At 42.1% G+C, this 72,089-nt stretch overlaps 2 protein-coding genes across 5 annotated transcripts in view; both read right to left on the reverse strand.

Annotated features, from left to right (window-relative positions):
• Positions 1 to 981: 981 nt before the first annotated feature.
• Pank2 (pantothenate kinase 2) lies at positions 982 to 28,377 on the reverse strand. Of its 3 annotated transcripts, XM_026385807.2 has the most exons (7): positions 28,058 to 28,377; positions 15,646 to 15,998; positions 12,730 to 12,983; positions 10,497 to 10,673; positions 6,900 to 7,023; positions 5,202 to 5,327; positions 989 to 1,483 (listed from the first exon to the last, which is right to left on the reverse strand). In XM_026385807.2, the coding sequence occupies exons 1-7, from the start codon at positions 28,314 to 28,316 to the stop codon at positions 1,433 to 1,435; spliced, it is 1,344 nt and encodes a 447-aa protein (XP_026241592.1). In that variant the 5' UTR covers positions 28,317 to 28,377; the 3' UTR covers positions 989 to 1,432. The 3 variants fall into 3 exon arrangements, with proteins under 3 accessions (XP_026241594.1, XP_026241593.1, XP_026241592.1); XM_026385808.2 differs by lacking the exon at positions 5,202 to 5,327 and having other exon boundaries at positions 984 to 1,483; XM_026385809.2 differs by lacking the exons at positions 5,202 to 5,327; positions 6,900 to 7,023 and having other exon boundaries at positions 982 to 1,483.
• A 33,105-nt stretch (positions 28,378 to 61,482) lies between these two features.
• Positions 61,483 to 72,089, reverse strand: part of Mavs (mitochondrial antiviral signaling protein) — a 13,391-nt gene continuing 2,784 nt past the window's right edge. For both annotated transcript variants that reach the window (XM_026385797.2, XM_026385796.2), the window contains exons 2-7: positions 70,851 to 71,002; positions 69,014 to 69,191; positions 67,644 to 67,810; positions 66,504 to 66,660; positions 63,948 to 64,423; positions 61,483 to 63,074 (exon numbers count right to left, since the gene is read on the reverse strand). In XM_026385797.2, the coding sequence (XP_026241582.1) occupies positions 62,640 to 63,074; positions 63,948 to 64,423; positions 66,504 to 66,660; positions 67,644 to 67,810; positions 69,014 to 69,191; positions 70,851 to 70,967 (1,530 nt within the window). In that variant the 5' untranslated portion in view covers positions 70,968 to 71,002 and the 3' untranslated portion in view covers positions 61,483 to 62,639. The remainder of the gene's footprint in view (positions 63,075 to 63,947; positions 64,424 to 66,503; positions 66,661 to 67,643; positions 67,811 to 69,013; positions 69,192 to 70,850; positions 71,003 to 72,089) is intronic.

Consider the following 72,089-nt stretch of genomic DNA (forward strand, 5'->3'; position numbering starts at 1 on the left):
CAAGGGCCCATAAGCTGAGAAATCCCCACCTCCAGTCCCAGTACAAGTGGGTAGATGGTGCTGGTGGTGGTTTTGGTAACAAGGAGAAAGTGCAGCCAACAAGCAGACAACTGAGAGTGGAAGACCTAGAGATGAGCAGCTGCAATAAGGGTGAACTGCCATCCCAGCAGCATTCCTCTTACTCTGCTGCAGGAGGCCCCAGCCCAGCTGGACCCACACTCTAGATGTGTCAAGGCACATGCATAAAGGCACATGTCCCTCGGGGAAAAAGCTATGGGACGCCCTGCGTGAGCCGGCCCTCTGCTGCCATCACACAGCCCACACCCTATCTTGCGCCCTACTCACCCCTCCCTTCCACCCCAGAAAGAAACTGAGCTACATGTGGAGATCACAGAACAGGGAGGGTCTTAAGACCTTCCTTCTGGTTATAAGGCTGCTTTATACCAGGCCTTTCCTTGCCTTCAACTGTGATTCCCACATCACTTGGCACATTAGATATAAAAGCTGCGCTGTCTCCAAGGGGAAGGCTTCTTAAATTATTCTGCACAGCAGAAAGAAAAGGTCCAGCCCTTAGCAAGACACTCAAGTAGTCTGAAACCCCCAAGCACCAGAGGCTCCCACAGTTAATCAGCAGACACCTCAATTCCTCATCTGCTACTCAGCCTGAAAGGATACTCTCTACATGGCCCCTTGAAGAGCCATCAATTCCAGGGGCTCTTTGGTGTCACACTGCCAGCCTCTGCTTTTTCCACTAGCTCACCCATTTTGGTCAGGTCATTATACCCCCCTACCCTAGGGAATTCTGCCAGCAATTTTCTCCTTCCATACAGATCTTGCCATGATTTAGAGAAGTAACACAGAGCTGCCCTTCTAAAAGTTGCTTTTTCAGTTTCAGGAACAGAATTAACCAACCCAATTAAGTTTTTAGAAGCTTAAACTATTTTTCAATATGTACACACACAGGCTAAATGCAAACCAGAGTAATGCACAGGTGATCTCTAAGGCCGAACTGAGAAAACAGTGATTAGATTATCACACACAGCAGCCTATCTTGCATATAGCAAGTCAAAACAGGATGCACAACCACAGCCAGCTCAACGCGGGACAGCTCTTCCAAGGCGTCTGCAGTGAGTTATGCCGAGATTTACAAAAACACCACAGGTGAAACAGCGCTACCCTGAAAGGCAACTTAAACACAGCAATCCTCACACTGCCTGAACATGGTCCACTTGTTTTTTAATGCATTTTTCCTTACTGGTTGCTAGTTTAGACTGAATTTTTTAAGGATTTATCTTGATGACTTAGAAAAATACACATCATTTCTCGCTTTGATTCGGGTAGTACACGATCATAAAACTGAGTAAGTCTTTTAAAATACAAAAGTCCACAGATCCCATTGTCGAAATTTCCAGGACGCCCTCCCAGGTAACAATCAGGGAATCTTCAACAGCTCCAGGAGTGCTCCAACAGCTCCAAAATAACCCTGAAAAACAATACAGCAAAAATAAGAGCAATTTTCCTTTGATTTATTTCAACTACCACAAATACAATTACTAGTATTAAAATCAACATCACCCTAAACTCCTGAGCACTAGCAGCAGGCCCAAGGCCAGCCTGGGAACAGGAAAGGCCTGAGGAGCTCCCTAGCCAGGGAGGGGGTGGAGGTACAAGACACCCCACACACATCAGACCACTGTGTAATAACACCAGCCCAGCCAGGAGCAGTGGTAATCCTAGTGACTCAGGAGGTTGAGGCAAGAGGATCGCAAGTTCGAGACCAGCCTCAGCAACATAGAGACCCTGTCTCAAAACAAAAAATAAAAAGGGCTGGGGATGTAGAGTGGTAACGCACCTCTGAGTTGAATCCCTAATACATCACCACTAACACCACCACCCCCAAAAAAGAAAAATCAAACCCATGGTGGGTATTCCAGGAGCAGTGGTGGGGCCAACAGCAGCTCAGTTATTCTGGTAAAAGATGATTCCTGGATTGTCCTGAAGAAAGAGGTGAGAACCAGCTGAGGCCTGGCACATTTTTCAGACAAGTAATGAATGAAGATGACAGGATGTGTCACAGCTGAGGGCCTGCCTGGCTGGAGGTGGAAGGATGAGGAGGAAGTAGAACAAATTCAAGGTGCGTCTAAAGGAGGGGATGAGGGCAGCAGGGAAAGTCTGAGAACACCAACCCTGAGATTGGGAACACAGGAGCATGAAATGTGGAGAACAAGGCAGGTAGGTTTCCTACAGAATGCCAAAGGAGCAGCTGTGCCCAGCAGTCACTGGATCCACTAGACCAGAGCAGGAAGCACAGGAGTAGACAGCAATGAGGGAGGACTGAGAAGCAGCAGCTGAAAGAGAACCCCAAATCCAAACAAAAAGGATATAAAACGTTAAAGAAAGTGGTACAAAATCCACACTGACAAGAATGCCAGCAGGAATCAGACAGGAAACCCACAATGTTACAGAATCCATCAAGGTCTCTAAGAGCATGAGATCAAGTATTGAAGAACTTTAAAAAAGAAATAACTAAAAAAGGAATGCGGGAAGATCCTGAACAATTTGACTGTGAATTTCAAAGATATTAAAAATGTCTAAAATATCTTTAATAGTGAGGTTTAGTCTTTCAAGAAAAACTAGCTCACATATATATCTAAAAAGAATAAATAAAAAAATTAACACACACACACAAACACACACACACACACACACACACAGAGCTAGCTCAAGAAACGTGATGAAACAGCAGCAAGGCTGAAGCCTGCCCTATCACTCTATTTCTCAGTTTTTCAAAAAGGCAGTCACATCCATTTGTATTAACTAGAAGGCCAGAATTATAAAGGTGACACAGCCAAGAGACAGCTATGCTTGGGAACTCTGCCAGAGAACAGACATAGGTGTCATCTTATACCAACAGCACATGTTGCTGTATGTAGCTTCCAGTGTCTGTGCTTTATTTTACAATTAAAATAAATAAAATAAATAAGAGTTAACCACAGAAGACCCAGAAGCTACTTTATAAAGACAGGCTGTTGTAGACCAAGAAGTGCTGGGATGACAATGGTAAAGGATGAGAGAAGGAAGGCTTGAGAAGAATGCACACACAGCTTTAAAACTGTTAAACCAACTGCTTTGCTGTGGTGGGGCAGAACACTTCAAGATCAAAATTCCACAAGGGCAGTGATCAACACTAGAGTAAGAGTCCTGATCACAAATGGAGAACACGGGGACAAACACTGCAACAATACTAACCAGAGGGAAAAATGATGTCAGCAGGCAGGAAAGATGACAAACTGTAGACACATGAGGGTTTAAAAAGATTTCTAACTACAGCTGGGTGCAGTGGCACATGCCTATAATCCCAGCACCTCAGGAGACTGAGGCAGGAGGATCCCAAGTTCAAAGCCAGCCTCAGCAACTTAAGGAAACCCTATCTCTAAACGGGGAGTCTGAGGATGTGGCTCAGTGAGTTAAGTGCCCTTAGTTCAATCCCTGATACAAAAAAAAAAAAGATTTATAATTACAGGTTGCACATCCCCTACTCAAAATGCTTGGGCCTAGAAGTGGTCTAAAATATTCACAGACTTTACCAGTTGGAGCATGCTTAATTCAAAAATCTAAAATCCAAAAATGCTTATCGGCATTCAAAAAGTTTTTTATTTCAGCCAGATGTGATGGCACACACCTGTAATTCCAGCTACTTGGGAGGCTGAGGTAGGAGAACTGAAGTTTGAGACCAGCCTGGGCAATTTAGCAAGACCCTATCTCAAAATAAAAAAGAGGCAGAGATGGGCTGAGGTTGTAGCTCAGTGGTAGAGCACATGTGAGGCATTTGGTTCGATTTTCAGCACCATATATAAATAAATAAAATAAAGATCCATTGGCAATAATTTATATATATATGGGTGGGGTGGAGATGCAGTTCAGTAATACAGCACCTCTGGGTTCAAATCCCCTGTACAAAAACAGTTTCAGATTTCAAATTTCATAACTAGAGATACTCAACTATTATTATGATATGAGGGTGTAAGTTTAAAAAAGGCTAAGAAACTAATCTCTTAAGTTCTACCTAGGAAAATTTCAAAAAGAGTAAAAATAATACAGGAGGAAATTTATACTATCACGTAACATAAATAAAGTTTATTTTTATTCTAACAAAGTAAAACAAAACAGGTCAAGGATAATAAAAGCAAAATTCACAAAACTTATGAACTATATGAAACTTATGGCCAAATTCTGTATTGATTTACTAAGATAAAAAAATTAGATGACTTTAGGCTTTGATAATGCTTTTTGATATGGGGACTCTATGTAGTTGGGATTTTAACTATGAACTTGAACAATTTAAAAAGAAAAACTTAGAACAACTTTAAAGGAAAAAAATAATTTTTACTTACAACATCTCAAATCCTACTTTGATTTCTGTCAATCCATGTAAACACTTAAAATAAATACCCACATACAATTCTGAAAAATGTTCATGGTAGTACTACCTGAACTCCAACAACACTTAATAGTTCAACTGCCCAACAACCAAACAGAGAAAAGAGAGAAACTCTTCTACAGCTTTGGTCCCATTTTTTCCCAAACAGTAAAAAAGGGCACTTTCCAAGATAGGATATCAGGTTGAACAATTTAATGATTCCTCTCCACTTTGTCATTTCTATCTGTCTACATGTTCTTACAATAATGTGGTTCTAGTCTAGAATGTTTTTTCACTGATCCATTCATTTTTAGAATATACATCCTAAATAGTACATGAATTTTATATCAATACATAATAACTGACATCAAAAAAGTGAAAAAAGTAAAAACCCAGAACAACTGCGTTTTCAGAGTCAGTGCAATGAGAAAAAAATAAAGATTGTTTTAAAAAGAATACAGGATAGCTCAGCACTTGCCTAGCATGTGCAGGCTCTGAGTTTGATCCCCAGCACCATGACAACAACAACAAAAAAATTATTTTCTTTAAAATTGCTTAAACTTACAATTAAAATAGCCAAAAATCTACTTTGTACTACATATCAGATTTTTTAAAAAAGCTTTCAAACATTACAAAGTTAAACTCCACCTCATACAATTACAAAAAAAAAAAAAAAAAAAAAAAACAGAAATACTGCAACCCAGTTCACCTGTCCTTCAAGTTCCACTACAACTGTGCACTTTTGTATATATGACACATCACCAGAAACAAATCCACTTACCTCATGTTCTGAAAAAAGTGCTTTCAACTGTCCCTTGGACCAATAATCCAAAGCATATGCCAAAAGCCGCATGGCGATCGTATTAATTCTCAAGAAATTTCCAACAAATACCACCTGGTTAATGTTCTGAGCACATCAAAAAAAGGCAATTAGTTTGCATCTTAATTTCTGTTTTTTCATAAAAGTTACCCCAACAGAGGACCATGCAGCAACTTGACTGATGATCAAATTTATTCCATTTGGTCCAAGACTTTGAAATTTTGATTCCCAAACAACTGCAAAAGCATGCCCAAAAATGTCACAGAAGAAGAAATCAGATTAAGAAAGACATTCGTATTAAATATGACAAATGACAACTAATTTTAAGTAAATTTGTTACACAATTAAAAACTATAACCCAATTCAAAAAGAGCAAAGCGACACAAACAGGCAGATCACACGATATGCAAGTTGGAAAAATTCATCTTCACTAATGATCAAAGAAAGCAAAATTATAGAACTATTAACAAAAAAAAAAAAACTACCTGAAATTCTACCCCCAACATTAGTAAAACTGCAGTACAATGGATCCATTAATTCATTGCTAAAGATGATCTAAAGGGGCGCAGTGTGTGTGAAGTATCACAGCAATATGCACCAAGATTCATAAGATGGTCATACTCTTAAGACCTGAAGTCTCACTCCTGAGTAAGTCCCATATCAAGAATAAAACTGAGCCAAAGAGTAGTTTCACACTTAAAACTGCTTACTGAAGAGTTATCACTGGCAAGCAACCAAATATCCAGCATGTGAAATGCCAAAGTTATGTGAATAATCCATGACACAGATGAACCCAATCAAATATGCAACCAAGAAATGTATAATACTTAAGTAAAATATATGAAATGGTATGTATGCTAGCTACCTTACAATACATAAGCACAGGAAAGGGAACATGCAATAAAGAAAAAAGTGTTATATTAAAATGAAGAAATTTAATTATTTGATCCCATCCAAATTTTTTTTTATTTAAAAATGAGAAAAATCCTTCTGTCTTCTGAAGTTTCCTTTTAAGCTGCATGACTGTATTATCTAAAGAATAACTTTAAACAAAAATGTATAACTAGGGACATCAAGCTGCACCAACTAGATCCTAAGTTCTCTTTCCCCAAGGGCAGCCCATTCTTGGTTCTTTCATAGCCCTGTACAATGCTGCTTGACCTGAATGCTACAAGGCAGCACTGTAAAGAAGCTGAAAGCACAAAGACGCAGCTCTGCTGAAGTAGAGGGGAGCCAGGGTGACATTCCTCTGCCTGCTCAGTCTTCTCCCAGCTTCAGTGACTTCTGTGGATTCCTTTCCCGAGCCTCTACTGCTCCCAATGAGCATGGAGTCTCGATTCAACATCATTACCCATCACAGCCCACCTCCCCACTCCCCATCATCTCAACACTAGCTATCTTCCTAATTCCCTCTACTTTCTCCTCAAAAGGTCATTTTACCTAGACAGTAGCAGTGTTATCTTCAGTAAGAAGAAAAAATAAATCAGTGAAGATTAACCTGTATTAGAAGAAATCTTAACTTTGCACTGAAACAAAAGTCCACCACACAACTATATGTAGGCAATGTTCTAAGAAGAAAAAAGCTTAACATCAAGGTGGGGCCACTTAGGAAGTTCAGTATTTTCCTTAGAGCAACATAAAAAACCCATGTCCCCTTACTTCATTAAGGGCACACATTCTTGCTATGGAGCCAATGTTGTTGGTGATGGTGATCAAAGTTGCTCTGGCGAGGTCCTCCTTACTGACAGCCTCTCGCTTCTCCTTGCTCATCATGTTTCCAAAGCTGTGATGGGAAAAAAATATCCCATTGCTAAACCAAAGGCAACACAGCCCAATGGAACTTCAATTTTACTTTACTAAGATAAAACGATTCTTTAGGGCAATACTGTTCACGTCTTCCAACTTCTTATCTCACAAATGATGAAGCACCTAAGCATCTGCTCAGAGAACTCAGCTTCAAATAGAGCCCACAAGCATTCTAAATGAACAGGCAGCTTTCCCTGTGGTGTCTACCAACACCCAGCTTTGACACCCAGATAGTCCCACGGAAGGCAGCACCCTTTCTGCCATCACAGACAGTTCTATCAGCAATCCATCCCAAACACATAGCTGTTCTACTCAGATGCTCACATTTACATTTAGTAAACTACTTTATCAGAGCAAAGCAAAGTGCAGGGAGCTGAGTCTAAAATGAGCTACTTAAGAGTGTCAAGTTAATTTCTTGACCATAAGAATTGCTGCTTGACCAGAACAAAAACCTAGGCAATCAGAAAAAGAAAGTCAGGACCAATGAGCAAATGCTGCAAACAAAATAAAATCTATGGCACTAAGCGCCTAAAATTAGTGAGCAACATGTATAAATGAGTGTCTCTTCTATTAAAATCCATGTGCCTAAATATACAACTGAATTGCTATACAATCTCAAAACAATTCCATATATAATAACAAAGAGAATAAAACACTCAGGGAACATTTAAGGAAAGTATAATGGTAGCCAGGAGCCGTGGCACACGCCTGTAATCCCAGAAGCTTGGGAGGCTGAGAAAGGAGGATTGCAGATTCAAGGCCAGATTCATCAATTTAGCAAGGCTCTATGCAATTCAGCAAGATCCTGTCTCTTAAACAAAATATAAAAAAGGGGTGGGGGTGCAGCTCAGTGGTTAAGCGCCCTAGGGTTCAATCCCTGGTACCAAAAAAAAAAGTAAATGCTTTTACACTGAAATCTATAAAACACTGTTGAAAAAAAAAGCAAAGACCTAAATAAATGGAACAATATTCCATCTTTTTGGACCAGAAGACCTTACAGTGTTAAGATGGTAATTCTCTGTAAACTAGTCAATAGATTCAACTCAATCCTTATCAAAATCTAAGTTGTCTTCTTTGCAGATATTGCCTAATTGATCCTAAAATTCATATAGAAATTCAAGAAACTCAAAATAGCCAAAAAAGAACAAGTTAGAAGACTTGGTTTTCCTAATTTCAAAACTTAATACAAAGCTACAGTAATCAAGGCAGTGTGATACTGGCTTAAGGACAGACAGATTAGTGACAAAGAACTAAGAGTCCAGAAATAAACCTAAACATCTATGGTCAATTGATTTCCTTTTTTTTCTCTCTCACTTTTTTTTTTTTTTTTTTTTCCTTTTGGGACTGGATCAGGAATCCTTTATAATGTAATTACTGGTTAATTGATTTTGGACAAAGGGACCAAAGACATTCAATAGGGAAAGAACACTCTTTACAACAAAAGGTGCTGGGACAACTAGATAGCAACACAATAAAGAAGAAAGGCATTTGGACCTTTACTTCTCACCATATATAAAAATTAATTCAAAGTGGGTAACAGACCTAAATATATGAACTGAAAATACAGAAGTAAACCTTCACGATCTTAGACAATGAATTCTTATCTATGACACTAAAAGCACAAGAGATGAGAGAGAAAGCAAAGATGGACTTTGCCAAAATTTGAAACTATGCTGCAAAGAACACCATCAAAGAAAAGATAATATAAAAGGAGAGAAAATATTTGCAAATTGAATCTCTAATAAGGAGCTTGTATTCAACATATAAACAACTCTTGTAATTCAATATTAAGATAAAAACAATAGAAAAAAAATTTTTTTTTTTGGTACCAGGAATTGAACACATCCCCAGCGCTATTTTGTATTTTATTTACAGACAGGGTCTCACTGAGTTGCTTAGCACCTTGCTTTTGCTGAGGCTGGTTTTGAACTTGTGATCCTCCTGCCTCAGCCTTTTGAGCCGCTGGAATTACAGGCTTGTGCCACTATGCCCCACAAGAAAAAATTGGTACGATTTGAACACAGACATAGGTGTTAAGGTAACAGACATAGGGCCAATAAGCACATGTGAAACTGTTCATCACTAGCCATTAGGGAAATGCAAATAAAAACCACAATGAACTATCACTGCGTGTGGTCACAGTAATGCACACCTGTAATCCCAGTGATACAGGAGGCTGAGGCAGGACAACTGTAAGTTCAAGGCAGGACAATTTTAAGTTCAAAGCGAGCCTCAGTAACTCAGTGAGGCCCTAAGCAAACTCAATGAGACCTGACTCAAAATAAAAAATAAAAAGGACTGGGGATGTAGCTCAGCAGTAAAGTGCCCCTGGGTTCAATTCCTAGTTTAAAAAGAAAAAAAAAAAAAAAATCACTTCATGCCTATTAAGACAGCTAAGACCAAAAAGATAAACAGGCTGAAGGACATGAAAAAAACTTAACACTCTTTAAAAACCCAGGTTGTAAGACAGTGCAGACACTTTAGAAAACAGTCTAGTACTTCTTCAAAAGATTAAACATAAAGTTACCACATGGCCTAGAAGCTCCACTCCTAGATACGCACCTAATTAAAAAGATGCACCTAAGAGAATTAAAAAGTGTCCACACAAAGACAAGTACACCAAATTCAGCATCATTCATAAAAATAGCCAAAAAGGGCTGGGGTTGTGGCTCAGCGGTAGAGCGCTCACCTAGCATGTACAAGGCCCTGGGTTCAATCCTCAGCACCACATAAAAATAAATAGAATAAAGGTATTATGTCCCAACTACAACTAAAAAATAAATATTTAAAAAAAAAAAAACAGCCAGAAAGTGGAAAACAACCCAAATGTTTATCAACTGATAAATGAGTGAAATGTGGTATATGCATATAATGGAATATTATTCAGCAACAAAAAGGAATAAACATTCATGATAAAGTAAAAATGAACTTTGAAAACATATGCTCAGTGAAAGAAGCTGTCATAAAACAGCACATGTATGATACAATAGGAAATATGCCGGAGAGGCCAAATCCACAGAGTCAAAAAGTAGATTAAAGGCTGGGGTTGTGGCTCAAGAGGTACAATGCATGCCTAGCATGTGTGAGGCACTGGGTTTGATCCTCAGTACCACATAAAAATAAAATACAGATATTGTGTCCACCTATAACTAAAAAATAAATGTTAAAAAAAAAAGTAGATTAGTATTAGGCAGGGCTGGAGGTGGGCAAACAGGGAGTGGCAACCAATAAATATAAGCCTTTTTTCCAGGAGATGAAAATGTTCCAAAATTGGATCATGGTGATGGCTGCACAGTTCTGGAAATATACTAGAAACCACTAAGTTACACACTTTAACCAGGTATTTCACAGTACATAAATTATATTTCAATAAAGCTGCTTAAAAGAAAACATATGTCAGGTACTTAATATCATATTCCTGTACTATTTAGAATTCACAGGCTCCCTTACCTCGAAGCTACAGCCCAGCCTGGCAATCCAAACCTCTCATAATCTCCTCCATAAATGTCTCGCACTAGTTTATCCACTTTGGTGCTATCTCCACGAGATGCCATTTCAAGAGCTTCTTCAAAAGTGGTACAGCCAGTTAGAAGACAGCAGAGACCAAAAAAAGTTCCTCCTCCAAGACTGTAATTAAAAACAAGCAATAAAGTACAATATTTTAAAAAAATAGGAATAGATGAGTAAAAATTATGACCCCTAAAAGTATTCACGTCAATTCACTCTTGCCCCAATACAATCCTGCAGATGCCATCAGTAAGAAACAAGCCTTTGATATGAAAAAGTCTGCTTCATAGACACCTTGGATGGACACATTCATCAGACAAGCAAAGCAGCAAAACATAGGGCCCGCCTCCCTTCCCAAGTTCTTTTTTTTAAAATGAGGACTTTTTTTTAAATATTTATTTATTAGTTTTAGGTAGACACAATATCTTTATTTTACATTTATGTAGTGCTGAGGATCAAACCCTAGGCGAGCACTCTGCCACTGAGCCACAACCCCAACCCTACAAGTTGGTTTTAATTTGCATTCCCTTGATTAGCTTTACATAGTTTTATCATTAAGTACTTTTAAATTTTTGCTCATTTACTTAGTGGGTAACTTTTTAAAATATATTTTTAAATATATATATATATAGATATATATTTTTTTTTTAGTTGTATGTTGCCACAATACCTCTATTTTATTTTTTTTTTTAAAGAGAGAGAGAGAGAGAGAGAGTTTTTTTTAATATTTATTTTTTGGTTTTCGGCAGACACAACATCTTTGTTTGTATGTGGTGCTGAGGCTAGAACCTGGACTGCACGCATGCCAGGCGAGCCCGCTGGCATTTTTTTTTTAATTTTATTTTTATGTGGTACTGAGGTTCGAATCCAGGGCCTCACATGTACGAGGCAAGCGCTCAGTCACAATTCCAGCCCTTCCCTTCCCAAGTTCTGAGAGCAGTCAGGGTGCTAGTAGGTATAAAGAGCCTCAGTTACAGTTTAGCCCCATACCTGGGACCAGTCACAGTGGCACTGTCTCATTTTCCCTCTTTGCGTACTCACTGAAGTTATTCTCATTCAAGCACTTTATCACCCTGGCTCATTGGCACCCCATCAGACTCCACTAATCTGTTTTCTCCAACATTTTTTTTTTTTGGGGTACCTGGGTTTGAACCCTAGATGTGAGCCACACACTCAGCCCTTTTTAATATTTTATTTAGAGACAGGGCCTCTCCAAGTTGCTTAGGGCCTCACTAAGTTTCTGAGGCTGTCTTTGAACACATGATCCTCCTGCCTCAGCCTCCTAACCCACTGGGATTACAGGCATGTGTGCCACCACACACAGCCTCCTCTCATTATTTTGCTCACTCTTGTTTAAAAAAAAAAAAAATTGTTTATTCAGCTGGGCATGGTAGCACATGCCTATTAGTGACTCTAATCCCAGAGTCTAAGGCAGGAGAATCCCAAATCCAAAGTCAGCCTCAGAAACTCAATGAGGCCCTAAGCAACTTAGCAAGACCCTGTCTCAAAATAAAAATTGTGGCTCAGTGGTGACGTGCCCCTGGATTCAATCCCCAGTTACCCCCCGCAAAAAAAGTTTATCCTAATCCCAGATCCTTGTTTTTCAAGTGACCTGATTCTTAAACCAAAACATATTCACTCTCTTCTTCCACCTATTCCTCCCTTTTCAGACTACCTTCTTCTGATCACATGTGTGCATAAGTGTATAAATATGTGTATTTGTACAGATGTATAAAACCTACAGATTTCAGACTGGAGTTGTTGCTCAGAGGTACATTGCCTGGCATGTGTGAGACACTAGATTCCATACTCAGCACCACATAAGAATAAATAAAATACAGGTATTGTGTCCATCTACAACTAATAAATATGTATATATTTTTTTAAATTATCACACAAAATCTACAGGGCTTTCCCTTCTTAGATGCTACCTAGTAATTTTATCTACTTTGTATAAATGCATCATAAATCAACTGAGGGCCAGGACCATGAACTTGATTGATGAGTCTACTGATGCAACGTTTTATTAAACCGTAGTAATAAAATCCTCAGCAAGACATTAAAGGTACATAATTTTAACCAGTTCTTGCAGGTACAGTTACATATAATACCTGAAAACTCAGTTAACCTAGTATGATACTAAGAATAAACAATGACTTCTCTATAAAAGACTTACCTTGTTCCTGTGACCCTCTTGTAATTATCTTTGGAATACACTGCTAAAATGCTAACCCCTGAGCCAATGTTCACCAGAAGCAGAGGATATGGGTTTTTCAACTCAAATGGTAACTTCTGACATTTTTCAGAATCAGCAGGATTTTCAAAGTAATAGCACTGGGACCGTCCATTGAAACCAACTGAGTCAATATATAAAATTCCTTTGATTAAGCAGTCTAGTTCATCCAGTTTGCAAAGCTGAAGATCACCTATCTGTAATAAAATAAGACTGTATTCAGACTTTTTAACAAACCAATAGAAATAAAAACTTCTGTTTAAAAAGACATCCCCTCTACGTTAGACACACCATAAAAATACACCCACAGATATGTATTATTTGATACAGAGCATTACAGAACAGATTTAGGGACAACACATAGGGATGGCCTGCCAAGACAGACACCTGCTCCCATAGACCCAAATATACTCTACATACAAACTACTGCAGCAGCTGAAGAAGTGTGCCAAAAATCTTAAGTGAATGCTCACCAACTTGTCAAGGAGAAAACAAGATCTATGTTCACAGGGACAATGAAGCAGGTGCACAAATTAAGCCATATCTCTATTAGAGAGTAACTGGTGACAACTGCAGGAGCCATAAAGACTCTGACATCAGCTTTCCAAAAGACCAGATTCAAGTCTATGGAGAAGTATCAAAAGAAGCCACATCTTACTATTTAACCTAAAGCCAAAGGGCTTCAAATATCCAATTAGAAAATTTCTCCCTATTTAAACTGATTATAGCTCTAGGGAAGGTCGGGTTAGCCATATCAAAATTGAAATCATTTTTTTAACTTAATTCCTTGTAAGTAATTAATAAAGAAATTATTCAACATTATGGAATTGGCATAGCAATTAAGAATAAAGATCTATATGTATTAAAATGGAAAGAATCACAAGACATGCTGTCAGTCAAAAAGCAAATTGGAAGCCATTTTATAAAATATGGCCCAATTTGACTTTTTTTTTAAACCATGTTTACACGCACATGTGTCATACACAGACATGCACAGAAAAACTTAAGATATATAAACTTTTCACAGTACTTAAGAGAGCTGATACAGACTGCCATGTCTATGAACTTCTGAACCATCTGGATGTTTACAAGGCTCAACTCCCTGAAGTACCTGATTCTGTTTATAACCAAGTTTAGCCCATCAAATTCTCCCTCTTTAATCCAAATCCCATTTGATTACATTTACATTCAATTTATTCACAGCCACTGTGGGTTATGAAAAAGAGTTAATGGACAGCCTTGGATGGATCCTTAATTTAATTAATTAAGAATATTAAGCTACTCCTGGGACCAAATCCAAAACCCTTTAAGTGTTCATCACTGTCATTTCATCTAGCCACTCCCCCATGTCAAGATGAATTCAAAGTTGACTTCCCTGCATCTCTAAGTGCCAGTATTTTCACTCCTAAACCAAATCATTTGACACCAGTGGCCTATTAGAACCCAAGTCATTTTCTGATAGTGTATGTCAAATCAATTTCTCATTTTATCCTTACATATCCTGCTGTGATATTATTTCTAATGAATCTCAGCCCAAGTGACATATTCAATGACTGAATTCACAGGTAATTTAACTATTCCAAGTTATTCAGAATATAAATTTAGTGCCAAGAAGCAAACTAAAAATAATAAGAAAATATGATTCACATTAAAAAAGAAACTCAGGTTTTAAAAAATTCTCTTTATAATATTAATCACTCCTAATACACAATTTGACAGGCATTTGTTTCATATAGTTTTAAAGTACAGCACTGGTGCATACAAAAGGGAATTCCCAAGAACCAATTCCTAAGGCATAAAATCCACTTTGAACCCTCTCCTTGGATAATCACGCAACATGATCCTCTAACAGCCTGAATAGTTTTCAAGTATGTTGCAAAGAACTCTGTTGAATCCTAGAAACAGAGAGGTTTTCTCCTCTCGTTTATAGTCCAAAGCCCACTAGAAGACTTCCACAAAGGACATAAGCCTCTCTACGGCTACCTCTCCTGTACTCACAGGAGGAAAAAGAAACCACTGAAAAACAGCAACCCCACTGAAAAACAGCAACCAAGAAAAATCCAAACAAAGAATATAAAACCCTGTTAAATAATTCACGTCAATTTCATACTGTGACGACTCCGGCCAGTTACAGGGAAAAAGTCAGGACACAGAGAACAAAGAAAGAGGGCAAGGTCACAAACCATATAATAATGACATACAAGGGAAAAAAAGAAAGATGTGTAGAATAAAACAAAGGCAGAATCTCCCTTGGTCTAATATTCTCATTAGGTGGCATGAAAAACATGGTCACTAGAGACATTTTAAATCTGTATTGAACCCTGAAGGTTAGGGTCTTAGCCATTCACTAGTCAATTCTTACACCTATCCTGACATCCATCCTCAAAAGACCTAGGCTCAAGGCCTTGCTCACTGTTCACAGAAAGAAGGCAAAATCAAGTGCTGGGTGACTCTTGCCCTCAGGGACAGATGTGGTGGACAGACTCAGTGAACACAGAGCACAAATCTAGGCAGATTCTTCTGCCTAGAAGAATCATATGATAGATGAGTCTGGAAACAATTTTATGACAGGGTTTTTTTAAGTTTTATTATTCAAGCTCACTGTTCTTCTGTTTATCCCAGACTCAATAAGTATTCATGGAGAGGAATGACAAAATGCAATGCTTTTAGAGGTCCTGATTCTCATCAACACAGCTATCTCTAGATAGCTAACTCCTATTACTAATTTATATTTAGTCTTCATTGCACTAAAGAAAATTCAAGTTCCATTAGAAATGGAAATAATTTTACCACTTGCAATTGGCATTATTTTTAACAATCAAATTACCATAAATTGTATATAAGCTAAAAAATGCATACTGTGAGAAAATCCTGCTCAAATTTGTATGCTCCACCTCCAGTGGCACAAAAGACAGTGTGGAGACTCGAGAAGTTTTTATCTCTGCCCATTTGAATAAAAGCAGGCATGTCATGAGTGGGAAAGCGTATAAAGTGCAGATTGCCTTTGCGTCCACACAGAGTCAGGTCCTTCAGCTCCAGGTGCACGTCCCTAATACCAGTGGACCCATAAGCCACATTGGAGGTCAAGTACTTCCGAATGCTTTTAAGACTCTCCACTTCTTCCTCTTCTTCTTCAGCAGTGATGTCTTTGGGTTCAAAATAAACCAGCTTGACCAGGGTTCCACCAATATCCAAGCCAAACCATGGAAAAACTAGGGAAGAAAAAAAAAGTCAGAACAGCTTTTCTAAAAACCTGAGTTTACAGCTGGCAACTTATTTCACACCCTCTGATTCCCAAGGGATATTAATCTATACAAAAGGGGTGAAGAAATGTGACTGCCTCTGATTTGGAAAAAACTAGGACAAAGATCAAAAAGAAAAATATCAAAGTATTAAGCCAACCTAACCTTCCTATACAGACAAGTCCAAACTGTACTATAAAATATTTTTTTAAAAATAAGCCAAGTGGCTGGGCGCGGTGGCACATGCCTGTAATCCCAGCGATTTAGGAGGCTAAGGCAGGAGGATCGCAAGTTCAAAGCCAGCCTCAGCAACTATGAGGTGCTAAGCAATTCAGTGAGACCCTGTCTCTAAATAAAATATAAAACAGGGCTGGGGATGTGACCAAGTGGTCGAGGGCCCCTGAATTCAATCCCTGGTACAAAAAAAAAAAAAAAAAAAAAAACCAAGTGTGCTGGTACACACCTGTAATCCCAGTGACTCAGGAGGCTGAGGCAGGAGGGTCACAAGTTCAAGGCCAGCCTCAGCTACTTCTGGAGGTCCTAATCAACTTATAAGATTCTATCTCAAAATAAAAAATAAAAAAGTCTGGGACTGTGACTCAGTTTTAAGTGCCCCTGGGTTCAATCCCCAATGCTCCCCCACCAAAAAATGACTACAATAAGCTCATATCTGAAAAACAAAGATGGAGAATGAAAATCTTCATGCCCCCAACTGGCTTAAATGAGAAATATTGAGAACTCAAAACTCTGGTTTAGTACTAAAACTAAAGATACAGGAAATTCCCTACCCTACCTAACAAATAAGCACCAGTGATTAATTTCTCTCAAAACATGATGTCCTAAAAATAAAAGATTTCAATAGACTTTAAGTTACATCAGTCTCCTCAAAATCCTCTCCAACAAAAAGAAAACAAAAGAATTCAGGAAGTTGGATCAAAATGTACTGCAGGTATACATGCCTTCCTCTCCCACCCTAATTCCTAGAAATGGCTAAAATATCAATTTACTGATATATCCTTTTCTAAAATAATTCTGGAACAAAAAGTGATATTACACTGGGCGTGGTGGTGCACGCTTGTAATCCCAGCAGCTCAGAAGACTGAGGCAGGAAGATCGTGAGTTCAAAGCCAGACTCAGCAACTTAGTGAGACCCTGTCTCAAAATAAGAAATAAAAAGGGCTGGGGATGTAGCTTAGTGGTCAAGTACCTGCGGCAGTCTGGCTGGGCACAATTCAGGAGCCACTTGTCAAAAGAAACTAACTTTATTTTAAGAACACACACACCATACCACACAGCTCCTCAGGAAAAACCCTCAGAGCTCAACTGCCACCACCTGCTTCCCACAAGCCTCTCAACCTCCCCCACTCCTCCTGCTCTTGAGGCCGATTGGCTGGGTTGTGTGGGCGGAGCCAAAAAGTCCCCCAATGAGCAGCTCCCAGTGGTCTGAAAGGGCGGGGGAAACAGCCCAATGAGCATCACCGCAAAGGAGCCAATCAGTTGGCAGCTAGAAGTTTGCTGAGGCAGCTGTGAGCCAATCATCAGCTGGCAGCTGGAAGTTTGCTGGGGCCCCTACCCTTGGTTCAATCCCTGGTACCAAAATAAGAAAAAGAAAAAAGTGATATTACTAGAACTAGGCAATATCAGTCCACAACCCTCCCAAGAGGAATGCTATTAAAACTGAGAGCAGCTACAAAGATGGGAGAGGATGTAAGGGTGGATGATCCATTGAGGCTGCCAACAAGGATGGCTGCCATGGAATGGAAGCAGGATTAAGTGATATGGTAGGGAAATACATTTCATGCAAATAGATAGGCCCACTTCCCCCCTTCCAATACTCTCCACTCCACCCCTGCAGAGACAAACTCTTCAGTGGCACTATAGTCCCATAATCAAGATGACATCTGGGTAGCTACTGTTAGCCACAAATAATGGGGAGTCCCCACATCTGGCCACACATACATCCATCTCTCCTCTATAGTCCACTCTGACAGATCAGTAAATAGAAACTGTATCCACCAACAGAAGAACAAAACTCAAACCAGGGATGACCACTGTACAAGCTAGAGTCACCATAGGGAAATAAATGCCACAAATATGATAAACTTGGTATCTGAAGAACTGCAAGAACAACCAGGAGAATATTAAATGTCCTCAGGCATAAAATGAGATCTCATCCATGAAGAATAAGCTACCAGAGAAAAAATTTTTAATTTTTTTGTGGCTCGGTGTAGAGCGCTCACCTAGCACATGCGAGGCCCTGGGTTCGATCCTCAGCACCACATAAAAATAAAATACAGATATTGTGTCCAGCTAAAAAATAAATATTAAAAAAAAAGATAAAAATTGTAACACTGGTATTTTAAAAAATTATATAAAACTAAATACACAAAAGAACTTGAGTAAAATTGGCAAAATTTAAATAAAGTATACCCATGTTAATTTCCAAGTTATAAAGGAAAATGATTTCAAATGCCCCCCCCAAAAAATAAACTATTACACACTTAACATTCATGAATCTCAAAAACAGGTTGAGTGAAAGCAGCCTTGTACAAAAGGCTACCTACTTTATGATTCCACTTATATAAAAATGCAAACCAATCACTTCTGCATCTGAGAAAAAGCAGATCACAGGCTAGACAGAAGGAACTAAATTGCACAAAAGCAGAAAAACACTTTCCATGGCAACCCAAATTGTGATTGTTGGGAGTATGGAGGTTGTATGTCTATATACCTAGGTAATTTGGTTTTTCTTGTACACCAGGGATTGAACCCAGAGGCATTATGCCACATCCCCAGCACCCCCCCTCCTTTTTTTGTTATTTATTAAGAGACAGGGTCTTGCTAAGTTGTTGAGGTTGACTTTGAACTTGAGATTCTCCTGCCTCAGTCTCCCAAGGCACTGAGATTACAGGCATGTGCCACTATGCCTAGCAAGACCTAGGTGAATATTTGTGTCAAAATGGGTGAAACTGTATACTTTAAATGGCTGCAGCTTACTCTACGTAAATTATACTTCAAAAAACACATTTTTATAAAAGAAACTACTGCCAAAATAAAGCTTAATAGACATACTCACCAACAAAATGGGCAGGAAAAAAAAATGGAAAACAAATTCTTCTAGACTGCCTCTCAGGTATGAAGGTAAAGTAGATACACAGAATATAGAACCATAAAGTTCAATACCTCTATTATACAAGTTCCAGAAATTTTCTAGGGAAAAGAGAGGACATGAATCATCAGGTCAAAACACCAAGTGTTATATATAACTAGTGAAAAAGGAAGACCTAGACACATCCTACTGAAATTTCAGGAAATCCTAAGGAAAAAACTGAATCCCTGCAAAGATAGATAAATTTCATAAAAGTAAACAGACTTTTCAACAGCAACACAGATCTAGAAGACAATGGAGCACTAGTGGAAGACAATGGAGTACCTGCTTCAAAGTTATTAGGAAAAGGATGTGGAAACTTTTTATCTAGCTAAACCAGCTTTCAAGTGGAATGCAAAGAAATCTTCACACACAAAAGAGCTCAACTTTTACTACTCCAAGATTTCCTCTGCAATAATTAGTAGATGCATATCAACGTAATTTTAAAACATCCAAGAGCTCTAAGAAACTTTTCATCCATGGGCTATAAGCAGAGAAACCAGCACATGCTGACTTTTAGAAAAACAAGCAATCTGGAACTAAAATACTTACATGGTTTCAACATAGGAAGTCAAAGAGGAAGAAAAAGGAGTAGGAAGTGAAAGCAAGCAGCATTTCTGCCTTGTTGGAAAAAGGAAGAAAACATAAAGATTCTGATTAATTCTAGACAAGAAAGAGAAGTAACTTTAAATGTGTTAAAAACATATAGGTAGGGGCTGGGGTTGTGGCTCAGAAGTAGAGCGCTCGCCTCACATGTGTGAGATACTGGGTTCGATCCTCAGCACCACATAAATATAAAATATTATGTCCACCTATAACCAAAAAAAAATAAATATTTTTTTTAAAATTGTATAATAGCCGGGCACAGTGGCACAGGCCTGTAATTCCAGCAGCTAGGGAGGCTGAAATAGGAGGACCGAGAGTTCAAACCCAGCCTCAGCAATTTTTAGGCACTAAGCAACTCAGTGAGACCCTATCTCTAAATAAAAAACAAAATAGGGCTGGGGATGTGGTTCAGTGGCCTAGTGCCCGAATTCAATCCCCAGTACCCCCCTTCAAAATCTAAAAATGTAGAGATAATGCCAGAAGAAGAAAAAAGGGACATAACTTTTCCAATTAGATGTAAATAATAATAGTGTGCTATATTTGGTGGGGATGGGAAATGCTGGTGGTTGAACCCAACGCATTTTACCACCAAGCTACTACTCCCCCAGCCCTAAAGGATCTTGAATGTTCTCACCATAAAGAAATAAAAATAATCTGAGGAGAAAGATATTTACCTTGATTTGAACATTATACAGTATATACATGTATGGAAACATCACAGAGAACCACATGAGTCTGTACAATTTTTATGTACCAGTTTTAAGGAAACATGCACAATTTGAAAGCTACTTTAAAAAAAGAGCAGATGTTAAAGATAAACTATGTAAATAAAAACAGAAAAACATCATTGTTTACAGTTACAGTATTGCTGATCAATAAAATAAAGCTTTGAGGGCTGAGGTTGTGGCTCAGCCGTAGAGCGCTCTCGAAGCACCTGTGAAACCCTGGGTTTGATCCTCAGCATCACATAAAAATAAACAAACAAAATAAAGGTACTTGTCATCTACAACTAAAAAATATATATATTAAAAAAAGGGGGATGGAGATGTAAGGCAGCGTTAGAGTGCTTCTGGGTTCAATCCCCATACTGAAAATAAAACAAAGCTTTGAAAACGTCACTAACAGACAAGAGTCTGGTAACTACATCCAAGAAAAAGAAGATATGGCTTTTCTTTAAAAAAGAAAAGAAAAAGTACATGCTCAGAAATCTTAAGCCGGGCTGGGGATGTGGCTCAAGCGGTAGCGCGCTCGCCTGGCATGCGTGCGGCCCGGGTTCGATCCTCAGCACCACATACCAACAAAGATGTTGTGTCCGCCGAGAACTAAAAATAAATAAATAAATATTTAAAAAAAAAAAAAGAAATCTTAAGCCAACAGCAATCAGTTAGTTTAAAGTGTACACTAACATGGATCAGTTAGGGGGGAAGAAAAAAACATCAAGTAGTTCAGAATAAGCCTAAAAAACATGGCAATCAAACGCACTAAAAAACGTTTCTAAAAATGTCAAAGATCTATCGCCAGGGGAATAAAAATTTCAGACCCTACTGGTTTCCAGACAAAGCTTCTCTATCATTCCAGCATAATCTCACACTGAAACTATAGGAGAGGCCGGTGTGTGGCGCACCTATAATCCTAGCAGCTCAGGAGGCTAAGACAGGAGGAATACAACTTCAAAGCCAGCCTCAGCAATTTAGCGAGGCCCTAAGCAAATTAGTGAGACCTTATCTCAAAACAAAAAATAAAAAGGGTTGGAATGTGGCTCAGTGGTTAAGAGCCCCTGGATTCAATTCCTGGCACCAAAAAAACAAAGGCATCTGGGAACCCAAATATAAAAACACTAAATTATTAAATGGAATCCAGCCGTAAAATAAAGAGTAAGACTATCATGGTCAGCAAAGAATCTTCTCAGGATTGAAAGGATGGTTTTTACATTAGAAAGTCCAATTACTGAGGCTTTCTGTATTAATAAGTTGAAGGAAAAAGAACCATGATTATCTCAATATTCCAAAAGTATAAAATCTAAGAAAACTAATTAAAACCAATAGAACAACAACAAAAATGTTTAAAGGTATTCAGATACAAACACCAATAGCTTTTCATTTTGCTATTATACATAAGCAAAACAAAATGACATGAAAAAAGGTCATACACAACAGCATAGCAAAAAAAATATAAAATATTAATAAATAAATCTAACACTAGAAGTATATTATCACTATTAAAAATGGTATAATCGCCAGGCACACACCTGTAATCCCAGCTACTAAGGAAGCTGAGGCAGGATGATTCCAAGTTCAAGGCCAACCTGGGTAACTTAGCAAGACCTCTTCTCAAAATAAAAAATTTTTAAAAAGGGTTGGGGATACAATATAGTTGAGTTAGTAGATTGCCTTCCTAGCATGTGTGAATCCCCAGTATCAGGTGGAGCAAGGGAGTGCTCAATTTTCTAACATTAGGAATTACACCTTTACCAGACCATATGTGGTTAAGACACTGCAATCTCAAATCCGTAGGATAGTCTAGTCAGTTAAGATCTTGGCCTGGCGTGGGAGGGAAAGGGAGCGTGCAGGGGGTTAGCAATGATTGTGGAATGTGATAGATATCACTATCCAAAGTACATGTATGAAGACATGAATTGTTATGAACATACTTTATATACAAACAGAGATATGAAAAATTGTGCTCTATGTGTAATAAGAATTATAATGTGGGCTGGGATTGTGGCTCAGCAGTAGAGTGGTCGCCTAGTATGGGCAGGACCCGGGTTCGATCCTCAGCACCACATAAAAATGAAGGCATTGTGTTCTGTCCATCTACACCTAAAAAATAAATATTTTTTTAAAAAAAGAATTGTAATGCATTCCATTGTCATGTTTTTAAAAAATAAAATCAATATTAAAAAGATTTTGGCCTAATATTAAAAAACACACTTTAATAATTATTATTCTTTTCCCAAAAAAGCTTTAAACTCAAAGACTGGATGCTTACAAAATACTACATCTTAAAATCAGTATGCCCAATCATAAATTCTACATTCAGAAAATGTAAACACACAAATCTTAACTAAGACTATTGAAAGGGTTGGGGTTGTAACTCAGTGGTGGAACACTTGCCTTCCACATATGAGGCACTGGGTTCAATCCTAAACACCACATAAAAAATATATTAAATAAGGGCTGGAGATATAGCTCAGTTGGCAGAGTGCTTGCCTTGCATGCACAAGGCCCCCTGAGTTCAATCCCCAGCACAAAAAGTAAAATAAAATAAAATAAAAGTATTGTGTCCATCTACAACTAATAAAAAAAGACTACTGAAAAACTGAGAGTGGTTTTCACTTTTAGAAAGCAAACTTTAAGCCATAAAAAGGGCTTTTCATATTATGGTTATGTTTTACTGAAATAAACTGAGAAACAACAGTTCCTAAAGACAAAGGTACTCCAAGTTCTGAACCTGCAAAGTACTCAGTTTATTCTAACTTAAGTCTAACAAACCTCATTGCTCTTTTAAATGACCAATAGAAATAGCCGTTCTTTTCACTACCTGATAAGGTTCTCTCCAACAACATACAGTGAATTATCTGTGTTCCCTCTCTCCTTTGGAAAAAGTATTTAAGTAAAATATTTTTAATAGCATCTATCTCTTCTTGCCTTAATGTTCCCAGAAAAATAGAGGGCAAGGATGGCAATACTGAATAACCATATTATTCAAAAACATGTATCATACCTATAACCCCTAAAATAACACACTGTGACATTTTACACAGCTGCATAACTGGATTATTTTTTAGGCCTTGCTTAATACTTTATATATATGTTATACATCCAAGGTAAGGGGCCATATTTACTTTGGTTTCAATCTGATTTAAAGGTGATGCTTAAAACAGGGGTTGAGGATGTAGTTCAGTGGTAAAGTGCTTTCTTAGCATGAGCAAGCCTTGGCTTCCACTCCAAGCAATGAAAAAAAAGTGATAAAACATTAAGTTAAAAAACATCCTCTCCCATTCTGTTTCTCAATAATGGGATACAAAGCTACAGGAAATCAACCACTTTCTTCCTGAGCTCCTAGTGGGCAGCCCGTCCTAATTCCTTAGGTGAATTCACTGCAGGTGAAATGGTGAGCTTGATAAAGGGGGTTGGGGGAGGGTCTCAATGGACTCAAGAGCAGCTCTATTCTGCCAACACTTAAGTTCCCTCAAGAGACAAGGAAAATAGGGCTGGAATTGTGGCTCAGCGGTAGAGCGCTCACCTAGCTGCGGTGGGACCCAGGTTCGATCCTCAGCACCACACAAAAATAAAATGCATTGTGTTGTGTCCATCTACACCAAAAAATAAATACTAAAAAAAAAAGACAAGGAAAATAACCCTTTTTGCAGGTTAGTATTATCAAGCTACAAACAAAAACTTTATACCCTACCTTCTAGACTAATAAGGGTTAAGGATTTCTCATGATTGGCATGATTCCAAAATCAGCTAGTCCCAAAGATCTCCCTGGTCCACTATAGCATACTTTGGAGTTAACATCAAAGAACTGGCTGGTCCCCAACGCTGCTATGGAGTACTATGATCCCAGGATTCCCACACCTACTGCACATCTGCTGCACATCTGAGGCCCTTGATAAAAATGTATGTTTTCATGTGTATCAAGATTACATTTTACTGTATGTATGATAATTTTTTTTAATTAATTTAGGCCCTTCTGCATGAAAGGGGGGTGGGGTGGGTTGGAGACAATTTTTAAAACATCTTACAACCACAGCTCTGGATTACATCACATATGCTTTCCCCCAGTCCCAAAATGGGGATCAAGAACATTCTTGGTCTAAAATCAGACACCTAGAATCAAAACCAGCTCTAGGCTGGTAGAATGCTCAGTAGCAGAGCAGTTATATAGTAAGTTCATGGCCCTGGGTTCCATCCTGAACACTGAAAAAAAAACCTCCATCACTAACTCAATAAGGCCTGGCCTTGGACAAAGGGACAATTTCACTGAGCCTTTTCCTCATCTAGAAACTGGGAATTAAAAAAAAAAAAAAAAAAAAAACACCTACCTCACAGGGTATATAAGACCAAAGGGAGATGTTTATAAAATATCAAAACAAGCACTCAGAAAATGGTAGCTATAATGATTACTACTATCTTATTTCCATGTTTTTTTGTTGTTGTTGTTGTTGTTGTTGTTGGCTTGTTTCGTTTTGCAGTGCTGGGAATTGATTGAACCCAGCACCTCATGAATGCTAGGTCAGTGTTATACCAACAGAGCTACATTCCCAGCCCATGTTTCCATTATTTTTAATCCATCTTTATTAGATATTTTTCTCAGTCCTAAGACATACACCCCAATTAAGTCAAAACTTTTCAAGAACACAGACATATGCCTAGCCTCATCCCTAATTATTCTGATGCAGAAAGTCTAAAAGAAGGACCAGTAGTCTGGGAACCATACTGCTCTAGGGACATGTGGTAGCAGAACTTGACTAACTAGGGCCATGAAAATTCTAAGACAAACTAGTTTCCTTCTAATTTCAAATAATAACTAGACTCTGTGCTCTTAGACAAGTAACATAAGGACATCAGAACAAGATTTTCCAACCCCAACCAAAAGGTGGCACCTTTCCATAGCCAAATGTGCCAATAAAGACAAAAGATTTCATCTTCATGGAATTCTCAAATTTAAAACTAAAGTACATTCTTGAAGGATTTAGCAGCAATGAACTGCATCTCCATCTAACAGGTGCACCCCAGGATAATATAAGAAGTGCAAATCAAAGGAAAAATAATATATTGTTTATCTCTTTTTCAGGTCTTATTATCTGAAAGATGATTTCATAATTTGTCAGAGAAAGCAATGAAGGTGAACACAATGAATATCGGACACCAAATCAAAACATAAATCCTATAACATGACTATTTATCTTCTTAGTTCTTTAAGTTTCAAAGCCACTTTAAAATGCCCACATGCGCCCCCCCCCCCCAGCCCCTGCTGCCCCCTGCCTAAACCAGTTTTCCAGAGGGATCTTAGAGTGGCCTGAACTTGAATGGCAGTTTTTCTAATTCCTCTCCCCAGATTCTGATTCTAAAGATAAAGAATTGAGCCCAGGAAATGTGCATTCTTAACTCTGGTTATTTTTATGCTCAATACTTGAAAGTACTTCCATAGTACAAGTAAGAGCCTTGAGCTCAAAAGATCACGCTTGCGTGGTCTTAGAGCAATCAAGATACAACTAAATGAACATCAACAATTCAGTAAAACACAGTGGTTAGAAGCAGAAGCAATGAAGCTAGAATTCCTGAGTTTACATTTCCTTTGTTTTCTTTTCCTTTTCACACTCCCAGTTCTGAGGATTGAAACCAGGGCCTTGAGCATGCTAAACAAGCATTCTAACACTAAGCAACATGTTCAACCCTTTTTTAAAGTTTTATTTTGAGAGTAGGTCTCACTAAGTTGCCTAGGTTGGCCTTGAATTTTGGATCCTCCTGCTTCAGCCTCGGAGTAGATGGGATTACTAGTATGCACCAACAGTCTGGGCCTGAGTTTACAGTTCTATCCCACCACATACTAACCAATCAACACCGGGCAAACATGACCATTTTCTCATCTGTAAAATGAATGGAATACTACCTACTTACCTCAGAGCTTTGAGGACTAATGAGTTATTAAAGACCTTAGAAAAGTACTGACCCATGCAAACATCCAAAATACAACACTTATGATCCTTGTGGTTAATGATCACAAACGGCTCTCTATATAGCTGTGTTTCTTACTTGCTGAATCTCTGAAATTTACACACACATCTTCAACCATGTAATACAAAATCATGAAGGAACCTGGGCATGGTGGCACATGCCTGTAATCCCAGCAGCTTGGCAGGCTGAGGCAGGAGGATGGAGAATTCAAAGCCAGCCTCAGCAAACACTAGGCACTAAGCAACTCTGAGACTCTGTCTCTAAATAAAATACAAAATAGGTCTGGGGATGAGGCTCAGTGGTTGAGTGCCTCTGAGTTCAATCCCCGGTACCCAAAAGAAAAAAAGAAGAAGAAAAGAAAAGAAATGTAGAAGAAGAAAAACACATGAAGGAACTAATGGTTTGCACTATTCAAAATCAGGTGCTTCTCAAACAAAACAAAAACCAGGTAACTAACTCTGATATTGGAATCAGTTGAGACTTTTTTCCAAATCTCTTGCAAGATGGGAAAGGACGAAAGAACTGAAAATTCCCAAACTTTCTTTAGCAAAACAGAGCTACATTTAATCACCCAAATCACAAATGACAAAAGAAAAAGCAAATTGAGTGGTTGAGACTAACAGAGTTCACCCACTTCCTGCCACTTAACCTCATTCTCACAATCTGCATTTAAGCAAGTCAATTTCCTCAAATAGGAATTTAGCAACCACCACCATCAGCAAATCTACCCCGCTACAATGTAAAGCTCATATTACAGTATCAGGGCAACTGATACTTTCAACAGTAGCAATGGCTGTGAGACAGCAGTCTTGAAATGAAGACCTGTAAAAGGGAGGGATGAAAAGAAAATGCAGAAAAAGAAACCTGGTTATAAAACGGAGAAACACGTTCTCTGGGAAAAGCAAATGCAACTCCCAAGGCAAAATTCAGGAAGATGTAGTCTCCCTTCAAAACTAAAACCCGTAATGCCCAAAATGCTACAGCCCTGAATCGTGACTACCTGCAAATAGATGGAAGGAAAACAAGAGATATCTGGGTGTGAGATGACCTGAATTCTCAAGGGAAGAAAAGCAGCCAAACCTTAGAGGTGCAAGAAACCGGGAATCCACTTTTTAGGCTGGGAGCGACTCGGGGGCGGTTAATCATTTTCCGCTAAGCTCGAAATGGCAAGATAAAAAGGATTTAACGTCTCGGAAAGCAGGTCTCTGGAAATCCACGGAAGACAGACACCGAGGAGTCAAAGGATTTGGGGGGAGGGGAGAAAGGCGATGAAAATGAATCAAATCAAAAGAAGCCTTCTAGAGGACCAAATCATGTGACTCTCTGGAAAAGAACGCCCGAGGAGCTAAGGAGAGGGAGGAAGGGTCCTGGCACTGCAACAAGGGGGAAGCGCAGACCAATGGCCGCGAGGGCCCGACGGGGGCCCCAACTCTGAAGGCTCCGCGATAGGGGAACTCGAGCCCTCTAGCCCAGCATCAGGCCACGCACCAACGTGGGACCACCGTGCGGGGGCACTGTCCACGCGCGGGAAAAACGGCAGCCGGGAACGAAGGGGGCTGGGCGAGCCGCAGGGCGCCCCGTGGGGCACTTACGCGGCCGCTTTTTCCGGAGGCTTTCGACGCGCGGGCGGGGGACCGAGGCAGGGTCGCTGTAGGAGTTGGGCCGATCCCGCCTCACACCATCCGCCGAGGCCCCGATAGCAGGCGCCGACGCGCTGCTCGCCCGGCGCCGCAGTGGCTCCCGCCGCCGCCCTTCGGGGCCCCCGGGCGCCGGCTCCCCAGCCGACGAGGCTGAGGTGGCGGCGGCCCTGCCGTGGCGCTCCATGGGCGCGCCGAGCCGGCCCGCTCCCATCCGCAGCAGCCACCGCTGCCGCCCGAGCCAGCCCCCCAGCGCCGGAATCCTCCTGCCTCCTCCGCGGCAGTCCAGCCTGTGCAGAGGCGCACCCTGGGCCGGCCGCCTCTTCCGTTGCGCCAAGGCACACCAAGCCAATCCAAGTAGGCTAGGGGCGGCCCAAGGGCCTCTCGTCCAATCGAATCTCTGACTCAAGTTGGATCGACCGCGCCCCCGTCCAATGAGATTCTCCCAGGACGGGGCGGGGCAAAAGGTGGCGGAGGAGAGGAGTATCTGGGCTCCGCGGAGGAGGAGGTGGTGTCGCGGAGAGGGGAGTGATGGCGGCGCTGCCCAATGGGCGCGTGGGTGGAGGGGCCGAACTCCTTCCTCCCTACCAGTCTCCCCCACCCGGGGGCAGGTCGGTGCCCCGGCCTCCGGAACTCTCCCGGGACGCCCTCGTGTCCCCTCTTGCTGCTCCTTGTGCTCCCTCCTGGCTCGTGCCGTCCTGCCATCCTCCAGCCCAGTAGAGGCCCCTCAGCGACTGGCCTCCAGTCGTTGGCAGATGCAAGGGCTTGAACCGCGACGGACATAAGCCTTTGTCCCTGGGTCTGGTTCCGCAGCTACCCTCGAGGCCTCCAGCCCCTCCGCATTATTTTGCACTTAGACTCCCTCCCCTAGCTTGTTTCAGCTAAGCCCCTCTCCTATTCCGGCTGCGCTGGAGAGATGTTCCGGGTACCAGAAGGAATAAAAGGACTGGGGTTGGTCTCCATGGCAACTGGAGGAAGGAGGAGGGATATAAATCCTTCACCATCCTCCTGTGGTGAAGGAGGGTGTGTGGGAGCCAGGAAGTTGGGTTGGCTTTTTGAAGGAGACCCAGAGCCACTTCGCTGTGGTGTAATGGGGGACATAGAAGGATTTGGCGGCCGCCTTGGAACTTGGATTTTTTCCTCACTTTAGTCGTCTTCATTTTTCTTTTAAAGAGCAAAAATGTTACAGCCCAGAGACCCCAGTATCTTTTGTATACCAAAAGCCCTTCCAGGCATTCCTTCCACCTAAGGCTGCCTAAGCTCTATATCCCCAAGGTACTTCCTCAGCCCCGTCAAGTTTAAGTGGACTGTGATCTTATATTGCTTGCTAATTATCCAATAAGTGCCTACCCGAAGACTCTATATTGACCCTTGGGCCATAGCCCTTCTTTTTATTATTATTATTTTTTAAAAAAATTATGAAAGCGGAATGCATTACAATTCATATTACAGGGGCTGGGGTGGTGGCTCACTGATAGGGCACTTGCCTAGCATGTGTGAGGCCCTGGGTTTGAGTCTCAACGCACATATAAAGTAAAGATCCATTTACAACTAAAATAAATATATATTTTAAAAAACATCAATTCATATTACACATATACAGCACAAGTTTTTCATATCTCTGGTTGTATACAAAGTATATTCATACCATTTGTATCTTCATAGATGTACTTTGGATAATGATGTCCATCACATTCCACCATCATTTCTATCCCCATGCCCCCTCCCTTCCCCTCCCACCCCTCTGCCCTATTTAGAGTTTGTCTATTCCTCCCATGCTCCCCTCCCTACCCCACTATGAATCAGCCTCCTTATATCAGAGAAAACATTCGGCATTTGTTTCTTTGGGATTGGCTAACTTCACTTAGCATTATCTTCTCCAACTCCATTTACCTGCAAATGCCATGATTTTATTCTTTTTTATTATTAAGTAATATTCCATTGTATATGTATGGCACATTTTTTTGTATCCATTCATCTACTAAACGGCCATAGCCTTTCTTTTCTTCACGTCTCCCATCATGACTGGTAGTAGCAGGCCGAACAAGAAGATTAAGTTTCCTGGAATAGAATTTCCATGATCATTCCAGAGCACCTCTCCCTGTAGGAATGATTGGAAACCGTATTTCCTAATTTGAAATTTCAGCTTCTTCAGAAGCCACCCCAGATGAACCTCCTAGAATCAAAAACACCTGTAGCTATTCTTCTACATATTAGTGCCCAACATCGAATATCTCTCTGCCTCCTACCCTTACCCCCAAAATATGTTCTTCCTTGACTTGAGGGAACTTCCATCTAAGTTTGTGAATTCTCATAGATCATCCTGAAGAACCAAAGAATCATCTTCATCATCTCTTGGCTACCAAGAGGCAATCCAACATCAAAACAGTGCCAGGAATCTGTATAGTGTTTTTGCAGTCACCAAGTGCCTTCACATCTCACTTTATTCCAACAGAAAGATGTGAATGATAAGGCATATTATCCAAAATACACAGCTTTCAAAATGACAGAGGTCTGGGGATGTAACTCAGTGGTACAGAGCTTGCCTGGCAGAGAGGAAGCCCTTTGGTTCCATCCCCAGCACAGGGAGGGAAAAAAATGATACCCTAGACTCCTGAGAAGTTCAGCTACTGTCTGCCTTTTGATTACCAATAGAAGGAACAGATTCAGTGAAATTCCAATAAATACTGACTTTTTCTCCTCCTAAATACGTGTATTAGTCTTCACCTATTGTAGTGTATTTGTGAACTTGCTGACAATCTGGCAATTATTAAAATTTATCTAAAAAGATGAAGCATATACCAATAGCAACAAGATAGCTTGTTTCTAATCCTAAATCAGAAATGCAAATAAATTGAGCAAAATAAACCAAAAACTAAAGAATACATACTGAGTCAACCGAGGTAGTGTATGCCTGTAATCCCAACAACTCAAGACTGAGGCAGAAGGATCAAAAGTGCAAGGCCTGCCTCAGCAACTTAGGCCCTAAGCAATTTAGTGAGACCCTATCTCCAAATAAAAAATAAAAAGGGCTAGAGATGTAGCTCAGTGGTAAAGCACCCCTGGGTTCAATCCCCAGTATCAAAAAATAAAATATGTATATTTTGTATACACACACACACACACACACACACACACACACACAAACACTGCTGTATGGTTCAGATATTAAGTTCAGATGCTGGGGATACATATAGCTTAGTGTTAGAGCACCTGCTAAGCATGTTCAAGTGCTCAAGGCTCTGGATTGGATCCCCAGCACTACAATAAATTAATTAAGTTCAAAATCAATAGAGGATATGAGAGGTGAGGATGATGATTACTTTAGGGAAAGAAGGAACGAAGTAATGAAAGGGACCAGGAGGCTGGTGATGATGTTTCCTTGATGGTTGGTGGTTACATAAGTGTGTTCACTTTGTAATATTTCATCAAGATGTTAACTTATGATTTGTGCACTTTTCTGTATATACGTTATACTTAAATTATTTATTTTTGAAAAGAGTAATTGAATATTTGCCTTGGAGCAAAGTAAGTAAACAACTCCATGAGTAAGCTTAGATTTTTATTTTTGAAAAGTGAAATTGTTGGCCAAGTGGTGGTGCCCACCTGTAATACCAGCAATTTGGGAAGCTGTAAGCAGGAAGATTGCAAGTGCAAGGCCCTAAGCAAATTAGCAAGACCTTGTCTCAAAATTAAAAAATAAAAAGGGCTGGGGATGTGGCTCAGTGGTTAAGATCCCCCCCTGAGTTTAATCCCTGGTACCAAAAAAGAAAAAAAAAAAAGAAAGAAAAGAAAGAAAAAAGAAATTGTTGCCAGGCACAGTGGTGCATGCATGTAGTCCCAGCTACTCAAGAGGCTGAGGCAGGAAGATTGCAAGTTTGAGGCCAGAGTGGGCAACTTAACAAGACTATCTCAAAAAATTTTAAAGGTCTGGGATTGTGGCTCAGTGGTAGAGTGCTTGCCTCACAAGTGTGAGGCACTGGATTCGATTCTCAGCACCACCTATAAATAAATGAATAAAATAAAGGTCCAGTCAACAACTAAAAAAAAATATTTTAAAAAAATTAAAAAGAAAAGAAACAAAAGTGATTGGGGTTATAACTCAGTGGTAAAGTGCTCCTGGTTTTGATCTCCAGTACCACCACCACCACCACCCCAAAAAAAGTGAAATCATCACAGAAGGAGATCCAAGGATTCCTGGGAGAAGGGAATCTCAACTCAGGACAAGTGAGCTTCTTGACAAAGATAGCAGAAATTAATTTAAGAATGTGTCAGTGAAAGGCACAGAAATCTATTTTGGAGAACAAGAAATGCACATTTAAGGAAAAATGCAGACCATTTTGAGACTGAGAGACACTTTGGGGGTTCTCAGGCTCTTCTTTTAAAGGTTTATGGTATTCTTGTCAATCTTAGGATCCTTAGGCTGACGTGATCTTCATTATTTGGTCAGTAGATAACACTGGAAAGTACCCTAGAGATTATAAATTTCCTAAAATACCCTACTTCTTTGCTTAATCTGTTTATTACATGGTGTAATTAACAGTGCACAGGTAATTTTCATAACTGGATGAATTTAAAGTAACTCCAAAGATTTATAGATTTCCCAGAAATTTGAGAGTGATAAGCCTGGAGGAACTAATGTGGAAAGTGACAGGCGTGGAAAGTTCTGCAGAACTTCACATTAAATTTATATTTCCTTGTCCTTCCTTTTTTCTCCTTTTTATTTATTCTATTTTTTCAACTTTACTTCACAATGAAAGTAGCAATTAAGAAGTTTCACTTCTCCATGGTTATTATAATAGATTTTTTAATTTTTTTAGATAGCATTATTAAGTTCTTTATCACTCTTCTAAGTCCAGGAGAAGCCATTTTTCTGGTGTATACTGCAGAGTAAACAGCAAATGGACATGGTAAGCATAGTACTTCAGAGGAACTCACCTTATGCTAAAGGAAGGCCTTGCAAATCTAGAACCATTTCTATAATGAAACATCGTACAAATCATTCATCTATCATGTTAGTTGCCTATTGCTGGGTAAAAATAACCCCCAAACTTCAACTGAGGCAGTAATAAATATTTATGTATTATCTCAGTTTCTGAGAGGAAATCAGGAGTGTCTTAGCTGGGAGATTCTGGCTCGGGGGCTTCTAAGAGGTTGCAGTCATTTGAAGATGTAATGGACTGGAGGATCCTGCCTAGTTGTCATCCGGCTGATAAAGTAGTACTGGCTATTGGCAGGAAGTCTCAGCTCACCAGTTGAGTCTCCAAAGGGTTGCTTGAGTATACTCACAGTGTAGCAACTGACTTCTCCCAGACCTAGTGATCCATGAGAAAACAAGATAGAAGTTGCAGTGTCTTTTATGACCTAGCTGGGAAGTCATACTCCATTGTTTATCCTATTACACAGATCAGTTCTAATCACTATGGGTTAGTACTACAAGAATGTAAATATCACAAGGGAGAGGACCCAGGGCAACATCTTGGACTCCACAGTCTTGTAGCACCCAGTGATTGGCATCCTCATCTCTTTATTTCTACTCTCTAAGAGCCAGGAGATAGACCCTATCTGAGTTGGCATTTCAGTTAAAGTAGAGCATCACTGGAGAATAAAAATTAAGATATCATTGCAAGAGGCCACAGAGGTTTCTAGACCAAGTTTTTTCACTTTTCAGTGGGCTCTGGTGATGCTAAGGACATAGTATAGATCAGACCTCTTTTAATCCCAGGTCCTTTATTCTACAGTGTAAAAGTATGCATGCATCTCCCTCCCCCACCCCTCCAAAGAAATGAAAAACATGAAGTTCTTAAGCCCCTAGATGCTCTTCCAAGACTTGGATGCTGGCCCAGATTCCTCTATCAAAGACAGCAGAGATGGGGGCAGGTTGTTTTTTTTTTTTTTTTTTTGGTAGTACTATGAATTGAGCCCAGAGGCACTTTATCACTGACTATACCCCCAGGACTTTTTATTTTTAATTCCAAGTTAGGGTATTGCTGAGTTGGCCAGTCTGGCCTCAGACTCATGATTCTATCGCCTCAGCTTCCCAAGTCACTAGGACAGATGTGCACTATCCATCAAGCACACACATACACTAACTAGAACGTGGCATTTTGGTGGTCCCACCTCAGCTCATCACAAGCAATGTAAAAGCATTGACTGCTTTCACGAAACCAGTCTCAAGCAAATAGAGAAAGAAAATTCAAGATGAAATACAATTTTAGAACAACTAGAATTTTCTAGATATGGGAGATCCAATCCCTTCCCAAATATTAAAAGGATTGAACAGGAACTGGAGACACAATTCAGTGACAGAGCAGCACTTGCCTGGCATGCATGAGGCCCTAGGTTCCATCCCTGGCACCCAGGAAAAAAAGAAGAAAAGGGTTGACTATTTTTCATTGTTTTTCACACTCGAGGCCTATCTTATTTTTGATAAATATTCCTGATGGGATACTATTAACTCCTTGACAACTGTAATGGTCTCATCCTTTAATAGTAGTTAGAGAAGGAATCTGTGTTCAAATAAGTTTGCAAAATACAAGAAAATTTAAGTGCAACCTCTTAATGTTTTTAACATGCTGAATGAAAGGCATGATAAATCTTTAAGAAGAGCCTGGGGTGTGGAGGTCATGTGGCTGTTTCCCAAAAGTAATTAACTACAGAACTATTTTTCACAGAACTTCTGATTCCTCAGATCACACATTAAGCCATTCCCCTCTGAGAATAATATCACTTGCCGGTTATATTAAAGGCAATGCTTCTTTCTATTGTGAAAAACTCGATAACTGGGATTATTTTCACTCCCAAATAAACCTATTCATAGAAGCATCTGTCCCCTGAAAACAAGTTTGTCTTGATTTTTCTTAAACTGCTCTACTTCCCCACTTTCTATGCTTCTGTACTTCTCTTAAAGGTACTGCCCTTTCTTTCCATTGCTGTAACTTGATTCTTCCTCATTCGCTTGAATCCAGCACTGTTCAAGAGGAAATATAATGTAAACCATATGTGTAACTTAAAACGTTTCTGTAGCCATGCTTAAAAAGGCAAGAAGGAACAAATTATTTTTAATATTATATTTTACTTAATTGGGCATATCCAAAATATTAGTTCAACATGTGGCATTGGTCATATTACAAGTGTTTAATAGCCACATATGTATAACGGCCATCCTAGAGAAAAGGCTCTAATCAGTAATTTATTTTCTTTGCCTCCTAAAAGGTTGCCATGCCTACTTTCTCTCCTCCCCAAACTCCCAAATTTGTGTGATTAAAGATTGTTCTGCTTATAATCCTATTTTTGTTGAAAATATTTTGGTGGTTCTTCTACAAAGTAAAGTTCAAACAACATCCAAAGAACCTCACTTTTGACATCTTCCCACTTTTCCCTATTACTTCCCAGATGCTTGCATAACATGTTCTTGAGCTCAGAGCTCAAGGATCCTCAAATATGAGGCAGCTAAAGAGGCTAAAACTCTCCAGATAGGTTCTACTCTGACCCAACTCTAAACCTCAGATCATCTTTTGTCTCTACATGAAATTCCTTTCCACTTATCAAATTCCTTCTACTCATCAAAATCCAACCCAGCTTCCACGGCACGACAAAGTGATACCTCCTCCTTAAAATCTTCACCAGTTACCCACATTTGCTATGAACTTTCTGACCTTTTATATTAGGTCAGTCTTATTTGTTTTTCCCCAGTGCTGGGGATCAAACCCAGGGGTCTCATGCCTGCTAGGCAAGCACTCTACCACTAATCTACACTCCAAAGCCTATATTATGTCACCCTTTATGGCATTTCTCACGTACTTCCTTGACTTAAAGTCTTAGTGTACTTTTTATAGACTCAACTAGATTATGAAAGCTATTAGAATAAGAATTTGCATTTTCACATCCCCAAAAGGGACTTTCACAGAGTAAGCACAGATTCACCCACACACTTAAGTGTGTGCCCACATATGTATGCACACAGAAAATATGGGGGGGCTGGGGATGTGGCTCAAGCGGTAGCCCGCTCGCCTGGCATGCGTGCGGCCCGGGTTCGATCCTCAGCACCACATACCAACAAAGATGTTGTGTCCACCGAGTACTAAAAAATAAATAAAAAAAAAAAAAAGAAAGAAAATATGGTAGCTAATGATTGCAGTGACAATAGCAGCTTCACGATCCCCTAACAACCCAACATTGTGGTGGACAGTCTTCCGTATCTGCCCAGCTACCAGCTATTCTCTATTCTCCAAGAAATCCTCTACCCCTACACTTCACAGATTGGACCCCAGCAGCCATCTTTGTACCTTTCCTGCCATCACCTTGGAGAAGAGATCATCCCTCAAAGCATGATGCCACATCCCCCATGCAAGCAAAGAAGCCAAGAGATCTGGTCTGCAGGGAAACTCAAAAATGAACAGATGGAGAACAAAACACAGAAGTAGACTGCTTGGCCAGCTTTCCTCATTCTACCCTTTTCTATCTTCCTGGCCTGAATACATTCACATCAGGTTCCGTGGGTCTTCCCTGAAATGTTAAAATAAATTTCTTAAGTCTTCTCCCTTTTCTTAATTTAACTTACACTGCCTTCCGTTACTTGGAACCAACTCTTAAAATAATCATGATGGAGGACCAGCCTTCATTATCCTGTCCTTTTTCCATGATCCAAAAACCTGAATTATAGTTTTTCTACCATAAGGGCTCAGAGCTCAAGGATCCTCAAATGTGAGGCAGCTAAAGAGGCTAAAACTCACAAAAGAAGAATTGTCTATGTTATTTGAGCAGATGGAGCCACTACAGACGTTTCTCTATGATGCTACCCTCTCAGAACCTTTTCCCTGGTCAGAGTCAGTGAAAGAAACTCAGTCTCCATTAATGACATGACAAATTAATCATACTCAAGAAATATTGTTTATATTAGTCTTGTACTCTTGTACATTGACTTTCATCATGGGATTTGTGTAGATGAGGTTGCTTCATTATAAGTCATTAAGTTTTGAAGAATGCTACTCAAATTCTTCAAAGATTTTTTGTTATGTTAAGTAGGCCAAACATCTCCAGTTTAATCTTCATTGAAATAATTATCACAGCAAAAGCAATTTTCCTTGGCTCTTTGCTGCCTTGAAGCCTTCATATCTGCTCTCCCTCCAGCCTGGAGAACTCCTTCCCCACTCTCACTCCAGCTGATGCATCTTCACCCTCCACTTTTTTGGCCCTTACCTTGGCTAGAACTCTGCTTCTCCCTCAGAAGATCCCCTCACCACCTCCCTTAGTGCCACTTACCCACCCCAGCCACCCTCCATTTATTTTATTTTATTTTATTTTATTTTAGTACCGGGAATTGAACCCAGGAGTGCTAAAAACTGAGCCACATCTGGACAGAACCCATTTTAGTTTTTATTTTGAAACAGGATCTTGCTGAGTTGCTTAGGGCTTGCTAAATTGCTGGGTCTGGCCTCTAATTTATGATCCTCCTGCCTTGGCTTCCCAACTCACTGGGATTACAGGCATATGCTACCATGATAGCGCTGGCTATTTATTTATTTATTTATTTATAATTTCCTTTCCCTCTATTCCAATTGCACTTTTGTCTCTCTTTGATCCCAAGGCCTCACACATAACACAAAATTACATCCTCAGCCTTCCAATTACATTTTAATTAATTTTAGAGAGGTATAATTTAACATGTAATAAAATACATCCATTTAAATGCACAGTGGATGAATTTAAATAAATAAAACCACCATCACCACAATCAAAAACTTTTTCAGCACGCCACAAGTTTCACTTATGCCCCTTCCTAGTTATTCCCCACCCCTACTCCCAGACAACCACTGATTCTATCTCTATCTCTACTGCTTTTATTTGTCTTTTCTGAGGACTAATGTAAATGCAGTCAATCAGCATGTACTCTTGGTGTCTTTTTCAGCATAATGCTTTTGAGTTCATCCATGTTGTTACTATATCAGTATGTTTTTTTTTCTTGATGGATAGTACTACATTATATGGAAATATCTTATTTCCTTTATTCATTCAGCACCTGGTGGATATTTGGTTTGTTTCCAGTAAATGGATACCATGAATAAAACAAAGATGCTATAAAGTATGTGTACGAGTCTACTTTTTAATTTTATTTTTTGGCAGTCCTAGGGATTGAACGCTAGGCCTGGCACATACTAGGCAAGCACTCTGCCACTGAGCCACATCCCCACCCACTTTGATTTTTTGTGACAGGGTCTCACTAATCTGCCCAGGCTGGCCTTAACTTTGCAATCCTTCTGCCTCACTCAGCCCCAGAGTATCTAGAATTATAGGCATATGTCACTGTGCCCATCCTGCCTTTATTCTGTTTTGGGTTTTTTTTTTTTTTTTTTTTGGTACTGGAGATGGAACCCAGGGGTGCTTAACCACTGGCCTCAAGGCTCAAGCCATCCTTCCTCAGCCCCCCAAGTAGCTGGAACTTATAGGTACAAACCACAACACCTAACTAATATATTTTACGTTCAAATTGTCCCATGTTCTGTCAATGAAGCCCTTTAGATTAATTTCTGGGGGCTGGGGATGTGGCTCAAGCGGTAGCGCGCTCGCCTGGCATGCGTGCGGCCTGGGTTTGATCCTCAGCACCACATACCAACAAAGATGTTGTGTCGGCCGAAAACTAAAAAATAAATATTAAAAAAAATTCTCTCTCTCTCTCTCTCTCTAAAAAAAAAAAATAGAAGATTGATTTCTGAGTCAGGTAAACATGACTATTGCATCTTCAATAGCCTCTTTGTTTTCTGATATGACAACTCTGTAAATTCCCCATCCAACTGGGCACAGTGGCATAAATCTGTAATCCCAGAAACTCAGAAGGCTGAGGCAGAAGGATTGCACATACAAGATTAGCCAAAGAAATTTAGGCCCTAAGCAATCTAGCAAGACCCTGTCTAACAATTAAAAAAAAAAAAAAAAGGATGTGGCTCAGTGGTTGTATGTTCCTGGAATCAGTCCACAGTGCAAAAAAAGAAAACAAAAAAGGGATAGAGATGTAGCTCAATGATAAAGCACCCATGGGTTCAATCCCCAGTACAAAAAGAAAGAAAGAAAGAAAGAAAGAAAGAAAGAAAGAAAGAAAGAAAGAAAGAAAGAAAGAAAGAAAGGAAAATTCCCTACCCAGATCTTTCTCTTTTTTTTTTTTTTTTTGGTACCAGGAACTGAACTCAAGGGCACTCAACCATTGAGCCACATCTCCAGCCCTATTTTGTATTATATTTAGAGACAGGGTCTCACTGAGGTGCTTAGGACCTTGCTGTTGCTGAAGCTGGCTTTGAACTTGTGATCCATCCGCCTCAGCCTCCCAAGCTGCTGGAATTACAGGCATGAGTCATCTCACCCAGTCCACCTAGACCTTGAATCATCCATTTCTTCAAAGTGTAATGGTCCCTTTCAGTGGGAAATGGCATTTAAAGGTTACAATTTGGACACTTAGGAGTGCATATTGCTATTGGGTCATTAATTGTTTCTGGTTCTTTTGGAAGCTAGAACTAGAAGATACTTTTGTTTTTTGCAATTTTGGAGATTGAACCTAGGGCCTCAAACATGCTAGGCAAATGCTCTACCACTGAGCTACAGCCCCAGCCCTTTTTCATTTTATTTTGAGACAAGATCTCACCAAGTTCTTTGCAGTTCTTTTTGTACTTAGAAAATATTGCAGTAGGAATGAGAAACCAAAATCGTCCTGTTTTAAAGTCATTTGAAATAATTCCTCTTTATGTAGGTCAGTCATCAACTCAATATATAATTAGTCTTTTTTGTTTTCCATTTTGATTCAATTTTGGAGGGATTTTAAAATTTAATTTAGTTACATAATTATGTAAAATAGTTATATGGTTCCAATGTAAACTCTCTTTTTTTTTTTTTTTTTTTTTTAGAGAGAGAGTGAGAGAGTGAGAGAGGAGAGAGAGAGAGAATTTTTAATATTTATTTTTTTTAGTTCTCGGCGGACACAACATCTTTGTTGGTATGTGGTGCTGAGGATCGAACCCAGGCCGCACGCATGCCAGGTGAGCGGGCTACCGCTTGAGCCACATCCCCAGCCCCCCAATGTAAACTCTCTATATAAATAAGATTTGATCAGAGAAGTCTGGCTTCCGTCCTGGAAACTTCCACTATTTCCTCCCTCCTTCTTTCTGTAAAGGTAACTGCTATGGTTTAAATGTAGTTTTTCCCAAAGGATTCATGTGTTAGAAGCTTCCCCAAGGTGGTGGTATTCGACTTCTAACAGGTGGGTCAAGTGGGAGGTAGCAACATTGTCCCCCACCCCAAATTCCTGTCTTGCCATGTGATCTCTTCCTCTCTGACAGGCTCCCATCCATGTGGTGCCATCTGGTGTAAGGCCATGAGTCAAGGAGGGCTAGAGAAACCCTGAGCTAGGTTACAGGATCCAGCTAACCTACACCTAGAATTTTCTTTTCTTTTCTTTTCTTTCTTTCTTTTTTTTTTTTTGTACCAGGGATTAAAACTAAGGGCACTTAACCACTGAGTCACATCCTCAGCCCTTTTTATTTTTTATTTTGAGACAGGATCTCACCAAGTTGCTTAGGACCTCACTAAGTTGCTGAGGCTAACTTTGAACTTGTGATCCTCCTACCTCAGCCTCCCAAGCTGCTGGGATTACAAGCATACACCACCATGCCTGGCAACACCTGGAATCTTAACCCACAGAAACTGTGAGAAACAAAATGTGGGGTTTTGTTTTTGTTTTTGCAGTACTGGTGATGGAACCCAGGGGCACTTTACCTCTGAGGTATATCCCAGATTTTTTTGTTGTTGTTTTAAGACAGGGGCTCACTAAGGCTGAGGCTGGTATTGAATTTGAGATCCCCCTGCCTTGGCCTCCTAAGTCTCTGAGACTACAGGTGTGTGCCACCACACATGGTTATTGTATATTTTTAAAGCTATTAAATTTTGACATGATTTCTCATACAGCATATGGTTAACAGATTATACCTCTGCTGTGGTTTGGTTGACCATTTCCCAAAGGCCCATGTGTTAAAGGCTTGTTCCCCGACTGGCACTGTTGGGAGGTGCTGTGAACCTTTAGGAGATGGAGCCTCATAGGAGATCTATATATAGGTCCTTGGAGGTTTGCCCCTGAAGAGAGTTTTGGAACCCCCCATCTCTTTCTGTCTTTGCTTTCTGCTTCATGAGTGAGTGGTTTGGTCCGAACATCTGTGGTTTGGTTCCTGCCATGGTGGCTGCCTTATCAGAGACCCAAAGTAATGGGAGCCACTCAACCTTGGTGGAACCTACAGAACCATGAACCAAAATAAACCATTTTTCTTTTTAAATTAATTGCCTAAGATAGTTCATTTTAATGACAGAAAGCTGACAAATACAACCTTCATACAGGCTGTGTTATGTATGTTGTCATAAGACTGTGAGAAGGTGCTGATCAATCAATTCATATAATGCCAACTGATGAAGTCAGTTGACCAGTAGTTTTGAATAGCATCTTGTGGCATTCTAGCTCTAACTTTGCCCTCTTCACCATTTCAACAGGGTCATCCTGCACATGGTGAAAAAAATTCACAACCAAAAGGTCCTCAACCACCTGAAACAGTGACCAAATCATTCAGGTTGCTATATGAACTAAATTCAGTTCAACAAAGACCTGTTCAGCGGGGCAACAGTACTTTATGGAATGCTACAAGCAGCTATCCCAGGAGGCTAGAGGCCTTGAATCCCACTACGGACAAGACCTTGAATCCCACTATGACAGAGCCTCTATCCCCAAGCCAAGGATGAGGTTAGGTCAGGGCCATAAAATGGCATAGAAGTATCTGAAGAAAGACAAGGAATGGTGTCCATCAAAAAGAAAACAGGCTTGGGGCTGAGGTTATGGCTCAGTGGTAAAGCGCTCACCTGGCACACTGAGGCTCTGGGTTCAATCCTCAACACCACATTAAAAAAATAAAATAAAATAAAAGATTATAAAAAAGAAAAGAAAGAAAGAAAACAGGCTTATAAGCAGGTGAAGAGTGTTTTCAATCACTGTTCTTTATCCTTAGAAAAGATCCCTCAGAGTTGGGTATGGTGGTGCACACCTGTAATCCCAGCAGCTCAGAAGGCTGAGGTAGGAGGGTCACAGAGTTCAAAGCCAGCCTCAGCAACAGCGAGGCGCTAAGCAACTCAGTGAAATCCTGTCTCTAAACAAAATATTGAAAAGGGCTGGTGGGGGGCCTGGGGTTGTGACTCAGTGGTGGAGTGCTCACCTAGCATGCACAAGGCACTGGGTTCGATCCTCAGCACCACATAAATGTAAAATAAAGATGCTGTATCCACTTAAAACTTAAGAATCAATTTTTTTTTTTTTAAAGGGCTGGGGATGTGGCTTAGTGGTTGAGTGCTCTGAGTTCAATCCCCGGTACCACCCCCCCCCCCCAACCAAGAAAAGTCTTTTAGAAATCAGGCTCCACCCCAAACTCAGTGAATCAGAACTTCTATTTTAACAACATCCCCAGAGAATGTTGTTTACGTACAAACTCTGGCCTATGTCTCTACCGTTTGAATTTTTTTTTTTACATGTATGAATTGCCTGTGTGATTAAAACCAATTGTTTTAAAAGAAACTCGATTACAAGGTGAAAATTTAAAGGGATGGGAAAACCAAACCCCCTGGGCTAAGTAGCAAGGAAGGAATCCGCTGAGCCAGCCCAGAAGGTGACAGCCTGCCACACCTTCTGAGAGCTGAGAGCTTCTCTGGGTAGATGGCCCCACCCCCACCTCAGAAGGAAGGCAGAGGGAAACCTGGAAGAGGTCCCGACAGCCCCCTAGGTTGGAAGCTGTGTTTTCATTTATTGCAGCAGCCTCATTATATGCAGGCAATTGGCTAGTATAGACCCTCACAACTGGGTTCATGAAGAAAGAGCTAAAGCATTCTAAGTTCTAGAGGTAACACCAGCAGAATTACTGCACAGGAGTTGTCCTTGGGCTCACAATTCTGAAGACATGAAGACAGCAAGCAGGGGGGAAAAATTAAGTAATTCTTTCAGCAATTACCAGTTTCTCTGTTCCACAATTCCTTTGGATAGACCTCCTGCAAGAAGGCAATTTCCAGCTGCACATGGTAATGAAATGATTTTTCTTTTTTTCTTATGCTGAATATAATCGTACTGATTAAGTAGAAGACTGCGTCTGATTGCTTAGGAAATCAGCCATTCGGATAGTGTGGAAATGGCACCTGGGGATGAGGAAGACAGAGATGGTCTGAGGGAGCTACTACAGCTTGTTTTCACCTCTAGTCAAGGACACCCAAGGTCTGATGGTTAAACTCTGGAGGAGGAAGGATTTGACATCATCACCTGGTCCAGACTCACGGGTTGCGCATCCCAGAGGATGAGGGATGAGGGGGCTGGCTGCCCATGTAGGACTAAAACTCAGGGTTTCCCCATTCTTCACTTTCCCTCCCCTACCTCAACTTTTCTGTCCTCACTTTACTCTCACCTCTCCCCCTCCTTTCGGTCTCTGTTGTAGAGTGTTTTGTTGTTTGGTTTTCTTGGAGCCCCGGAGATTGAACCCATGGGCACCTAACCACTGAGCTACATTGCCAGCCTTTTTTATTTTTTATTTTGAGACAGGGTCTTGCTAAGTTGATTGGGGCCTCCCTAAGTTGCTGAGGCTGGCTTCAAACTTGTGATCCTCCTGCCTCTGCCTTAGCCTCAGCCATTAGGATTACAGGTGTGCACCACCATGTTCTGCAAGTGTTTTGTTTTTTAATAAAAACATCACTGCCAGGCACTGTCATGCATGCCTGTAATTGTAGTGACCCAGGAGGCTGAGGCAGAAGGATAGAAAGTTCAAGGCTAGCCTGGGCAATTTAGTGAGACCCTATCTCGAAATAAAATGAAACTATAAATAAATAAGGGCTGAGGATGTTGCTAGAAAGCAAAAATAACTGAAATAGGGACAGACCTCAACAGATCAGCAATGCTTTTTATTAAGCAGCAAAGAGGCATATTTTCAGAAGAGAAAAATGGCGATGGGCTACAATAATAATCTGAGTAGTATAGGATTTAGCAGAAGCAGGTCATGGGATGGGTTAGTCAGTTTTAGGGTGGAGAGGAGGCCAGGTAGGGAAGTTCTCTGGAGCCTATTGTACTGGGGACCCCAGTTCAGCCAGGTGGGGGTCAGGTGTGAGTTCTTTTGGTGTTCTCCCCATTTTCTATTCCTGCCTTCCTTCCAGCTCAGTCCTGGGCTTCTAAATTTGCCAAAGATATCTCTATACACACACACACATAGCAGGAAGGTGGGTGGGGGGACAGCTGTATATAGGGAAAGTGCCCTGTGTTAGCACAAAAGGAACGAGCCAGGTGCAAACTTCACAGATCAGCACAGCCTTTATTCAGCAATGAAGTCATGCCTATGATGGACCCACTTTCCTGATGGAAAATGAGCCACTGGCCAAAAGGGGAGTCTGTTTATATAGGTTACACTGAGAGGTGACTTGATTAATGAGCGTGTCGATTTGGGCACCCAGAAACTTGAGATCGGTTTTTACTGGGCAAGATGGAGGGTCTGGGGTCAGCATTCAGTATCTAGAAAAGATTTATTAGAAACTGTCATTCTAGGCTTGATGGATATCTCCTCCTCAGGGCTTGTCTTATCACTGAGAAAGACTATATTGGGAAAGGATCAATGGTATCAATGTGTTGCCTTCTTCCTCATGCCCTCTTCCCAGGCCACACTATTTTGGGATTTGTCCTTTTCCATGTCGAACATTCCAGACTCCAAAAGGGGAAAATGAATTGGAATGAAGAGATTGAGCTTTGGCTAATTCTTGCTGAGAGGGGATGATGTAGTGGGGGGGGGGGGGCTTCCTTTCAGAGCCCTAAAAGTGAATGTTGGGGAGATGCAGAGGGGCATATGTGGGAGAAGTTTTGATGCTGTCGTGAGTGATGTCAATTCTCTTTATGTGGCCTCAGAAGATCAAGCATGAGCAGTGGGAGAAGAGATGCTTGGAGAGGTTTCCTGGCAGATGTGGCTGAGTTGGTAACTTTATTAAGAAACTGTAAAACTAAAAATAGCGAGTAGAAAAGATATTATAACAATACGTGGAGATTAACTGGTTTGCTAGGTTAGGGAAACAATTGTAGCATATAAAATGAAGACCAGCTTACTAGCTTTAGGAGAATAATTTTAGTGAGAAAAGTTAAGATTAACTAATTTGTTAGTGTTATGAAAATGACTTTGGTGTGTAATATAGCTGGGGATCCTATTATTCTTAATTAACACTCAATCAGATTTAGGCTCTTCCCATGATTTCAGGGATCTGGTTCCTTTGGAGCATAGTAAGCATGATAACTTTCGAGCCATACTTTCCTGATGGTTTAATCTAGTCTCCATTCTTCTTGACAGATTATGCAAAATAAAAACAGAGACACAATTAACAATATAGTTATAGCTAGTAACCCAGCTATATGTGTACAAAAGTGTTTAAAAAGGTTAAGGGAAGAAATTCCTTCAGCTAAACTGCCCCAGATCTCTTCATTATCAAAAGAAGGTGTTTTAGCATTAACCTTGGCCAGAATCTGAGATTGTAGTTTTAACACACCCAAAGAAGCATTATGAGAAGGATCAAGTCCCATTAGGTGATGCATATACACTTTGAAATGAATCTCAGTGTCATTATATGGAATTCTAGTAACCCCAAAGTGGGTGATATTATAATGACTTTGGCGTCTCTGAGCCCATTGTAAATCTTGTACTTGTTCTCCTAGCCATATAATAGAATCTTTTAGTTGTTGAATTTTGTTCAAATTTTCCTAATCAATGTGTCCTTGAGTTTGCCAGGTCTCAGTAAAATTCAGAAGCCATTATCCCAGCCAAGATAACAATGCCAGCTATTAGCTACCAGGTGAAATGTTGAGTACTTTTTCAGGGAGTCAATAGATACAGGCTTTTTTTTTTTTTTTTTTTTTTTTTGGTACTGGGGATTGAACTCAGGACACTTGGCCATTAAGCCACATATCCAGCCCTATTTTGTATTTTATTTGGAGACAGCATCTCACTGAGTTGCTTAGTGCCTTACTTTTGCTGAGGCTGGCTTTGAATTCACTATCATTCTGCCTCAGCCTTTGGAGTTGCAGGGATTACAGATGTGGGCCACCTTGCCCAACTGCTACCAGCCTTTTGAGAATCATAACAGTTTGTTTTGGGCTCTGCCATATGATTCAATTGACACTATACTGCAACATACAGTTTTTACTTTTAACATTTTTTATATATATAATGTTAAATGTAAATATATATATATATATATATATATATATATATATATATATTTGTGTGTGTGAGAGGCATTATATTGTATTTGAATGGGCCCAGATAATAAAACAGAGATTTAATATACATGCTGTGAGATAGAATTCCTTATGAAAGGAAATATTAAGATGGGTAACATTTTTAAGCTTATTATATTGAGAATCACTGTCCCAGATTCAAAAAGGCTGCTGAGTCAGACTTATTTGTCATATTCCAGGTGGTCTTGGAGCCATTTAACCTTGTCTCTTACTATTCCTTACTGGTTTACATAGAAGTAGCATTCTTTCCTGACTGGTTTTGCAGAACAACAGGTGCCAGGGAGTCCAATTGATTTTGTAAAGTCAGTACCAAATTGGTGACCTGTTGGATATCTGCAATAATCTATGCTAACTATTTTTATAGTGAATAGAGGTTCCTAATCCCTCTGCTCCTGTGCCAATCCTGGTGGGTGTTTTTGTTCTATGAGTAAGGAAATAATTTGGGGGCTTTCCTATGTCTGGTGTGTGCTGTTATTGGAATAAGTAGGCTTTGGTCGTAGGATAAAATGTCAGTCTGAAGAGTAAGGAAAATCAAGGTACAGAGGCCAGTTTAATTTTGGTAGGCAGGGATAAATATGAGGCTGGCAAAGGAAAAACTCAGAATTTGGGGGGCATCAGAGCTGTGGAACTGACACAAGTGTACATCTTAAAGTTCTATTCAAAAGAACTATTGTTTTTCTTTTAAATGCCCAAGTATAGCTATACTTTGGTTATAACTGTTTTTGCTAGGTGTTTAAGATCAAGCTGGTCAAATTGACCTTATTCTATGTGTTGTTAAGAGTCAGCTGAGTTCCCTCAGGGGTCACTCTTGGGGAACTTGAGAGCAGCTTCTTAGTCTTTTAGTGTCATCTGCTTGCTAGGATGAATTAGGGTTTCCTTGATGAGGTGGCTTCCCTTTGAGAAACTGATGTGACTCCAGTTTTGAGAAACCAGCCTCTACCTCAGAGCAAAGCCTGTCCAAGGAAGAGGGCATGACCCTTGTCCTTGGAAAAACCCACAGAGCACTCCTAAGCACATACCCACCCTGCTGAGTTGTTTGTCTACAAATAACAGGAGAGATCTGCGGCACCAGGTGTCCCTGACTCAGTTAGGCTAGGTGAGGACCCATAGCACCCCCTAGCAACCTCCAATCAGCATGAGACAGGGAAAATTCCTGGGATGCCAGATGACCCCCCAGTAGTTTATGGTGGTTAATAACGTGTTGGAAAACCATGTAATTTAGCATATACACCCCTCGTGGCTTAAACCAATCAGTTCAACCGAATCCCCCTCTTGTACTAACCAATCACCCCTACCCAACTTGTTCCCACCAGTGAATGTGCTAATCAATGTTAAGAGTTGTTGTTTGACTTTTCCACAGTGTGGAATGATTTGCTGTGTGATGTTGTGACGCATAGAGTATCCCCCCAAAACCTATAAAATCTCACTGAGCAAAGGACCAGGACTCACTCCATGGGACTGCTGCGTCGGAAACAGTTGTGAGTCCAGGCTCAAGCTTGCAATAAAGACTCTTGTGTGATTGCATCAGATTCGGCTCCTGGAGGTCTATTGGCATCCCACACATCTGGCATTTTACCGTCACCAATGATCCTCCTCTTTGCAGCAGGTACACTGATTGGCTTTCCATTCTCTAGTGGGTTCATTAATCTCCCCGATCAGGAGGTCATGTGGACCAGAGTTGCAAAACCCCTTATAGAAGTTCTCTCTCATTCCCAGAATTCAGGCTGACTCAGGGCAAGAGCCAAATATTGGTTTTCTTGGATCTTTAGTTTTATCCTTTGTTAGGATGGCCTTAGGCCTGAGCCTAAGAAACTTCATTTTTTAAATTCCAGTTTGAAACCTGCAGTCTCACCAGGCACATCCAACGGAGCCCTCCAGGATGGCCTCAAACAAGTTACTTCCCCTCACCCTGATAAACAGAGTGAAGCCCCAGGCAGGCTGTCCACACCTGATAAGAGGGAAAGGCGAGAAGATCAGGGTGGAGACCACCAGACCAGATGTTTCTGACCCCAGGGTAAATGTCACTGAGAAATTCAGTGGTAGCTGATAAGGATTGAAAGGGGGGTCAAAAGCCCCAAATTTTAGTATAAATGATAGAGCAAATGATCAGGGATTCAGCAGCCGAAACAAGGATGCACTTGAGCTGGAGAGCCTGATGAGGACCTGACATCCCTTCACTTGTCATCCTTCCTGAGCCTCTGCATGATTCTCACCGCTCTCAAACTCTACGGCCTCTTCTGGACCTTGGTGAGAGCAGCGACTCCTCCCTACGACCCCCTCCTCAACCTGTCGTCCACTCCCCGCCAGGAAAAGCCTGCCTTGGTTCCCGACCTGATCACCGCAGTCTGAGTGAGTGTGCATCTGCTGGACGTGAAGCCTAAGGCTTAAAACTTTTGAACTTAGGATGCAGAGGGAATGTCTGTCGTCAGCCTGTCATGATTAAGTGTGTTTGCAGTGCTTAGAATTAATCTAGAATTGTTTGCTGTGAATTGATTATGTCTATTGCAGTGCCTAGCCATAAGGATTGTCATTTTCCTAATTAAGAACCTATAGAGTGAAATTGTATTGAGTAATTTGAGTGAATAAAGCATTGAAAGAGGCAGAAGCTTGTGGACATTGTTTATTTCTCCCCTCGACTGCAAACATCACAATTTTGCCCCCTCATGACATCCTTAATCTTTTAGCCTTGGTCATAAATAAATATCCAGCAAGCCAATCTCACCAGTCTTAGAGTAAGAGTACTGGGTTTTAATTTCAATGTCTATAACCTTACAGTCATTTATCCCTTTTATTTAATTGGGGTTCTTATTAGTACTGGAAGTTAGCCTTATATCCTATCTGTCCTGTAGGTGTTGGCTTATTATCTCAAATTAATCCAGGTTGTGTGTTCTTGAAGCAGTACCTCTAAAAAAAAAAAAAAAAAAAAAAAAAACAAAACTGGCAACAGCTATAGAGTTTAAAAGAAAAAGAAAAAGAAAATTAACAAGAGTAAAAAAATATTTAGTTTGTGTAATAGCTATCTTGAATTTTGGCTGAGTTATACATTATAGCCTCTTTTGAACATAACTTTAAATGAGCTGAAGTCTAGCCATTTTAACAAGTGGTGAGGTGAGAGGCAGAGCCTTTTCTCAGGTAAGGTGGGACTTTTGACAAATTTAGGTAAAGTGTTCTAGTTCTGAAGCTGTTGTATTCTTCCTTAAATATCATTTTACAAAGTTTGCATATATTGTTTCCTCAGTCTATATGAATGTTAGTTAACACAATATAACATTACATTTAAAACACGAATCAAAGAAAGGCTGACAGAACTTTTAACTTTCCTTTTCTGTGGAAAATTGGCAAAATTCTTTCCTGTTTTACAATATTAACCTTTAAACTGATCAGGTCCTCATTATCTGTTAGAATCACACTTACATTTCTACCCCAATGTAAAAAAATTACATAAAATTTAGGTTCAGTTACAGAACATTAAATGATATAAATAAATCCCCAATAAAATTTGTTATTCTTCTAAGTCTAAAATTACCATTACGGACCACTTTAGTTTGGAGAAAAGCAGCTTGATAAAAATGTTCTTTTAAATCTCCTGCTTTAAAGACTTGTATACCTTGAAGATATGAACACATTTAGTATGCTATACTGATGTGGGTTTTTTGTTTTGTTTTTTTTTTAATCTTGAACTGACATTTTATTATTATTATTATTTTATTTAGTTATTTATTTATTGTACTGGGAATTGAACCTAAGGGCACTCAACCACTGAGCCACATCCCCAGCCCTTTTTATATTTTTATTTAGAGACAGGGTCTCACTGAGCTGCTTATCCTCCTGCCTCAGCCTCCTGAGCCACTGGGATCACAGGCATGCACTACCGCCCCGACATTGATGTTTTTATATTAGCCAAGTTTAGCTTTTAAAGGAACATTTAGACTCTGTAATGTACTATAATACTAAAAAATGATGGTTGTTCCTGTGTAACCAGTATTGTATAGATCCTAATTCCTTTAAGACTAGTTGCTTTAAAGAATAAAACTTAACAGACACAATGTTAAGAGTAAATTAATGTTTTAAGAAATCCTGTCAGTTTAACATGTAGATTACACTTGGTTTTATATCAGCAAATTAGTATTTGACCTTAGGGAAGAAACTTGAATAGCTTTAACTGATGTTCTACATACATATAACCAACTTGGTTACACACAAACTTGTTGAAATTTGCCTTTTACTCCCACAGACCTTCTTATCATTTACTTAGACACTCTCGTTGCTTATTTCATAAAGACTTTCTTATCCAGAAACATTTTTTCTTCCTTCTACTAAATATATTTCCATACCTAGAACCTTCGAATTTCTCTTTCCTATCTGTTGACCCCTATTTTTGTTTATTCTGAAATAACCCTTATGAAATTTCTGAATTTAGACAAATTACTCCATATTACTAAGAACAAATACATTATTATTTACAGACACTAATTGAAACACAGTTGAAACTTTTGGACCCTTTGTACATAGAATCACATCTGTTTGTTTAACAATTCATGAAAACACAAACAATGTTCAAGTATATCACCCCATTCAATTCAAGAAGTTAAGAGTACTTGATGTTATATTTAACAGTGCTTTTTTTTTTTTTTTTTTTTTTTTTTTTTTTTGTGCTGGGGATTGAACCCAGGGCCTTGGGCATGCAAGGTAAGCACTTGACCAACTGAGCTATATCCCCAACCCCTAACAGCATCTTAACTTTGCAAATTATTCAGCTGTCTCTAACAAATACATTTACGATTAATCCCACATACGTCAAATATAATTCATTTGTTAACTATAAGAACCAAGGTGTCAGACTAATGTATTAAACAGCATTCACCTCTTTTTTTTGTTGAAGAAAAATCCTAGAAACAATGGATTTATATATTAATATTTTATTAGTTGTCTGATCACCTAGAAAAACCTGAGAGTTAATAACTGTAAGTATATCCTTTATTCTCATTTGTTTACCCAGTTTAAATTGGAACCTTCTAAATCACATGAATTAAAGGTATTTGGATCCATACTTTTGAAACTTTAATTTATGAGCTCATTCATCTATATGACAATTTTGATACACAAACACATGTAGACAGGCCAATATACAGGTGCATGTAGAAACAGAACAAAGAAACAAAGGCCTTATAGCTTTTTAAAACCTATTAGGTCAAGAGCTAACCTTTGCAAATTGAACTCTGAACAGAGCAGAGTGTATAAAACCTTTATAGTTGGATAAAATAGGTCTGGTCAGAAAAACACATAAACCTAGGTGTGCTGGATCAAAATGGGCTAAAAAAATAGAGAATTAAAAAAAAAAAACAAGAATCTTAGGGGGAAAAATGACAAGGCCGTTAATTATTTCAGAAGCAGCATGAAAGAGCGAGAAGAGAGAGAGAGGGAGAGAGAGGGAGGGATAGAGAGAGAGAGAGAGAGAGAGAGCAAGCCCTGAAATCATTTTTCTCCCTATGCCGCAGCCAGGGAGAAGTTAAAATGACATTTTTTCCCTTCAATCTCCTAAGAATGTGCCTGCCTTTTATGTTCCAGTGCAAGCGCCAGGGCTCTTTAACCCTTTTTTCTCTGATTGGTAATCAGGCCAGCTTGGATGCAGAAAACTATGAAACACTATCTCCCATACCTTTGAGGATGAGGCTGCTAGGTCACACCACTGAGACACGCCACTCACTGTTGGGCTGGTTAGGTTATTTTTCTCTCTCAGTGACAAACAGGTTAAATTTTTGCTCCATAGGTAAGCTGAGGGTAGGGGCTTGAAATAAGCCTCCTTTTTACATAACGTCAGGTTAGGACCTCACTCAGAATGGAGAATACTAATTAACCTTTTGATAATTATTTTAATTTAAGGAGGAAACTTACCAGTTAGTTGAGCCCTTAAAATCTCTTCAGAAGGGGAATATTTGCCTGCTGCTTGGCCATTCACCAATCCCTGTAATCTAAGGCTCCTCAGATGTGTTATTAGGGGACTTGGGAAGCTGGGTGCACTGAGGGGAGAGGTGTTTTTTCCTGGGGACAGTCCACCTTCCAGTGTCCCCATTGCCCCACATTTGGGATATGGCTTGGTGAGGAGCCTTGGGTTACGACAAATTTTTGCCCAAGGTCCAGTCCACCCACATCAGAAATGGGGCCCAAAGGTATGTATATTAGAGGGTCTGGTGGGGCCGCTAGCAGCAATGGCTGTTTTAGGTCGATGGATGGCAGAGGCTAGGAGCTGATGTTTAGTTTTAAGATGGTTTTCTTTCTCCTGTTTGGCCTCATCTTCCCTATTGTTAAAGGTCTTGAAAGCAGGATCTAGAAATTGATTCTGGGAAGCCTTGGCGCCCTTCTCTGTTTTTTTACGGGTATCAGGTGCAGACCCGCTGATAAATTGCATAGGGAGAAAGAGAGTATCAGCAACAGTATGAAAGTCTAGGGTGGTATATTTGGTAATTGAGTGAAGGAAAAAGAAAGGTTGAAGATATGTGAAGGTATGGAACCTCAAACCACCTGCCAATCTGTATTAAATATTTTTGCAAAGCCCGGAGAATTTCTTTATCAAGAGTTTTGTACTTGGGCCATGGGCACTGATTATCTAATTTGTACTGTGGTCAAATCTGAGTGCTGAGTCTAATGAGGTGTCCAATTTTGAGGTCAGTTTGGGAGGAGAGGGTCATAAAATTGATAAAGAGACAGCCCAAGAGGTTGTCTTTGGGAATTGACCGAATAACTCCTATATTTGGAGAGGCTGGACAGAAGTGACGACTGAAAGCAAAGCGTCCTCTGATTATGTCAGAGGTGTGCCAGTCACCAGACTGGACTTCTCCCACTGGGGACTGGGGAAACATCTTTACACCAATCTCACTGGTAGGGGACCCCCTGGGACCTAGTTAGCTAAAGGGTGGGTACCTATCTGCTGGAGACCAGCTGGACTGAGTCTTACCTCTCTGGAGAATTTAAAAGCTGGTGTTGGATGCAGGAACAAAATGGCAAAGAGATCTCTGATCCCTGAGGTTTGCTGGGTGTGTAAGGGAAGGGAAGATTGGGGAGGGGAAAAAGTAGAAACAGGACACCTTCAATGCCAATAAAGAATTTGATACAAATCTTGCATTGTTCTTGTGGCATAAAGCCACAAAAATTTAGCAGGTGGTCGATACTTGGTACCCCTGAGGGCTGTAGGGACCAGATTTGAGACATAAGACCTTCGTGCAGCACCAGAGAGTGGCCCGGCCAGCTGCCTTAAGCCCTCCTCTGTCCCAAGCACCAAATTTCTTCTGCACAAAAGCTGGCAGTTGCTTAGCTAAAGTGGACTGCAAAGGGCATGAAGGGCCTATGTTCTACAGAGTTGGGGGGACACAGTCAGTTTGGGGATTCAGCTGTAGCTCCTATGAGCCATGGCTTGGAGGTCCCCCTGACTTTCAGAAAGCCATGGAAGTGCCAGATGTTCAGTGGTCACTTTCAAGGCCTCATTAGTTGGTTAACTTTGACTGTGGGGGGAGGGAATGGTTTTGGGGGTACAGGGAAGAACAAAATATTACCTTTCTCCCATTTCCCCATCAGGGAACCAAAATGTTAGCTCCAAAAGGAACGAGCCGGGTGCAAACTTCTTGGATCAGCACAGCCTTTATTCAGCAATAAAGTCGTGCCTATGATGGACCCACTTTCCTAATGGAAAATAAGTCACTGGCCAAAGGGGGAGTCTGTTATAGGTTACACTGGGAAGTGACTTGATTAATTAGCATGTCAATTTGGGCACCCAGGAATTTGAGATCTGTTTTTACTGGGTAAGATGGAGGGTCGGGGAACATCAATCAGTATCTAGAAAGGATTTATTAGAGACTGTCATTCTACACTTGATGGATATCTCCTCCCCAGGGCTTGTCTTGTCACTGGGAACAAATGTATTGGGAAAGGATCAATGTTATCAATGTGTTGCCTTCTTCCTCACGCCCTCTTCCCAGGCCACAGTATTATGGGGGTTGTCATTTTTCATATCTAACACCCTGGAATTTATTCTTCATGTCCTTCACAGGACAGTGGTAGAACACTCCAGGGTTCTCTCCCCAGTTACATACCACACACAAACCATCACTGGGAAGAGCATTTGCCTAACACGCACAAACCTTATGTTCAATCCCTGACATCACAAAAAGAGAAGAAGGAAAGAACAAAGGGGAGGGAGGAAAGAAAGAGAGAGTGAGAGAGAAAGAAAGAGATAAATCAACCAGGTGTAGTTGCCCAGGCCAGTAATCCCAGTGATTTGGAAGGCTGAGGCAGGAAGATCACAAGTTCAAGGACAATCTCAGCAACCTAGCAAGGCCCTAAATAACTTAGTAAGACCCTGTCTCAAAAATAAAAAGGTTAAAAAAAAAAAAAAAATCGAGGGCTGGGATGTAGCTGAGTGGCAGAGTGCTCCTGGGGCTGGGGGGTGGGGTGCGGGGGAGAAGAAACTCACTGAGAAAGTAATTAAAAGTAATCAGTATAGGATTTTGTTGTTGTTGTTTTGCAATATTGATGATTGAACCCAAGAGTGCTCTACCACTGATCTATATCCCCACATCCCCAGCCCCTTTTTATTTTGAGATACAATCTAGCTAAGTTGCTGAGCCTGGCCTTGAGCCTGCGCAGTCCTCCTCAGAGTCACTGAGATTACAGGCCTGCATTACCAGGGTGCCTGGTTTACGTTTTTTTTTTTTTTTTTAATGTAGGCAAGGAGGTCAGAATTTACACATAAAAGCAGGGTTTGAGGTGAGCCATGGGAATTTAAGAAGCCCACTTATTAAAACCAGAGGGATCTAATCAAAGAAACTTTTCTGTAGGGTTGAGCTTTAAAAAGCCAGCCTTGAAGAAAAAAAGAGAACCTTGGTTGGTATAGCAGCTGCACCACAGCTGGGAGCAGGGCCCCCGGGCCATGGACTCCCTCACACAGGCAGGCACCTCTGACCCCAGAGATGGATGGGGAGCTGGAGGAAGTATGAATGTGCCTCCCATCTGTGCTGCATGGCAGCTCCCTCAAAGCCCATGCCCTTCCCTCTGAGAGACTGAATATGCAATGGAAAATGACTGACTATATATGATAAAGGAATTTGGATGTGAATAAAACTCTTGTAGCAAGCAGCCTGGGAAGCCCCAGAAGCCAAACTTCCATCTGTGCAGCAATGAGCTCAGAACAGTGAAAACTTGGCCAGTGAGCTGGGCACAGTGTAATCCAAGCAATTTGAGAGCTGAGGCAAAAGGATCGCAAGCAAATTTAAAACCAGCTTCAGCAACTTAGACCCTGCATCAACATAAAAAAATAAAATAAAAAGAATGTGGATATAGCTCAGTATGAAGTGCCCCTGGGTTCAATGCCCAGTATGGGGGTGGGGTGGAGAATTTAGCTAATGATCACGGTTCCTTCCCAACCTCCAACCACCTCTCCACCTCTTACAGCTCAAGACCAACCAGAAAAGCCATATATGTTCCCTAACCAATGATTAGATGCCACTCTTCTAGTTAGCCCTCCTCTGCGGACCCCATGCCAACATCATCCAATCACAGCACACCTGAACCTTCCCTTTTTCCTACTATGGAGTTTCGCATCGGTGCCTGCCTTAGAGTCCTTGCCAAATGCAAATTATGATGGCTGACTGCCTCTCAAGCTCTGATTAAATGGCTTTTAGTCCTCATTTGGATGATCTTTGTTTATTTTCTTTTCTTTTTTTTAAGAGAGAGGGGAGAGAGAGAGAGAGAGAGAGAGAAAGAGAGAATTATTTTTAATATTTATTTTTCAGTTTTCAGTGGACACAACATCTTTATTTTATTTTTATGTGGTGCTGAGGATCGAACCCAGAGCCCCGCGCATGCCAGGTGAGCGCGTTACCACTTGAGCCACATCCCCAGCCCCAATTTTCACATCTCCCACAGGGTACTGGACACAAACTAAAAATACTCATGAAATCAACACGTGGATCAGGAGGTAGACCAACACCCCAGAATGTTTCTTCCCAGCTACATACCTACCAGAGTTCATCTTTCTCCTGATTTTTAACATCATAAATCAGCTTTGTTTATTTAAGATAAATAAAATTTGCTTTTTGGTGTATACTAACTCTGGCTCAGCATCAGGTCCGGGAGATTCATCCATGTTCTATGTTGCAATGTCCTCATTTATATAATAGTTTTCTATTGTGTGACTTTATTATAACTTATCCATTTTCCTGAGGATAGACAATTTGGGTTTTTCTCATTTTGGAGATATTATGGACAGTGTGATCAGTGTGATGGTTAGAAGTTTTTTTGTTTTGTTTTGTGCTAGGGATTGAATCCAGAGGCTCTTTGCCACTGAGCCACATCCCCAGTCCTTTTGTTTTTTGAGATGAGTTGCTTAGGACATCACTAAATTGCTGAGACTGGCCTTGAACTTGCCATCCTCTTGCATCAGCCTCCCAAGTCACTGGCATTACAGGCGAGCGTCACCTTGCTCAGCAATTTCGAGATGTTTTGAACTATATGGGAGAATGTGCAGAGGTTATATGCAAATACTGCACAAGGGACTTGAGCATCTGAGAAGCATTCTTGCACATATCTTTGTGGATGTGAACTCTTGTTTCTGTTGTGCACACACCCAGGAGTGGAATTGCTGGGTCACAGGTTTAGGCCTATATTAGGCTCTAGTAGACAACTGCCAGTTTTCCAGTAAGGTAACACCAACTGGCTTAGTTCATGCAAGCTGCTATAACAAGATGCCTTTTATTAGGTAATTTAGGAATCATTGAAATTTCCATTTTGGAGACTGGGAAGTACAAGATCAAGGCACCAAAAAATTCAGTGTCTAATAAAGGTCCAGCCTCAGCTTCAAAGATATGGTTGCTGCTTTCTCATATGGACTTCTCTGTCCTCACATGGTGGAAGGAACAGAGGGCTTTCAAGCTCTTCACCCTCTCTTTTTCCAGTACTGGGTATTGAACCCAGGAGTGCTCTACCCTGAGCAATATCCCCAGCACTTTGTATTTTGAAATGGGGTCTCACCAAGTTGATGAAGCTGGCCTCGAATTTGTGATCCTCCTGCCTCAACCTCCCAAGTTGCTGGGATTACATGTGTTCACCACCATACCAGCTCCCTCGCTCCTCTTAGGGGCATGAACCCCATTCCTGAAGGTGGAGCCCTCATGACCTAAAAACTTCCCAAAGGACTCACCTCCTAATACCATCACCTTGGGGTTAGGTTCCAACTTATGAATTTTTGCAGGGACATATACGTTCAGGCCATAACACCAACCTACATTCCTCCAACATATTCATATTTTCATGAACATTTAATGTTATCTCTCATACTGTTTCTCACTCCACTCCAAATTTAGTTATAATTCTCAGTAGTCAAAAACAGATCAAAACAATACTTGTCCTTCCCCCTCACTGGCCCCTGCCATGCTCCAGAAAAACTCCACTGAACCATTCACTACTGGGTTGGAGACAGTGGGGGTGGGAGAGGACTTTTAGGGAGAGGTCTTTATTATCTATGTCATCAAGACCTATTATAATGCTTAGCTCACAGTGGGTACAAAATAAATATTTGCTGTAAAATTATATGAAAGAATGACATGGAAGCCTATTTTCCTGTATCACACATTATGTTTTTGGTGGACACAACATCTTTGTTTGTATGTGGTGCTGAGAATCGAACCCAGGCCGCACGCATGCTACCGCTTGAGCCACATCCCTAGCCCCGTATCACACATTATGAACATCCCCAATCACTCAAAGGCACCCTCAGAGGCCTTGGACCTGGCACAAGTGACTCTTAAACGATGTCTGCTAAATCAAACTGGCTTCATGAAGACTAACATTCTAGTTTTCTTATGGCACCAGCCTCACCTCACCCAGCCCCAGGGCTTTGAGCCTGGGCACACACAAAATGATTATAATCGTATCATTAGGACACCCCTGAGATTATTTTAATTATAGACTGAGTGTTATTATACTATTACAGTAGGTGGCAGATTTTGGCATACTGGGCAGTGATGTGATGGTGTGATGATCTCATTTTAAATGTTTTCTTTATTCCAGATATCAGGTCAGTTGAAGTTCATAGACGTAAGAAGCATCTAGCTCTGGGGCCTAGGAGTCATTGTCCCTCTTGTCCTTCTTCCCTCCCAGTCTTGTAAACCAGCTATAAATTGGGTCCACAATGGTGTCTCTTTCCTAGGGTCATTGTGAGGATTAAATGAACTAATATATGTGTAGCTCTTGGCACAGTGTCTAGCATGCAATTAAAGTCAGACATTAGTGGCGACCTTTATTATTATTTGTTGTTAGCAGCAGCCAAGTGAAGAATGTTCACAGTGACCACACCCAGAACCCCCTGTGGACCTCTTAGGCCTGGGCTAAAGGAAAAAAAACTAAGAAAGCAAGGAGCATGTGACTATCCTCTGTGGAGCAGTATCAATCCCAGCACAGACGCTTCAGACCAAAGACCCCTCATCTCCCTTCCCAGGGGGAAGTGGGTCTTGGCCTTTAGGCGCATGACAGTGCACCCATGGCAAGTGTGGAACCTCAAGGCCCAAGGACTTGGAATTTGAACATTGCCTAGCATGAGGACTTCTGCTGGTTGGAAGGGCTGTGCCATGGGGTATATGTCTCATGTGTTGTCACTTCTCTGAGACAGGAGCAATAGCAGGCACCTCCAAGGAGCTTGACAATGGAAGGACGCTTGCAGCCCCCTCCTCCTAAGATGGAGTCCAGTGCTGCTCATGCTTTGAACTGGTTCAAGAAGGATGTCACCTACAGAGGCCAATAGACCACAACGTGGATGCTTCATTGTTACCTAATGCTGCCCTGGGAGAAAACAGATGGTCTTAAAATCCTTCCAGCTTATGTCTTTCCCTTGGCTTTCTGAACCCTTCAAACTCTTATACAAAGAACCTGTACTCAAAAAAGGGGGGCAGCTGGGTGCATTGGTGCATGGCTGTAATTGAAGCAATTTGGGAGGAGGAAGCAGGAGGATGGCAAATTCAAAGCCAGCCTAAGCAACTTAGACCCTGAAATAAAAAATAAAAAGGACTGGGGATGTAGCTCAGTGGTAAAATGCCCCTGGAATCAATGCCCCCCCATACCAAAGAAAAGAGGAAGGAAGGGGGCAAGAGGCAGGGATGAACAAGATGGCCAAGATATTAAAGCCAGGAGATGGGCACATACTGGTTTGTTATTCTAGTCTCTCTACTTTTGCATTTGTCTGAAAGCTGGCCATAATAATGTTTTCTAAAAGAAGCTATTAATAATCTGAGACCTGGCAGGGTAAAGGGCATCACCCTCATCCTTGACTAAGAAGCTCCCTAAACCTGAGGGTGGCCAGCAAGAGAAGTGAAGGAGTGGCACTGTTCTGGCTTTGTTAGGTCAAAGCAAAGTCCAAGGGTACTTCCCTGAAAGACAGAAACCACAACAGTCCCAGGGCTTTGAGGAAATGCTTCGGCCAGGGAAAGAAGGTGGACAGGGGTTCTGCTGCAGGTGGGTCTGCCCCTGGGCACATAGGAGGGCATTGGTCTCTCCAGGACTACCCAGCCTTGACCTCAAGGGTCCCCTAGTCCCGTCTGCGAGTGGAGGTCCTTTCTCCCTTCCTTGTGTTCCAGCCTCTACCTTGTCTGGGCCATGGCTGTGAAGGTGAACTTCCTAGGTAAACCTTCCTGCAGCTGAAAGTCACAACCCAGAACAGGATTCTTGAGACTGGACTCTAATTCCCATTTCTGCCTGAAGGTGGCATTTAAGTCTTCAGGTTGATAATAGCTGAGACGGGGATAGTGTTAAGTGCAGGCCAAGTCAGGGATTCGAGGCGGTATAATCTGAAAAGTGCTGGGAGGGCCCTGAACACTTCCCACACACCTGATCCAATATATCGCCAACAGTGACTGGTTACTGTGGTTGAAATTGTACCAGTTGACTGGGCACAGTGGTGCACCTGTAATCCCAGTGGCTCAGGAGGCCAAAGCAGGTGGATATCAAGTCCAAAGCCAGCTTCAGCAACTTAACAGGCCCTAAGCAATTTAGGGAGACCCTGTCTCAAAATAAAAATAAAAATAAAAAGAGCTGAGGATGTGGCTCAGTGGTTAAGCACCCCTGAGTTCAATCCCTGGCACCACCACCAACAAAAAGAAATCCCCCAGTTGAGTGATTCTCTGGAACTATGTGTTGCCTTCTTGAGCCAGTTTTTTTTTTTTTTCAGGGGGTGCTGGAGATTGAACCCAGAGGTGCTTCACTACCGAACTATATTCCCCTTTTTATGTCTCCTTTTATGCCCTTTTTAATTCTTTAAAAAGATGGGGCCTTGCTAAGTTATTTAGGTTCTTGATAAATTGCTGAGGCTGGCCTTGAACAATTTGGTCCTCCTGTACTGCTGGGATTACAGGCATGGGCCACTCCACCCAGTGAGATTTTTTTTTTTTCCCCCAAAGTACCCTGGGAGGCTAGCACATTAAAACTAGGACCTGTGCACAAACTGACTGGCTGGCACCTGGGGGTACAGGTGGGGGATACAGTGGTTGGTTAAGACCAAGGGATTGATAAGTACTGATACAGATAGCTTGGGGACAGATCACACCTGGATTCAAGTTAGAGGCTGTTGGGTTTAGAGTGGGGGCTGAAATTCAGAAGTAGAGGTCATTAGGTTGTGGAAGTTCCCTAGGGCAGTGTAGGGTAAAGCTGCCGTGAGCTTTACATAACAAGCCCCACCCCTGATGTCTCCAAGGGCTCTAGTTCTTGCCCCTTGAAGAGCCCAGAAATGGAGAAGGCTCCTGTGTCTACCATTTGTCCAGCAAAGGCCACCTGAAAAGAACCCAAGAGGATACCCGCCCAGTGCACCTCAATGTGTGAAGAGTATAGCTATCTTCCCACCCAGGGAGGTGGTGGAACACCCCTGGCCGCTGGAGATGGGGAGAACAGCTGCCCACTGGATGGACCTCCCTCCCCAACAACTCGCAAATGTACTAGATGAAGTTAAGAGGCAGATATAAGGAAGGAGAAGGTAGCAGGGTCTGGGTTTACCTCTAAAAGTATAGCCAAGTGCTCTACTCACTGCCCATTTATTAGCAATAATAACATATATCCAGTCCCTAGGAAATGCCAGGATTCAGTCTAAGATTTACACAGATAAACTAATTTAATCCCCACGACAACACTAGAATATACATGTATATATGTACGTGTGTGTATATGTGTGTGTGTGTGTGTGTGTGTGTGTGTGTGGACATTTCACTCCCATTTAACAGGTGAGAAAAGTGAGGCACACAGAGGTTAATATCTTGCCTGGGATTAAAGAGCTAGTGAGATGATGAGCAGGATGCAGCCGAGCCTCCCCTCACTGCACAGCGCACCCTTGTTGCTGTGCACTCTGCCTCTTAAGCCCTCAGCTCTACCTGGTTAGACAGGAGGGATGCCGCATCCTGTATGTCATGTCCAAGAAGGATGAGCTAGAGGCTCACTGTCCACGTGGGGAAACCAGACCAGAGAGTCTGAACATCTGCCAAAGTCACACAGCCCAGAAAGGGAAGACCTGAAATCTAAACCTGGCTTGAATTCTGCCCACTAGGCAGGTCCCTTCCCCAACCCATGTAGGAAGCCAAAGAGAATGGAGGATAGGAGGTGGAGGTAAGGGGATTGGAGAAAGGCTCCAAGGGTCTTCCTCCTGTCTAGTGGCTGCTTCTGGCTTCCCTGGGTCCACTGGAACTGGACCTTCTTCCAGGGTGGCCTGGCCAATGGAGGGGGACTAGAGAGCCAGGGAACCCAAAGCAGCTGGCTCCCTGAACACTAGGCACCTTGCTGCTGTCAGGATGCTGAGCTGCTGGGCGGGGAACAAGGTCTTGTGGGAATCCCCCACCCAACACACCTGTTTTGGCCTCAGGGGACCTGGGCAGAATGAGGGACACGTCCTGATCTTCAGGCTTGGGCAAAGGGAGACAAAGCCTGGTGGAGGGGACCTCCTTAGGAGCACACAGGGAGACCACCAGGTAGGCAAGGTCTGAAGCACTGGGGGCCGCTTAGAGCCTAGAAAGCTAAGGATGGTGAGGGACAAGCAGAGGACAAAAGCTAGGACAGAAAACGCTGTCCTCACAACTCACTCCTCCATCAGGCCCGTAGTTCTCGAGGTCCCCTGCTTGACCCGGCCCCTGCCAGCCTGGGGAAAGGGCACCGTGGGAATGCGGCAGATGCATGGTGCAGTGGGCCATGGAGGTTTCATTGCAGTGGGCGCCGCCGGTACAGCACCACCAGGAACACCGCCAGGAGCGCGCTGGCTGCGGCAGTCCCCAGCCACCATAGAGCCCCTGGTGCTGTTGAGCACACCATCTCCTCCTCTTCCTCCTCCTGGGGCTCTGAGGCCTCAGGTCGTTCAGGGATGCCATCCAGGAGGTCAGCACTGGGACCCTCAGCCACATGGATAGCAAAGGACATGTACTCATTTTCCTCTGGGCCTTGGCTGGACTCCAGGACCACAGAATTGCTGATAGCGAGATCTTCAGAACAGCCAGAAAATGGCTGGCTGTCGACCTTCGATACCAGGGTACCAGGCTTGCTCAGCTCGGCCTCAGAGTGCAAGTTCCCAGAGCTGCTACCCCTCCAAGGAGAGCTGCCTTCAATGGTGACTGTGGTTGCTGGAGTCCCTGGGGTCTCCTGGGAAAGAAAGGAAAGTGCTGGAAGGGGATGGGTATGGGAGGGAGATAAGCCAGACAAAGTGGGTGGCCCTGTTCTCGAGTCAGGGCATGAACTAGTAGCCCAAGCCCAAATTTCTCGGTTCCCTCCTATATCCTGGCTTGCAAGACACCATCGCTTGGAGACCCTACCATTGGTGGGGAAGAGGCGGAAGGGGAAGAAGGCACCAAGGCTTTGTAGTATCATTTCATTGATGGCCTCATTGCAGCCCTCTCCCAACTCACTGGTCTGCCTGTGAGCTCACTCCAGGGAAGCCCTTGACAGCAAGCCCCTGTTGCTGAGGCCTTAGGATCACAGGGCAGCTACAGTGTCCTGGAGCCTCAGGAACTTGATTCCTCGAGGCAGACTGCAGCAGTAGGGTTAGATGCGAGGCTTTGGAGAGGGCAGCTACGGGGGCTAATGGGTCAGAGCAGCTGCTCCAGGCTGGCTGGCCAGGAATTGCTGTTTGGAAAGCCTGGTCACAGGCAGGCCAGACATACTGGTGGTGAAGGGCAAGGCATGAAGGCAAGTGGGCCACCATGCTCCACCCCTCACTGCTTCCTCATCGACAGATCAGTGTTGCTAAGCTTAACTGGAGGCTGAGTCCCAATGAGTTAAAGCACATGACCAGTAGGGTGGCCCCATGCCTGACCCTCTTGGGGGAATGATACTTAGGGGCTTTCATGACAGTCATTCCTCCTAGAGGATGAGGCAGGTTGCCAGCTTGTCCCCACAGCTTTAAGGAGAGGTCATGGACTTGCCCAGGTTAGAGACAGGATGGAGACTGGGAAGGGTCCAAGGACAGGGCCCAGAGGGAAGGGGCCTGAGGCACTGCTAAGAGGGGCCAGGACTCACCTTGGCTTTGCTCCCGTTGGAGGGCATCGTGTTGGTAGGCACCTTGGTGGGAATCATGGTAGCGGTAGGCACTTTGGATGGCATGGCGCTAGCACGTGTTGAGTTGATGGGCAACTTGGATGGTGCTGGGTTGGAGGGCACTTTAGGGGGCACTGCACCAGGGGGCTTCGTGCTGGTAGGCAACTTGGAGGGCCCCAAGCTGACAAGGGCCGAGTTGCCAGGCACTTTGGAGGGCAATAAGCTGGTAGTTGTTGAATCAGCAGGTACCTCTGCATCACTAGAGCAGATGGCAGTCTTATTATGGTCACCAATCTCTTCTACAGAAGCCAAGGCAATGGAGGAGGGACCAGCAGATGCAGGAGCTGACACTGCAGGTCCAGGCAAGTGGCTTTTCCTGGGGGTGGAACGGGCCAGGGGCTGGAAGGAGACAGTCGGGGACACAGGCCCACGGGTTGATGTGGAGCTGCAAACTGCACCTGCAGGTAGCAAAAGTAGAAGCATAAACCCAAAGGACCGTCACCCTCAGGGCTGTGGAAAGGTCCTTGTGTCTCAAATCACATTAGCCCTATTGCAACATGCCTCCCAATCACCTGTGCATGGAGAAGACTCTATAGTCCCTTTGGTCATCGTTCTCAGACCTGAGACTCAACTGTTGCCTGCAGTTCTTGACCTATATCCCCAAGTCTGTCCTATCACAAGACCGATGTCATCCTTCCCACTAACTGCATCCAGGAGCTTAAAGATCATTATTGACTATTCTTTCTGCTTCTGTTTCTCCCACCCAGAACACCTCCCTGTCCTGTTTCTGCCTTTTTCTCTCTCTAGCTAGTAGAATCCTAGATGTTCCCCTCACTGCTGTCCCCCACACTCTCCAGCAGGAGCAACACTGGATCAGGGCAAGGGACAGCAGGGTGGTTCAAGCAGAATTGCTCACACCAGTCAAGTGGTACCAGAGGCTGGCCAGTTCCCAGGAGTAAGGCAAAGCCACCCTAGGAAGAGGACCTGACACAGGGTGACAGCCCATAGAGGCAGTGTCATCAGGAACTCTGAGGATGCACACACCAGACCCCAAGGTTGACAAAGGTCAGAAGTGATGCCTGAAACTCCACATCATGTATAACCACAAGAATGGGATCCCAAGCTGGGCATGGTGGGACATGCTTGTAATCCCAGCAGCTCAGGAGGCTGAAACAGGAGGATCACGAGTTCAAAGCCAGCCTCAGCAATGACGAGGTGCTAAGCAACTCAGTGAGATCCTGTCTCTAAATAAAATACAGAATAGGTCTGGGGATGTGGCTTAGGGGTTGAGTGCCTCTGAGTTCAATTCCCAGTATGGGAAAAAAAAAAAAAAAAGAATGGGGATCCCAATTAGAATAAGTTACGCTCCATGCATGTATAATATGTCAAAATACACTTTACTGTCATGTATATCTAAAAACCCCCAAATTCTAAAAAAGAAGTGATGTCTCATGTCCCCTCCCCTAAATGCAGTACCACAGACTCTCGTGGGACCTGTGTCCATCAATGCACTGAAATCAGGTGCCTTTGCCTTCATGATTCATAGAAGCATCTCCTAAAAGGCATTCCATGACAAAATAACACTGTAAAGTGCAAACAGGTGCTCAGGACTATTTGGGGATGACAAGAGTGGAGGGCACAAGATGGTTTCTCCTAACTTTTAAATATCCCTGTGCCTTGTGGCTGTTCCAGGGTACTGAGGGCAGGCCAGGCACAAGTGTCATATGGAATACAGTTTGAGAAGTAGTAGAAAGACATGCCAGGTCAGGGTGGTCAGCTACACAGCCTTGAGGGGGAGTACTAAGATCTGGTGTAGTGTCCAGGCACCTGGCTGATGATAGACATGCTTCCTCTGGGGGTTGAGATATTTTAGTGACTTTCTGGGAACTGGACACCCCTTTGTAGTAGGGCAGTACTGAAGGGCTCCTCTGACAATAGCCAATCCAGCTTTGCACTGTCTTTCCCCATCCTCCAGGTCCTGGCTAACCTGTAGGCCTCCCATCTAAGAATGGAGTCAATTTCTCATGAATCTGGGCTGTCCTTTATAACTTGCTTAGGCCCACAGAGTGAGGAAGGAAGGACACTGTGCCAGTTTGGAGTCTATGCTTCAAGAGCCCTTTCTTCTTTGCTTAGAGGTCTCAGTCCAGCTGCCATGGGAAAGGCCTATGCGCTAGAGGATATGAAACCCCATGGAAGGGAATAAAGGTGCCCCATCCAATAAGGCAGAAGCAGAATAAGTATATGTATGAGTGAGTTCAGGAGAGGAAATTCAGCCAAGACCAGAAGAACTGTCTAGCTGGGTCAGCTGTGTGCTAAATAAATGCTTGTATTTTAATCTACTTATAATAATGTTTTTTAAACTGTTTGTTACACAGCAAACACTAACTGATACACTCACTGAGGAACTGGTTTGGTACCTGGGGTGAATGCACTTTATTCCCACTTTGCTCCTGTTCAAGGAAGCCCAGGGGGCAACTCTAATCCTAACTTTCACTTGGGAGGTCAAACAGGCCCTCTAACATCATATCACATGCATACCTGCTATGTGGGTACCACCCAGTTCTCGATCCTGCTCCTGATGCCTGCTGGAAGTCGGAAGACTGAGGGCTGTTGGGTTAGAGGAGGGCTCCAAGGAGCCAGCAGGTCTCCTCAGGACTCCCCTGGAACTGGGTATCTGTGGGGCTGGCTCTGAACTCTGAGAGAGAGAGAAATGGCTGACAAGAGCTGGCAAAGAATAGCTGATGTTCCTGGAGCATCTCCTTTTTTTTTTTTTTTGGTGGTGGTAGTGGGGGTATTAAGGATTGAATCCAGGAGTGCTTTACCACTGAACTACATCCCAGCCCTTTTTATTTTTTATTTTGAGACAGGGTCTTGCTAAGTTGCTATGGGCCTTGCTAAGTTGTTTAGGTTGGCCTCAAACTTGCAATCTTCCTGCCTCAGCCTCCTGAGTCACTAGTATTATAGGCATTCTCCATTGTCCCCAGCTAAGGACAACTTCTAAAGGAGCTCTTTTCTTATTTCTGGTCATTGCCAGACCCTCTGTCCACAGATGATCTTACATCTGGGAACTGGACACCCCTTGTAGTGGACACCCGGAGAGTACTGACGGGCTCAAAGAAAACACCCCAGGGAACTGGGAGTATACCTCAGTGGTAGAGCACTTGCCTAGCATGCACGAGACCCTGGGTTCAGTCCTCAGAACTTTAAAACACACACACACACACACACACTGTCCCATGGGGGTCCCTATCCATCTGTCTGGCCATGTGGAGGTCTCCACTGCACAAAGCACTTTCTTCAGGGGTTTCTGCACAAACCCTGTGGTTTCAGGTCCACAGTTTGGTATCTCCTGATACCCCCACAGCCCACTTATCATATCTCCATATAATTTGTCATCTTTTCTCCACACTTAACTTTACTGTGATAATTACAGTCCCTCCAGCCACCCGAGACCTCCAGTTCCCTCACCCTACTCCCCAATCTGGCCACTCCCAGGTTCTTCCACCCAGCTCAACATGACCACGTGATAAAGTGTGGCCTCCCAGCTGTTTGATGACAGTGCTGGGGGCTGCCTCAGACCTTGTCAGTAGTCTGGGAGCTGGGCTGAAGCAGATCCCCACTGAAGGAGCAGACAAGAACATAAAAACAGGAAGCCTGGGGTAAACCCTGAGGACATACCTCTCCTGGGGACTTTGGTGGCTGTGTGTCCTGCACAGGCCTGGGGTAACCTGGCTCTTCTCGGTAGCCATTGTAGGGGACGTGAGCCACAGCAGGTGCAGAGGGCCCTGGGACCTTGCCAGGAGCTGCCGGTGCTGCCTGAGAGGCTGGAGAACAGGTTGGGTTCCCTGGAGAACAAAGATACAGTGATACCAAGAAGGAACCAGGGATTCTCCCTGTGACGGGCAAGGCCTGGGTGCTCTGGGGCCTCCTCCCTCCATAGCTCTAAAAGTTGACCTGACAGGGAATGCACCCCAGGGGTGACAAGCATCATGGGAATGGGGACAGGAGTGGGAGGAAGAGAAGAGTTGGGGAGAAGGAAGACATGAGTGGGGCAGGGATCCGCATGAGCACCCAGGCTACATCAGCGGTCACTCCTCCTACGTCCCCAGACTTTTTTCTCTCAGGGCTGTTATACCTAATTGATCCCTGACACATCCTGCCCCAGATACTACCACAACCATTTGTATTCAGGGGGGATCACTACTAATCTCCACAAATGAAGACAGCAGTTAGAAAAGAAGGGAGAAAGAGGTGGGGGGAGAAAAGAAGCCAGGAGGGGCATGGTAATGTATGCCTGTAGTCCCAACAACTCAAGAGGCTGAGGCAGGAGGATCACGAGATTGAGGCCAGCCTCTACAATTTAGCAAGGCCCTCAGCAACTTGGCAAGACTCTGTTTCAAAATAAAAAAATAATAAGGGCTGGCAATGTAGCTCAGTGGTAAAATGTTCTTGGGTTCAATCCCCAGGGAAAGGAGAGGACAGAAGGAAGAGGGGAAGAAGATGAGTGTTCCAAAGCTATAAATCTGAGTGAGGATCTCTGGGATAGCCTCTAGTCTGAACTAGATAGGGCAGATTCAGCTTTTCTTCCTGTGTCAGATTCCATCCCACAAAATTCCCTCTGGGCACTCAAGCCAGCCAGGGACTTTAAGAGTAGTTAAGGAATAATCAGGCAACTTAAGGGAGGTGGAGAGAGGGTTGTGAAAGAATGGATGGGGGAATATGAGACAGAAGAGGAAACAAGGAGGCAAACACCACAGCCACAAAATTGAAAGAAGGCCCCCCCCCTGCACTGAGCACATGGGAGGTGCTGAGCCCCAGCTAAATACTCAGCAGGTACCGTCCTATGCTATTTATTGCAGCCCGATGTGATAGACATTGCCATTAGCCCCATTTTGCAGAGGAGAAGGCTGAGGTTCAGGGAAATTAAGGAACTTGGTCAAAGGGACACAGATAATAAGTAGCTCTGCCAGGATTTACACTCAAGTGCATATATTGCTCAGGGGTGATGGGGGCAGGGTGACCAGAAATGGCCAGGACAGGAGGCTCACCAGGAAGCAGTTTGCTCCGGTAAACACGAGCCACTTCCTCAGCAAGCTCAGCCTGCTCACAGATCTTCAGTGCCTTGATTAAGAAATCTACCCAACCAGTTCGGCGCTGGAGGCGGTTGAAGAGTTCCCAGAGTGTGTCCTGGTTTCCCAGGCTTGAGTAGCAGGCCCGTAGTCGATCCTAGAAGACACAGTGCAGCCACCCTGCTCAAGCCAGGTGGCCCCAACTCTTTCTCCACCCACAGAGGAGCCACTGCAGAGGGGGCATCAAGAAAGCCACAAGAAGGAGTCAGCCATCTGAAATTGAGTCAGAGCTCAGAACAAGACCAGGACTGGAGCCCAGGAATGGAGTGAAGAAGAGAAATTACCAACAACAATAAAGGCAGCTAGCAGGAAACAGGCTATGACAATGTCCTAGGCTCTCTGTTGTGGTTTTACATGAATTTTTATTTAATGCTATTATTATCCCTATACACTGATGAGGAAACTGAGGCATTAGCAGAAGCAAAGTAGCATCAATCCTATAGCAGTGGGACAGGGATCCAAACCCAGTTAATCTGAGGCAAAGCCTTGGGTTTAGACAGGCCCTAAAGCAAAGAAAAAGGCTTGGATGGATGCAGAAGGAAAGGTTATGTAGCAACAATAAGATGAAAAGAGGCAAAGAAGAGAAGGAAGGGGATCAAATAGGGGGAATGAGGGTTCTGGGGAGCCACTGCAGAGGGGGTATCTGGAAAGAAGACACCAGCTGCGTTTTTACACTAATTCAAATTCCCTTATAAAAACAAGCAACTAGCTGGACATGGTGGTGCACACCTGTAATTTCAACAGCTTGGGAGCTGAGGCAGGAAGATTGCAAGGTCAAGGACAGCCTCAGCAACTTAGCAAAGCCCTATCTCAAAATAAAACATTTAAAAAAGAGCTGGGGATGTGGTCAATGGTTAAGTGTCCCTGGGCTCAATCCCTGGTCCAAAGGAAAAAACAAAAAACAAACAAACAAAAAGAGCAACTAGAAGAAATGAAAACTCAGAGAAAACATTTACTACAAACTAGGTAACAAGATATGCCCGCAAGCTCATCAATACAAATTGGGACAAAAACTCCAACTACCCCAGACCTGTGCTCTAATGGTACTTACACAGGAGGACACAGAGGAAGCAATGGTGCTCCTGAGACACTGGAGGACATGTCTTTTGGGTGCCAAAAGAGCCCACAGGCATCTACTAGGAGCACAGGGATACCATTTGAGAACAGCTAAAATTGTAAGGGATTCATTCATTTCATTAACTAGTTAGTTTAAGGGGTCTGCAGAAAGTCCTGGTGGGGCAGGACAGATCTGGCCCCTCTCAACTCTCAAAACTGAGCCAAGCACAGTGTCTCATGCCTGAAATCCCAGCAGCTTGGGAGGCTGAGGCAGGAGGATCGCTGCAACTAAATGAGACGCTATCTCTAAATAAAAAATAAAAAGAGCTGGGGTAGGTGTGACTCAGTGGTTAAACATCCCTGGATTCAATCCCTGATACCAAAAATAAACAAAACAAAACAAAAACCCATCAGGGAAGAAAAGAGGATCTAAAAAATAATGGGCAAAGGGACCGGAGTCAGTGCCATATTTTTGAGCACTACACTAAAACAACACAAGAGGGAGCTCGGCAAGGTTAGAAAAGCCACCCTGAACCACGTTTCATCTAAAAGTTAAAAAGCAGAGAACACAAGAAGCAAGACAGAGGGGAACTAAGAAAAAGTAGTACGCCCTGGCTTGGGTGAAAACCTGGCATGGGGCTGAGCTTAATTCCACAGCCCAGCCCCCAGCCCCAAGTCCAATTGTCACTTCCCTGCTCACCTGGTCACTGGCTGTCAGGCAAGGCAGAAAAGGCAGAATCTCCAGAACATTAACACAGCAAAACTTGCTGTGATGGAGGCGGATATACTTATAGGTCTCATCTTCAGCAAAGGTCATGGCTGCTCAGCTTCTAAAGAGATAGGGCTGCGGCCCTGGGAAGGGAGAATGGACTGAGAGAGAGGTAAAAAGACTGGAAGAAAAGGCATTGCACATGGCAACAGGGTTGGACAAATCATAATTCTTTCTCCATGTTTTTGAATTTTTGCTTTATTCCCTTTAATCTTTTATTTCTTAAAACATTCTATGTTAATATTGCCTAGTTCTCAGAGGCTCTCAAATAATTGGTTTAAAATGAATTGATGGGCCAGGCACAGTGGCATATGCCTATAATCTCAGCGGCTCAGGAGGTGGAGGCAGGAAGATCACAAGTTCAAAGCCAGCTTCAGCAATTTAACAAGGCACTAAGCAACTCAGTGCGACCCTGTCTCTATTAAAATACAAAATAGGGCTAGGGATGTGGTTCAGTGGTTGAGTGCCCCTGAGTTCAATCCCTGGTACCCAAAAACAAAAATAAAAAAAAAATGAATTGATGACCAGAAAAAAGTTAGATGCAGAAGACCCAGGACCCATTTCTTTTTTTCTTTTTTGAGGGAGATGGGAACAGGGATTGAACTCAGGGACACTTGGCCCTGAGCCACATCCCCAGCCCTATTTTGTATTTTATTTAACAACAGGGTCTCACTGAGTTGCATAGCGACTCACCATTGCTGAGGCTGGCTCTGAATTCACGATCCTCCTGTCTTAGTTTCTGAAGCTGCTGTGATTACAGGCGTGTGCCACCACACCCGACTTCTAGGACCCATTTCTACCCTGCAGGTTGTTCAGTGTTGAGGAGGGTCTGCAATGAGCCCCTAGCTGCTGTGACTAGGGGATATATATACCTGTTCCCCTCCTGACTCTTAGGCAGGATAGTAAGAGAGTCACCTACAAGTGCTGCCTCTTTGGGGTATACCAAAATAAAGAAAAAAACAAGTCCAACATAATAACAATAGGACTCCCCCTTCAGTGGCATGCTCCTGTCATCCATCCCAATTTGGAAGGCTGGGCAGTAGAATCACAAATTCAAGGTCCACCTGGACACCTTAGCAAGACCTAACACCACCCCCCCAACACACATACAAAAGGATCATTTTACTATAAATATGAAGAAAATAAGTTACTAAGAAATTAAGGAGCTTT

Source organism: Urocitellus parryii, chromosome 6, assembly GCF_045843805.1.
Source record: "Urocitellus parryii isolate mUroPar1 chromosome 6, mUroPar1.hap1, whole genome shotgun sequence".
NCBI classification, from domain to species: Eukaryota; Metazoa; Chordata; class Mammalia; order Rodentia; family Sciuridae; genus Urocitellus; species Urocitellus parryii.

Bases quoted from the DNA above. Each gene is read 5' to 3' on its own strand.
- Pank2 (XM_026385807.2), bottom strand. From the start codon at position 28,316: ATGGGAGCGGGCCGGCTCGGCGCGCCCATGGAGCGCCACGGCAGGGCC. The intron at 15,999-28,057 runs GTAAGTGCCCCA...TTTCTTCCCTAG, and splicing joins CCTCCGGAAAAAGCGGCCGC to TTTTTCCATGGTTTGGCTTG. The intron at 5,328-6,899 runs GTAAGGGGACAT...TGATGTGCTCAG, and splicing joins GAATGTGTGCCCTTAATGAA to AACATTAACCAGGTGGTATT.